General features: G+C 41.8%; 4 protein-coding genes and 1 non-coding gene across 6 annotated transcripts; 4 read left to right on the plus strand and 1 right to left on the minus strand.

The window, feature by feature from the left end:
- The first annotated feature begins 96 nt into the window (after nt 1–96).
- On the plus strand, nt 97–6476 carry LOC103711247 (ubiquitin carboxyl-terminal hydrolase 4). Its single transcript, XM_008797323.4, has 6 exons — nt 97–476; nt 2547–2663; nt 3749–3847; nt 4545–4733; nt 4852–5033; nt 5604–6476. Exons 1-6 carry the CDS (start codon nt 354–356, stop codon nt 6001–6003), a joined length of 1110 nt encoding a protein of 369 aa, XP_008795545.2. The 5' UTR covers nt 97–353; the 3' UTR covers nt 6004–6476.
- A 2188-nt stretch (nt 6477–8664) lies between these two features.
- LOC103711283 (transcription factor MYB93-like) lies at nt 8665–10190 on the minus strand. Its single transcript, XM_008797370.3, has 3 exons — nt 10037–10190; nt 9796–9925; nt 8665–9625 (listed from the first exon to the last, which is right to left on the minus strand). Exons 1-3 carry the CDS (start codon nt 10167–10169, stop codon nt 8938–8940), a joined length of 951 nt encoding a protein of 316 aa, XP_008795592.2. The 5' UTR covers nt 10170–10190; the 3' UTR covers nt 8665–8937.
- An 18003-nt stretch (nt 10191–28193) lies between these two features.
- LOC120111705 lies at nt 28194–30118 on the plus strand. The gene is made up of 2 exons (XM_039129564.1): nt 28194–28971; nt 29880–30118. Exons 1-2 carry the CDS (start codon nt 28194–28196, stop codon nt 30116–30118), a joined length of 1017 nt encoding a protein of 338 aa, XP_038985492.1.
- A 5214-nt stretch (nt 30119–35332) lies between these two features.
- LOC103711246 (signal peptidase complex-like protein DTM1) lies at nt 35333–41304 on the plus strand. Of its 2 annotated transcripts, none has more exons than XM_008797321.3 (2): nt 35333–35740; nt 41047–41304. In XM_008797321.3, exons 1-2 carry the CDS (start codon nt 35502–35504, stop codon nt 41132–41134), a joined length of 327 nt encoding a protein of 108 aa, XP_008795543.2. In that variant the 5' UTR covers nt 35333–35501; the 3' UTR covers nt 41135–41304. The 2 variants fall into 2 exon arrangements, with proteins under 2 accessions (XP_008795543.2, XP_038984816.1); XM_039128888.1 differs by having other exon boundaries at nt 35386–35740; nt 41068–41304.
- A 945-nt stretch (nt 41305–42249) lies between these two features.
- TRNAM-CAU lies at nt 42250–42321 on the plus strand. The gene has a single exon. It is a non-coding gene; the product is annotated as a tRNA-Met (tRNA).
- Nucleotides 42322–59899: the final 17578 nt, after the last annotated feature.

The following is a 59899-nucleotide window of genomic DNA, read 5'->3' on the forward strand; positions in this document are numbered from 1 at the left end:
TGGATCATCCGCTTGTTGCTTTGATATATGTGCAGGCGGATGAATGGCGGGTTCGAAGCGCCTTAAGAGCTGTGTGATTGGTGATCCAACGGTGTATTCTCGCGAACATACAAGCACTTTCCATTTTCCATTATTATTTTCTCTTGTTTTTTCCCGATCGCCATTGCCAACAGATAAGAAGAATATACCGTGAAACCCTAAGAATCGCCGAACAATCCTCCCTCATTTCTCTTCGTCGACGGAGAGGGAGCTGCTGAGAGAGAGAGAGAGAGATGGAAGACGTCTAGGGATAGGGTTTCGATCGAGATCGGGCGCCGGTGGTGGAGCTTTTGGCGGCGTTGAGGAGGCCTTGGATGGTGATGGGAGCCGCGGGCTCCAAGCTCGAGAAGGCTCTGGGAGACCAGTTCCCCGAAGGCGAGCGCTACTTCGGCCTCGAGAACTTCGGCAACACTTGCTATTGCAACAGCGTCCTGCAGGTTGGTCTCGCTCCCTCCTCGTCATGCGACATCGACACCCTGATCAAGTTTCGTTTTTTTTCCCCCCGATTTTTCTGCTCTCTGGATTCATTGCATGTGGTTGCGTTTGATGGAATTGCTTTAGAAAGTGCCGAATTTGGGGTGAAAATGTTCTGGGAGGAAATGAAGTTAGAGATTTGGTATATTTTTCTCTATAGGCTTGTTGATGTTTGTGGAGCTTGTTAGGAGCTCGTGTTATGATTGTGGTCTTTTTGATGATATTGAAAATGATCACCCTTATCCTTTTTTTTTTGGTAATTTGTTTCTCAGCATCAGCATTGCATTCCCCTGTTTCTTAGCGCTGCATGTAACTTGTCTGCTCTTTATGTTTCTGGCTCGGATTTATGGCCTTGAGACACATGTTAGCCATGCCTTTGCATATGGAAGCTCTATATTGATGTGAAGTAGCCAAAACTGCGCCTCCAGTGCATTTTCCTACTGCAATATGGCTCTTAAGCGCAGCACAAGTGTCTGGTCCCACCAAAAGTGAAGTTGGAAACAGTATTCTTCTTGTTCTTGCGCCCATGTTTAGTGCCTTCATTAGTTGCTGCAGTAACACTTCTTGCTGATATTGATATATTGATACATGACATAGATCCTCAAGTTTTTATGTCGATGCAATTGCAATTTCATAATGACAAAATGATCAAAGTTGATATGATGGAGTAGCTGGTGAATAATTTAGTGGAAACTTTTTGCTAAACATTTGTATTAAGATTCTCAACGTATGAATACCTCATATTTGAGTAAGGCATAGTAAATCTACATAAATGATTGTACTACAAGATGCAATTGTAACTTTTATAAGCCTCATGCCAACTGTTTCTATTCAATTCCATGAATATTCTTTGCCACACATTTCTTTTTAGGGCTATGGCAATGTCGCTGCAACTTATTCAACTTCTTTTTCATAATTTCAAACAAACCTGCATTAGAACTACTCTCTAGTACATTTTTTCCTGACCCTTAACACATATGCGAGTCCTGTTTGCTGTCAGGTTCTCTTCAACTTTTCGTAGAACATGCAAATACTGTCTATTTGATTTTTCAACACCTTTATCCTCAACCAATAGTATATTTACTTGTTTCTGATCTTATTCTTCCTTGTTTTACCATGAAGCTACCTCAACCTTCTCACCTCCATGAGACTCGACTTAGGAGCATGGATTCTCTTTATTTGCTTAACATTGTGATTACTGCAACTTTGTAGGCATTCTTGCTTTCTGATAAATTTTTCTTCTATCTCAGAGGTACGTGCTCTGCAGTCACACAACAGCCCAGATGCTCCTCTCTATCTTTATCACATTGCCCTAGATGTTAAGAATTTGTCTTGTCTCTTTGGTTTATTTATTTTCTTGTATACTTGATTGAAGATAGTGGAAATTAGTGTAGCAATCTCGGTAATTTTCCCCATAGTGCGCCTGTCTATGTGTTGAGTCCTGAATTAAGGTACCTGGTCCTAAGGTATAGATTTTGTCATCCACATAGCATGTGTGCCATGTTCTGTCATATCTATTTGCTTTTCTGGGCTTAGATGGTTTGTCTTAATGTATGAGAATTATTTCCATTCATGAGGAGATTTTAGGAAAAACTTGTGAGTCATGACATGGTAAAGGAAAAAGTGGAGGACCTAGCTCTCTAGACATTGAGAAAGGGTGATCATTGGCGACATTTGCACATGCTTTCTTGAAAAAATTATTTGTCAAAATTATTTTAAATGTTCCATGTGGTTCCTGAAGCAATAGGGGAAGTCATAACGCAATCATAACCATAACTATATCCACAAACCATATCCCATCTCAACTTTGCATTTCTTTCTCTGAAATCAGCAGCTTTCAAGGGTGGTGTCCCTTAGTTGAAGGAAGTACTTGAGGTATTCACTTGAGTAATTGAAATGAGCGAAGTTTAAAATTGTAGTAGGACTTACACAGCAAATCTTTTATATTGATCTTTATGTGGTATAGCTTTATTCTGTTTCTATTTGACGATCAATTGGCTATATACTACAAAGGCAATATTTTTTTCATGCAGGCACTTTATTTTTGTCTCCCTTTCCGAGAACAATTACTGGAGTATTATGCAAACAACAAAAGTGGGGGAGAAGCAGAAGATAATCTTTTGACATGTTTGGCTGATCTATTCACTCAGGTAATTGTTCCATAGGTTTATTCCATGTTTTCTTAGTGTTTCCTCCTTCATCCAGGATTTATCTGCTCCATGTCAAGAAATCTCAATTGCACCGGTTTGCTGCTAGAAATGATTGTACCCTTCACTTAGGATCGTTAAGTTATAAATTAGTGGATTCTTGATTGTTTTTACTCTGTCATTTCAAAAACTAATGCAGTAAGTTTTGGGCCTTTATTTGAATAGGCTCTGCAGTACTTTGTCCTGGATTTAGAAGAACGGCTTTTTGCATTTTGATGCAGTTAAACTATTATTATTTGCTTGGAATATTTATCTTTAGATTAACTGTGTGGCAACATCAGAGTTTGTTTGAAGATGCTATTTTAGACATGCTTGCAATCTAATTTTTGAATTTCTTATTTATACATACTGTAATAATTGGAAAATGATTTTTCTTTGTATTTAAGTAAAAGTAAGGGTGCTTATTAATGTAGCCACAGTATAAAATTCTAATATCAGCGTGTTTCACTAATAGCATTCATATTATGGTTTGGCTAATATCTTGTTGTGGCACTATTGGCACTATGAAATTTCGACTCATAAAAAATGATTCTAATCGGACAATCTGTTGTGAAAGATGATCAAAGAATAGCTGAACGGCAGTGCTGTTGCTGGTGCATATATTTCTTTCTTGTGGATCATGAGATGAGGATAGAAAATTGTTTACTTCTCTATGAGAAGAAGTGCATTATAGATGTTGCTATTCTCTAATGTATTCCCATTACCTTTTCTCTGCTTGTGTTGGTTATGGATACACAAGAACAGAAAAGAAAAATCTTATTGCAATCCTCTTGTGCTTCCTTATTTGCACAAATAGGTTATATAAGTTGCACAGTTAAAATTTTCAATTGTTTGTTATCATGTTAAAGTGGTGACCCAATCAATTGAACTTGTCATTTAGATTGTTATGAAAATTTTTAGTTTCTGATGTAATTTTGACATCTCTATGCACAGTTGATGTTTTGTAGTGTTACCAGGAAAATGTTATGACATGTGTAACCAGGTAGAAGGTATTGCTGTGATTAATATATGTCTGCTACTCTGTGCAGATTAGCTCCCAGAAGAAGAAAACTGGCGTTATTGCTCCAAAGCGTTTTGTGCAAAGAGTGAAGAAACAAAATGAGCTTTTCCGCAGCTATATGCACCAGGTAATCCAGTTTGAAAACAAAAGGACATGGACATGGTAGCAGTCTTCGGAATATTCTTACAAGGCAGGATGTCCCATGGTGATCAAAATTTGTTTGCTTCTATGAATAATAATATTCTTGCCTATCATTATTTCATATTGATTGTAGCGACCTAAGCTGAATATCTTAGAACGATCATAATGATTGTTCCTGATTCATAGTCAATGATCACAAAATGCTTAGTCATAAAGGTTTTGATTTTTCCTTACTTTATACTATCACAAAGTTTATGGGAGCCTCAATATAGCATCTTAAATGCCTGCATGTAGTAAATTGTCCTAATTGTCGTTATTCCACTAGATAACTCATCTGTCTCCAGTCTAAAGTAGCATGGAGGTAGTGACCCCTGTGATTTATTTTAGCCAGCTCAAGTATAACCCTTATAATTGTTTTGACCATCTGACATTCATACTTCTAGTCTCTTTTTTCTTCCAGCAATTTGTCCATTTTTCTTTCTTTTCAAAGTATATAGAAAGATGGAATCTATTGAGGACTTCTAAAAATGCCTTCCTCATGGAATGACATATGTCCAGCATTAGCTTATTCTAAGTTTGACACTAGAATATTATGGCTCATTATGGTGCCTCCTATTGCTTACTCTGTTATATCTTGAGAGTCGCTCAGCTAATGTCAGAACCTTTTCCTCCTCTTTTTGTAGGATGCTCATGAATTTTTAAATTTCTTGCTCAATGAGCTTGTTGATATTCTGGAGAAAGAGTCCAATGCTGCAAAAGCTTCCCCTGAAACCTCATCATCATCAGAAAAGATTGCAAATGGGCTTAACCATCCTCAAGGCAATGGTGTTCGAAAAGAGCCAGTTTCTACATGGGTGCACAAATGTTTTCAGGTGAATCAAGCAACTCATCCTAGTTCCTGAGTTATGGTGTTCTGATGCTCTGTATGTTTGCTTTGATGTAATTCATGTAGCTGTCTCTTTTTATGACCATTTACTTTCAAATGTATAGGGCATACTGACCAATGAAACAAGATGCTTACGGTGTGAAACTGTCACTGCAAGGGATGAAACTTTTTTGGACCTAAGCCTTGACATTGAGCAAAATAGTTCAATCACGAGCTGTCTCAAAAATTTCAGCTCAACAGAGACTTTAAATGCTGAGGATAAGTTCTTCTGTGACAAATGTTGCAGGTACCTATTTTTGCCTATTCCATCTTTTTTGACATTATTTTTATATTTATCCAGGTCAATTTGGTCAAGAGAAATTGTTGATTTAGTTTGAATGTCAAATTTTCCCCTGATGCTTTAATTGTTCTTATCATCTACAGAGTAACCTTAGCTTGAATTTTATATGAGAATTGAAAATGCTTGTATATATAATGAGCGCATGTATATGTGGATGCATGTATACGTGCATTTTGTGGGGTGCGTGCGCGTGCGAGAGAGAGAGAGAGAATAATTGCTGCATTTTCCTGGAGTTTGAGTTAATCATGCATCATGCACTATAGTTCCTATATTATTTGTGGAACTGCCAAATTGTTTAATTGCAAGTTTGCAACTGTGTTCTATTGGCCATAATATGTGAATTTTTATAAAAGTGAATAGCAGTATGTTAGATTTGAAACTATTGTTCATTTCATTAGATACTCTTCCAATTTCAATACTAATCCTTTTTTTTATGCATGCGTGTTACTAGCTACTTTTCTCAGTTTTGACAAGTGGGACCCGTTAAACTTAAACCCTGTTTATTCTTCAATGCAGTTTGCAAGAAGCCCAGAAGAGGATGAAGATAAAGCAGCCACCAAACATCCTAGTGATCCATCTCAAGCGCTTCAAGTACATTGAGCAGCTTAGCCGGTACAAGAAGCTATCATATCATGTTGTGTTTCCTCTGGAGCTGAAGCTTAGCAACACCATTGACAATGCAGACTGCGAGTACTCTCTCTTTGCAGTTGTGGTGCATGTTGGGAGTGGGCCCAACCATGGTCACTATGTTAGTCTGGTCAAAAGTCATAACCATTGGCTGTTCTTTGATGATGAAAATGTGGAGATGATTGATGAGTCCACTATACAGACTTTCTTTGGGTCTACACAGGAGTACTCAAGCAACACTGACCATGGGTACATCTTGTTCTACGAGAGGCTTGGTGGAGGATGTTGAAGGCTTTACAAACTTTTCAGTTGTGGGTAATTACACTGCTCATTTCTTCTCACCATATCAAATATTTTTCCTCCCTCCATTTGGAATAGCTCAGAAAGTTTATGCTGGAGTGAGAGCATGCAACATCAGAGGTGGTCATGTATAGTGGATGCTGATGCATCATCTTGTTCATTTGATAATAAAGTGAAAATGAGTTTTGAGGGTTTCAGTGAGAAGGAGAAGAGAGATTTACTTGTCTCCTTCACTGTTGGATATTTTAATATGGCAAAATGCAATTGCCTCAAACAAGCTCTCTGGGAGGTTAGCTTCAAGTCTTTGATAGCAACATTCTGGAACTGCTTATTATTGATCCTTTAATCAATTCCAGATACTAAGAAGTAATAATGGTTGTCTTCCAAAGTTTGAAGGACGACCTTCATTTGTTCTACTCTAACCTTAACTTTAAAAATGCTATTTAATTTGCCATCGAGTGATATCCATTTCTTAAGTGCTTGCAAATGATAAAATTCTAATTCTTCTGTTTTTGCAGTTGCCAAGCATAAGTTGAACTGCTGTAGAGCTGCATAATTTACGCTCTCTGGAAAGTGTATTTGCTGTACTATATACTTGATTTTTTGGTACGGGAATTGAGCCATTATTGCCTTCTTTCCTTAGAATTGAGCATCATCATTTTCACCTCCATGACCGCCGCAATTGTTCAAGCTCATGCATGTTTGATACTATGTAAAACTACGTAGGGATCTACAGCTTCTTGGTTTGCTTCAAGCATATGCTTATTTCTTCAGTTGGAACAAGAACCATTTCTTTTTGTGAAAAAACTCAGTCTTGACATTATCATATAGCCAAAACAAAAGCTGTTAATTTCCAGTAATGGACCATATTTCTATCATATTGCAGCGGCATCGCAATATGTTAAATTCATGAAGCACAGAAAAAAGGGAAAAGGGGAAAAAAAAAATCAAGATTTGGCTTAACTATGTAGCATACTACCTTCTATTTATTTAGCAATCCTGTATGTGAATAGGTGTGACATTGTTGGTAATCATGGAATTGTGTTGTGCAACCCAAGCAGTACGCATGTATATGTGCTGTTTTGCTGCCTTGTAGGGATGCAAAGACTTACACAAAATAATGAATAGGAGTTGGTCTGTGGAACAGCAGGAGCCATCAGACCATCTTACAGTGCAAGCCATTGCATGAATACTAAATCTTCACAGATTGAAGAATATCCCTTGTGCTGCAGCTCGTATCCAAACATTTCGTACTTGTCGCCACCGATTATGTGGAGAACTTTCACACAATACCTTTGGGTATCATAAACTGCTCCCAGCTCATTGAAGAAATCTGCTGAGAGCCTGAGGTCCCTCAGGGTATTCATACATGCCCTTGAAGCTAAATTCCTGTGATTATATATTAGCCTTATGATCGAAACAGATTAAGCATTTTTGTAATAAATGATAACTAAATAATATATGACTTACTAATTTTTCAGATGTTAGAGTTTGATTGAGATGAGCTAAAGTGAGCCAAACCTAGCTTCAGCTGAGCTCGTTTACTAGTGTAGCAAGCCAAATTCAATCCAAGCACAAGCTACCCTTGAATGGCCTTCTCATTTGACAGCTCCTTTGTTGCTATGCTTGTCACTTCATAAGCAAGAAACCTCCTGCAGGCTTAAAAAAAATGGAAGTAAATATAGTATTCCTGGGCTTGCAAGGCTCTCTTAGTAGCTAGTCCCTTGCAGGTGAAGTTTATCTTTTCCACCTGCTCGCTAGGGAAAAATGGGACTTTGTTTCTTTTTGAATTAGGGGCATAGAAAGTGCATCCATTGCTCTCCATGAAGGAGATGGAGTAACATTAAGTAGTTCTTAGACATCCCCATGTTGTCTGATTGGGATTATGATTGATCGTGTTGATAGATGGTGGAAATGAGATCTGCCTACTTAATCTGTATGGCCCCTTCATATTATTTCTTGTGGTCTCAAATCACTCTCTTGAAATGACAAACTAGGTGAACTCACTACTTAACTGCCTGAGATGGCCTGTTTCTTCTCTTCTTATTCTTTAATACTGTTGCCTCTTTCTTGAAGTATCTTAATCATAGACCTCTTAATACTAGTTGCAGGAAAACTTTCAAGTCCTGCAATATTTTGACCTCAATACATAATTGAGCAAAAAGGTCCTAATTTTCTTGGTATTGGAGACAGTTATGGGATCTTGAAGGTTGCAGGGATGTTTTTTTTTTCTTTTTTTTTTTCGAATTAGAATGGCGGAGAGCTGGTTGAAGATCAACTTGAGGGATAAGGGTAGAATCGAACCCAGGTCACAAGAGACTTTATCAATTAAACCAATTGGCACCCTCACGTTATAAACCAATGCGAGCATTGAGGTGATCACAAAAGAAAACAGAAACTTCGCATGTTTTATCAATGTTTCGTTGAGTGCGGTATTATAGATTCATAATATATTTCGTTGCTGGAATTTGCAAGAATTTTATATATCAAATGAGCATGCCCTTAACTTATGATTACTCCACCATTCTTGTTATTTTATGATTACTACACATTATTGTTATCATTTATCAGCATTGCTGCTACCACTACTACTACAAAATTTACTACTGCTTCATCAAAATCATTTTAATGCAGCTAAATTATTATTATAGTTGTTGGTGCAAGACACAAGAAATTAAGAAGGGATCTCGAATGGACTTGGCAACCCCAGAAGATATCAACCAATAACTATAGGAAGCCAAGAGAATCAGAGAAACAAGTATCCATACGGTGGCATTTTTTTTTTTTTTTTGTGTGTACATAAATGTGCAAAGAGATTCATTTCTTTATTGTCAGCAAGAACACTGTACAACACCAGAAAGCGACGTGCACCTCTCTCTTAATTAAACTGTCCGAAAATAAAGAAAAGAAGAAAAAAAAAAACTCAAGCAAACTCGGCCAAAAGAGGCTCATCGAATAAGACCTCAGGCCAGAATGAATTAGCAGCGACACTCCCGCCATAGATCGAAGAGCTACAAGCATCTCCGCTGCCCATCGAGGCATCAGCTAGAGGAGGAAGAGCTGAAGGAGGAGGAGACACCATCGGTGCTGCAAGGCCTTTGCTCTCTCCCTGGCTAAAATAAATAGATGTGGCATCATTGCCCGGAGACTGCTCCAAACTGCATGAAATCTCAGACAAGTGGTGAAGTTGAGTTCGAGCATCAACCACTGCAAAAGGGCTACGAGAAAGATCTGTAGACAATATCATCGTAGTAAGAGGTTGCAGGTTCGGTAAGTTTGTGGGATCCATTTCACTAGTGATGCCGCCAAGATCGTTGTCACCAGTACTAGTATTAATTGCAGCCGAGGACTGAAGGAGGTAGCGCTGGAGGTTGGCCAACTGAACTGCTTCTGCGCGTAACTGGTCATCCAACGAGCGGTAGTCCATGGGAGGAACTCCGAGGCTAGCGAGGGCCATAAGTTGGGGCAGGGTGGCGAAAAGGTCGGTCCTTGGGCGATGGGTCACCGGGTCGATGCCGGCACGGATCAACTTCTTCTTTAGATGGGTGTTCCAAAAGTTCTTTATCTCGTTGTCGGTACGGCCTGGGAGGTGTGCTGCGATTGCCGACCACCTGAGGAAACAAAAGCAGCGAGACGGCCGGCCGGGCTTTAGATGAAAGAATAGCTAGATGCGAAAAATGGAGTTCCCCCTTGGTCACTGGTGTCGCATGGGGAATGTACGTAGGAGGCTAAGGCTGGAATATAAAGGTTGGTGGAAAGTGAGAGAACGTGAGAGAATTACTTGTTGCCGAGGATGGAGTGAAGATGGAGAATGGTTTGTTCTTCCTCAGAGGAGAACTTCCCTCTCTTGATGTCTGGCCTCAGGTAGTTTGTCCATCTAAGCCTGCAGCTCTTGCCACATCTGTTGAGTCCTATACATACGGTAGAACAAAGACTTTTACATAGGTATCTGCGAGAAATATTCGAAAATATTTGATATATAATGTCTGTACTTGAGAGAGAGAGAGAGAGAGAGAGAGTACCAGCAAGTTTTGGCAGGGCTCTCCAGCTGCCATGACCATGCTTTTGGATGCATTGCACGAGCTTCTGGTCTTCTTCAGCAGTCCAGGGGCCCTTCTTGAGGCCAACCTCGTCGCAGCAGGGAGATCTTCCCATCGTTCCCTGCTTCGAGGGGAGTGGTGGCCCAAGTTATCTCCTCAGTCGTTCAGTCCATGGCCATATTTATACGCCTGCTTAGCCTGTGGCGCGGCTCTGATTAAATTTTTTGTTTCTTTGAGACAACGACTAATTAGCCCTCGCGTCACTAGAAAATTTCAAGATTTCTAACGTTTGTTCGTTTTGAATATAACAAGAGTACGTGAGGAGGAACAAGCGTATATAATGTAGAAAACAACATTTTTTTCTTTCATATATAACATTTTAGGACATCGCAGCAACTATTGAGAAACTAATTAAGTCACATATATAATACACATCTATTAGCAATGTATTATTTATACCTAATACAGTCATGATGAGTATGGCAATCTTATGATTAGTACCCACGATTTGAATAGATCTTGGCACTTTTAAAGGGAAAGCCTTTAGAGGTGAGGTGCCAACCAACTCAGCTAATAGTTGTTGGCATGATCAGCATCGCATCAGTTGTTTTGAAAACCCTATGATCAAATTAAATGAGTTGTTTGAGAGGAATCTATCGTGAATGTTTTGAAATTGTTAAATTTTGATCAAATAATCCACATTGTATTGATGTTTTTGAGATTACATATAACTTGTGAGCAGAGAGAGATAATGCAAAGGGATCTAGAATCTAAGCATTATAAACTAATTATCTCACTTGGCATGGTTACGTGTTTGAAGTGGATTTCAAAAGATTACTCCTTATTTCCTTTTTCTTTATCCTGTTCATTTTGCAATCCTTATGTGACAACAAGATACATTTATACAACTGATTTAGTTTAGATGGCAGCTTATAATAGATGAAAAGTAACACTATATCAGTTTTCTTCTATAAAATTGTCCTGACATGCAACCCAAAAACCTCCTTAGCGACGTACCCATCTTTTCCTCTATATTCATATTTGTTGGGGAAAAATAGACCACCCCACAAATACAATTAAGGCACCCAGATTCGAGCACAAAAGCTGCCGAGCTCATAAGGCTGAGCCGAGCTCATAGGCCGAGCCGAGCTTAGAAGGCTAAGGCCAGAAGGCTGAGCACAGAAGCTGCCGAGCTCATCCAGGCCGAGCTCATCCAGGCCGAGCTCATCCAGGCTGCCGAGCTCAGAAGACTAAGGCCAGAAGGCCGAGCACAGAAGCTGTCGAGCCCATCCAGGCCGAGTTCATAGGCCGAGCCGAGCTCAAAAGGCTAAGGCCAGAAGGCTGAGCACAGAAGCTGCCGAGCTCATCTAGGCCGAGCTCATCCAGGCTGCCGAGCTCAGAAGACTAAGGCCAGAAGGCCGAGCACAGAAGACTAAGGCCAGAAGGCCGAGCACAGAAGCTGCCGAGCTCATCTAGGCCGAGCTCATCCAGGCTGCCGAGCTTAGAAGACTAAGGCCAGAAGGCCGAGCACAGAAGCTGCCGAGCTCATCTAGGCCGAGCTCATCCAGGCCGCCGAGCACAGAAGGCTACCGAGCTCATCCAGGCTGCCGAGCTCAGAAGGCTAAGGCCAGAAGGCCGAGCACAGAAGCTGTCGAGCCCATCCAGGCCGAGCTCATAGGCCGAGCCGAGCTCAGAAGGCTGCCGAGCTCAGAAGACTAAGGCTAGAAGGCCGAGCACAGAAGCTGCCGAGCTTATCCAGGACGAGCTCATCCAGGCCGCCGAGCACAAAAGGCTGCCGAGCTCATCCAGGTTGCCGAGCTCATAAGACTAAGGCTAGAAGGCCGAGCACAGAAGCTGTCGAGCCCATCCAAGCCGAGCTCATAGGCCGAGCCAAGCTCAGAAGGCTGCCGAGCTCATCCAGGCCGCCGAGCTCAGAAGGCTAAGGCCAGAGGCTGAGCACAGAAGCTGTCGAGCCCATCCAGGCCGAGCCGAGCTCAGAAGGCTGCCGAGCTAATCCAGGCTGCCGAACTCAAAAAACTAAGGCCAAAAGGCCGAGCACAGAAGCTGTCGAGCCCATCCAGGCCAAGCTCATAAGCCGAGCCGAGCTCAGAAGGCTGAGCAAACCAATTATGTGCTTCAATATAATTACCTGGAGTAAGCGCTATAGCTTGTTTCCAATACTCAGCAGCTTGATCGAACCAAGCCTCCGCAATTTCGGAATCACCCTGTAGAATGGCCTGTTCTCCCCGGTCGGAATAGGTGGTTCCTTTCCTTAGAAGCTGCCGAACTCATCCAGGCTGCCGAGCTCAGAAGACTAAGGCCAGAAGGCCGAGCACAGAAGCTGCCGAGCTCATCCAGGCCGAGCTCATCTAGGTTGCCGAGCTCAGAAAATGACAAGAACCCACTAGGAGACCTGCCCTAGGAACCCTTGAATCAATTTGCTATACTTGCCCCGAGATTGCTAGAAAAACAAGTTGTAGGAGATCAGATTAGAACTCTAAGGAAACTAAGTCCTTAAAACCCTAATCCTTGAAGACGCCACAAAGGTTGATCACTCCCTTTGATAAGTCAGAATTTTGTATTCTAATCCAAGAAAGATCGAGAGGCTACCATGGCAAGATTTATTGGAGGCTTAAACAAAGAGGTTGCTGATGTGGTTGAATTGCAACACTATGTGGAGATGGAGGAGCTGTTGCACAAGGCCATCAAAATAGAAAAGCAAATCAAGTCCAAAGGATCCAAATCGGGTTTGGCTTCTAGTTCCACATGGAAGTCTAATTGGAAGGATAACAAATCTGCCCATGTTGAGAAAGTCTTAGCCCATGTTCGGTTCCTGTCATCCTAGTCCCAAAGAAAGATGGAACATGGCGCATGTGTGTGGATTGCCGAGCCATCAACAAAATAACAGTTAAGTATAGACATCCGCTTGAACCATTCGGCCAGCCCCTTGATCTCTATCAGAAGGCTAAGGCCCAGAAGGCCGAGCACAGAAGCTGCCGAGCTCATCCAGAAGGCTGCCGAGCACAGAAGGGTAATCATAGAAGGCCGAGCTGACCTCAAAAGGCCGACCTCGTCCACATGCTGTGGCCATGCCCTGCAGCAGCCTTACCGCACCATGCTTTGCTTGCCGGCCACGCCATGGCATATCAACCGAGGACCATACCCTGCTACGACCGCCAACAATCATCACGCGTGGCCTCCCCAGACCTCCAACTTACTCCACAATTAATGCGCACGTCGCCTGCTGCCTACGGATCTCCAGTTCTCCACGGCAAATCAGCACGACAGTGTTCAATCAGCCGGGACAATTTTCTGACTCCGACGTGGTCTCACACTACAGCATTAATTCGTCTGATCGTGCGACATGCTCAAACTGTACGACAACCTCGCTCCATCATCTCACAGGTAATCCAGCACCTCTCTATAAAAGGAGAACCACTCCATTTTAGAGGGGGCTGGCTGGCTGGTAGACAGAAAAAAAAACTCTGATTCATACTATTTCCTCCAAGAACACATTGGCCCCCTATGACTTAGGCATCGAAGGGCCGGTGTCGGAAAGCCCGGCCACCGGCTTCTTGCAGGTTCCCCCGGAAGGAGCCGCACGCCGACGATCCACCGCCCACCGTTCTCGCTCACAGGCCCCCCCGGAGGACGCCGCCAGACGACGAACCGCCGTCCGCCGTTTCTCCCACTGGAGCTCCTCCTCCTCCTCGGTTCGCGGCCGCCCCCGGGTCCAATTTCCAGCAACAGTTGGCACTAGAGGAAGGGTCCGAGTCGCGGCCATGAAACTAAGGAGCAGAGGAGTCTTTAACGCCTCTCAGCATCATGCTCCAAGTCCCAAACGCTCAATCCAGAATTCATCACCAAGATCTCCGGTAGATCAAGTTCCACAAGTCCAACTCGAGCACTTCGATGCGCTAGTGCAGCAAGTCCAAGCGCTAGCCATTGCAACCCAAAGCCTGCAACAAGTGGAGGCCCCTCCTGTGCCGCCTCCACGGGATCATGTTAAGCAGAGGAAGAAACTTTCTCCCGAGCCATCTCGAATCAGGCATGGCTCCCGCTCCAATGACGTATGTGGGGGCAACCAGTGAGAAGTAGTCCAAGTCTCACGCCAACGAGTTGGAGGAAAAAAGAAATAAAAGCTGAGGTCTTGAGAAGGAGAGTTATGGAGCTTTAAAATAGGATTGTAAGCCTCTGTGACAAAGGGTACAACCCCATTAAATTTCATTGTCCTTCCAAGTCTTCTGTCTTCCGGCAGCAAGCAAGAAACCAGCATGTACTCCCTCCTCACGGGCATAAGTCCTCAGGACAGCGCCCGCGACGTTGCTCCCCTTCAGAGCGACGCCATCACAGAAGCCCCCGCCGAGCTCATACAGGCCGAGCTCATGTAGACCGAGCTCATGCAGGCTGCTAAGCTCAGAAGACTGCCGAGCTCATCTAGAAGGCCAAGCTCAGCAGGCCGCCGAGCTCAGAAGCCCAAGCGCAGAACACCTCCTAGAAAATCGAGCTAAAGAAGGCCGGTGCTGAACCAAGTCTTGAGGGACTTCAAAGCTCGAGAGCCATCAAAATATTTCCAAAAGGTACATGACGCCACTTTGGCTTCAAATAATTTCAATATTTTATCTATTTTCAGGTCGGAGAATCTAAAAAATGACCTACGAGTATCCCTATCTCCAACGTAGCCCCGCTCCGAATAAGGGCGCACGATCGCCAACGAATGAAGTCCATCTTCCGTATGTCTCCAAGATCGGGTTCTCGATTAAGCTCGGATCCCCCAGTTAAAGGATTAACGTCTTGCTCCATCGACTAATCGAGCTCGGCTCGATCTCCATCGACTAATCGAGCTCGGCTCGATTTCGGCTCGATCGCCAACAGACAAGGCCAAAGAAGGCCGCTGAGTCAACATGGAGCACTTAACTCCAACTGCATTAGAGGTACACCCTACTTGGCACGTACATCTCTATACATATTTGGCTATATTACAGGATGATCGACGACTGTCCTACTTCCTCCGCCCGAGCCAAAAAGCAGCTCGAACTCGGAAGTCAGAAGATAGTGTTGGGAAAAAAATAGACCAGCCTACAAATACAATTAAGGCACACAAAGGCTGCCGAGCTCATATGGCTGAGCCGAGCTTAGAAGGTTAAGGCCAGAAGGCTGAGCACAGAAGTTGCCGAGCTCATCCAGGCCGAGCTCATCCAGGCTGCCGAGCTCAGAAGACTAAGGCCAGAAGGCCGAGCATAGAAGCTGTCGAGCCCATCCAGGCCGACCTCATAGGCCGAGCCGAGCTCAGAAGGCTAAGGCCAGAAGGCTGAGCACAGAAGCTGCCGAGCTCATCCAAGCTGCCGAGCTCAGAAGACTAAGGCCAGAAGGCCGAGCACAGAAGCTGCCGAGCTCATCCAGGCCGCCGAGCACAGAAGGCTGCCGAGCTCATTCAGGCCGCCGAGCTCAGAAGGCTAAGGCCAGAAGGCCGAGCACAGAAGCTGTCGAGCCCATCCAGGCCGAGCTCATAGGCTGAGCCGAGCTCAGAAGGCTGCCGAGCTCATCCAGGCTGCCGAGCTCAGAAGACTAAGGCTAGAAGGCCGAGCACAGAAGCTGCCGAGCTCATCCAGGCCGCCGAGCACAGAAGGCTGCCGAGCTCATCCAGGTTGCCGAGCTCAGAAGACTAAGGCCAGAAGGCCGAGCATAGAAGCTGTCGAGCCCATCCAGGCCGAGCTCATAGGCCGAGCCGAGCTCAGAAGGCTGCCAAGCTCATCCAGGCCGCCGAGCTCAGAAGGCTAAGGCCAGAAGGCTGAGCATAGAAGCTGTCGAGCCCATCCAGGCCGAGCCGAGCTCAGAAGGCTGCCGAGCTCATCCAGGCTGCCGAGCTCAGAAGACTAAGGCCAGAAGGCCGAGCACAGAAACTGTCGAGCCCATCCAGGCCGAGCTCATAGGCCGAGCCGAGCTCAGAAGGCTGAGCACAGAAGCTGCCGAGCTCATCCAGACTGCCGAGCTCAGAAGACTAAGGCCAGAAGGCCGAGCACAGAAGCTGCCGAGCTCATCCAGGCTGCCGAGCTCAAAAGGCTAAGGCCTAGAAGGCCGAGCACAGAAGCTGCCGAGCTCATCCAGAAGGTTGCCGAGCACAGAAGGCTAATCATAGAAGGCCGAGCTGACCTCAAAAGGCCGACCTCGTCCACATGCTGCGGCCATGCCCTGCAACAGTCTTACCGCACCATGCTTTGCTTGCCGGCCACGCCATGGCATATCAACCAGGGACCATACCCTGCTACGACCGCCAACAATCATCACGCGTGGCCTCTCCAGACCTCCAACTTACTCCACAATTAATGCGCACGTCGCCTGCTGCCTACGGATCTCCAGTTCTCCATGGCAAATCAGCACGGCAGTGTTCAATCAGCTGGGACAATTTCCTGACTCCGATGTGGTCTCCCACTACAGCATTAATTCGCCTGATCGTGCGGCATGCTCAAACTGTACGACGACCTCGCTCCATCATCTCACAGGTAATCCAGCACCTCTCTATAAAAGGAGAACCACTCCATTTTAGAGGGGGCTGGCTGGCTGGTAGGTAAAAAAAACTCTGATTCATACTATTTCCTCCAAGAACACATTGGCTCCCTCTGACTTAGGCATCGGAGGGCCGGTGCCGGAAAGCCCGGCCACCGGCTTCTTGCAGGTTCCCCCGGAAGGAGCCGCACGCTGACGATCCACCGCCCACCGTTCTCGCTCACAACCCCCCCCCCCCCCCGGAAGGACGCTGCCAGACGACGAACCGCCGTCCGTCGATTCTCCCACCGAAGCTCCTCCTCTTTCTCGGTTCGCGGCCGACCCCGGGTCCAATTTCCAGCAACAATATTGAACACTAGGTGGCATTAGAAGGTGCCAAATAGCTTGGGGGGTCAACCTCATGTTGTTGCCAAACATTTCTACGTGCCTCATCAAATGCACCTACAAGCTGAAGAGCAGGTATTGATTTGGGACATGATAAGAGAATCCAATGACCTGCCATTTGGATATTTGATGATCCTCTAGCTGAGGCTGTGCTAAGAGATGAATCCCAAGAAACTAATGCATGTAACTATGGAGGGTCATGGGATTATATCCAAAGGCTAGAAGGTGATGAGAAACAATCTTCATGAAGTTAGTAAACTGGAAGGTGGTAGTGGGAATGATAAACTGAAAAACTCTTAACTAATTACGACATTCGAAACACTTCGTAAATTATTAAACCTATCCATGACTTATTCAATATTTCGTCAATTTTGTGAATTATGTTTGACATATGGACTCATAAATTTGTATATACCAATGATGTTTTAAGTTGCAGTTAGTGGTGGTGGTTTAATTTTTTGTTTGTTAATTTTGCTTCATCATAAATGTTTTTGGAGGCATTAGCATATAAGTTTATCAAAGAAATCACATATTTTAGATTTTTTTTTAATAACATTTTACGTATTTCTGAAGTTTAGAATCTAATCCCTTAAACACTCCAAAGACAAAAACTTGTGCCCCTGAGGGAGATGAATTGCCGCTCTTCAAACTTGTATTACTTTTAGTATCAAAAAATCGAAGAAGTAAAGAACTGGAAAATTTCATACTTGACAATAAAATAGTGGGAAAAAAAGATTGTAGTATAATGAAGGGGAGCCAGAGAAAACAAAATTTTTGTGTGGCACTGTCCAATTTCTTGCTATTTCACAGGTAGCAGCAGATCAAATACTGCAGAAGAGGGCACCGTGGCAGGCTTGGTAGGTGATAGTTTTCCCACTCTGACCAAACCCTTTTCTCATTGGCTTGCATTCTATAATTAGATTTGGTTCATTTTTTTAAGTTCTAGCTGCCTACGAGTTTGCAATGCTATAAATAATTTATTTTTAGAGTCATGAGTTAGATAACAATGAATCTGACGATGATTTGATATCTAAGAACATCACAACCGCATGGCCCAGCTTCTAGTTTAGTTGGGAATTAAAGAACTGGAAATTTTTCTGAGCAAACAAAGAAGTGGAAACTTCATGTTCGCATTTGTTTACTCAATTCTGGCCCCTCACCCTTTCTTCATGTTGTCTCCTCAAAAAAAATAATAATAATAATAATAAATAAATAAAAAAGGTAATAGTAATGACGATGACCTTGAAGACTTTGAGTTGGTCAAACACTGTTACCATGGAAGCAAACGTCTAGTGGATTAAGCAACCCTTTGTCAAAGAGATGGGAAGGGTGGGTTTGAAAAGTAAGGAACCAAGGACATGACAGCATCACAAAAACAGGGTAGTTGGTCCACACGTACGGAGATTTCGCATGGGTAGAGGAGAAAACGAGAACATGACAGGATTTCCTCTCAAATTATTTGAATGACAACTCCAAATGAACGATACTAAGAAGAGAAAAGATCTTCCATCTTAAGATAGGTACAGGTTATTTCACCTTGAATCATAGTCTAGTATGGAGTGAGATCTAAGGTCAGAGCACTGTTGCTATCAACCATAAATAGGTAGAAACAGTGCTAAAGATCTATAGTAAATTTATTAGCATGAATGGTCGTCAAAAAATCAAAAAGAAATTTGTTCAGAGAAATAAGCAAAAAAAACTTATTAACAAGGAAATACAAAAACTAGATCATGTTACAGCAACATTTTTGTTATCTCCAGAAATTAGCAATTCAGAGCTCTAGTCGTCAGAATATTTCAATGTCGCTTATAATATTTTGATGCTGCAGTGGAGTTAGCGAAGGGAGATGGTGCAGGAAACACCCAAAATATCCATCCCCTACAGCGCCTCCTGAAATACATTCTCCATAGGTGATGTATACCCTCCCTTCTATGAGCTGAAAAGTAGGCACCACCTTAAGGATCACTTCAAGATATCCACTCATTCCACTTGCATAGGAGGACAGCTTCAAGATGGGACCTGCCTCACATCTGATCTCTTTCCTCTGCATTCCTCTAACCTAGAAAGAGGAGAGATGGAGTTGACATGGATGGATCAAAGTTTAAGAATATTCAAAACACAATCACAATCCCTAGTTATTAATCGTTCAACTAGCTCGGAATAAAAAAAAGGAAAATTAATAAAGCTTAACCACTGCATGCCACTGTGAGCTTAGAAGTGATAGTTCCCTAAATTTATTCACAGAAAACATCATATTGCAAGAGAAGACCTATTAGAATAAAAAGTTATAGAGGTACGTACCACTATAGGTCAATGAAAGAGGAAGAATTACGACAAGGATTTTCCTTCCCCATGTTTCCTTCTCAATTGTTCTTGCATGCCTTCTTTTTCTCCCTTGCTTGCATCATTTGGTGAAGACAAGCATTGCAATAAGGTAAACCAGAGTTAGAGGAAACCTCGCCAGCAACCACTTCAATCAGGCTAGAAATTTTCATATTCCGTAGGTTGCCTCTCTGGCTGAAGCGTCTTATCTGGTGGACCACCCTTGATCTATAAATATGTAAACATGATCTCTCTTATGTCCCCCTTCTAAGAGGAGATAAACAGACAATGACCTCAGCTAACCGACTGCCTCATAAACTTGTGTTTTGACCACAATAATGCTATTGAGTGCTGTTCATTCCACATATACATCCCGAAGTAATTTGCTAGTAGATGTTTTCTTACATTACGACCTCGAGGCATGACAGTGGGGAAAAGAAAAGGCATAAAAAGACAAGGCTCGTTCAGATGCTTATGTTATAATTTCTGCTTCCCTCCTGTCTAATATGCATATCTATGAAGAAGCAATTTAGGCACATAAAAATTTTGACTTTTAGCATGTACCAACAAAAAATTTGATACAAGATCAGATGATGCATGGTCTATTGATCTTAGAATACATCTACAAGGGGGGAGGGATTCATGGATGCCTCCCTCCCTCCCTCCCTCCCTCCTCTGGTGTCATGAATGCAAAATGAAGAGATCTGGCAAATGAAAAATGTACACGTTACCAAAGATTTAATTATTCATTGTAGGTTTCCTTGAATTACATGATGAAGGCATCGGACGGTTAAACTAACGCAACAGGAGGGAAAACATAGTGTGAGATCACTATCAAAGGAAGAAAAGAAATGATATTTGCATGAGTATATCACATCCTATGCATGTTGAGTCATATTCAAGTCATAATATTAAAACCAACAAACCCTCCTAAGCTAATGAGCCTGACAACCGTATATGAGTTTTCTATTTGCAATAGGGTCAAAAGAAACGAAATGCTAACCTTGTCAGAACTTTACCATTTCAATGATAATGAGGGCAGATCCTCTCTCTCTTTTGAGGGGGTAAATCCTAGGAGCTTAGTGTTATGAAAGAGAGTTTGGAGCTGTCCTATGTCATAGGCCGGATCCAAATTAGAGCCATCATAATGTTGAAAAACGATTACGGTATTGATACATAGTCGTATAAGAAACAAATGAAAAACAACAAAAACTATTCCTAAAAATTTTGATAATCATGATGACAGGAACAGTCATAAAATAAAAACAAGTAGATATTAAGGAAAAACAACATTAACAGCCTGATAAGAGTGAAAGATTCAAGTACCTTGTAGTGCAAAATTGAAAGTGGGGAGTGTCAAATTTTGACTTCTTTCCCAAAGTCAAATGGGATCACACCATCATTTAGCAAGAAAAAGAAAAACCAAAATTTTATCCTATAGAAAGGGAATTGAATTTCCACGCCAAGCATAGGTGCAACCTCTATCATAGCTGTCATGTAAGTTGTACACCTTTCACCTGGACTAAATAATATTCTATATTATTGGAATTTGACAGACTATGGTAATATTAACTGCTGCTCAAAGTCTCTAGTTTTCCATAAGTGTATTGAGAGAAGCATAACTGTAGCAATATTCTCCACCAGAAGTCATCAAATCGCCATTACAATAAAAAACAATTAAAACTAAGAAAGGCAGTTTTGCAACAGTGTACAGTTTAGGTTTTGAGCAAAGAACTTCCCCTAATGTTGGATTTGCTGAACCACTCCGCCCAACATCAAAAGAATCTTTTGCTTATGTGATTGATAATTTATTCGCTATGCTTATGGAAGTTTATTTTGCCAGCCACCTAATCTTTTTCTTTTGTATCCTTTTTTAGATTTAATTATGTGTGTCAGCCAGCAACTACTACGATTTTATGTTTGCTCGACTACGATCAGTAATGACCTTAGACCCTAGCTGAGACTCATGGAAGCATAAGAATTAACTTATTTTATAGCATTCATCAACTTGATGGTTTGAACAAGGAAAATGATTAAGTCTATGTTCAATGTCTTAACTCATTTGATTCCGCGGTTAGGAATCGAGCATGTTAGCGGTCTTTTCCAGGGCTTGAGAACAAGGGTTTTGATCCATCAATTGAAGAAGAGAATAGTAGGAATTTCCCCCTCTGGTTTCTGTTTTGACAACTTTGAGGTTGACTTGGAGTCATGGAATACAGGATTAGAACATTAATAGGTCTAAAATTGTTATTAGTATCTGCATAAGAAGACAGGATTAGCAGATTTGTGCTGGTACCTAAGTCTAATGAGAGGAACAAGGGCCACAACACTGTGGAAAAAAGATGAAATTGCCCTCGCAATTAAACATCAAGACTCCACACAGGCTTAGAATTATATAATCATAGTTATAACTCAAGATAAAAACAGTAAAAATTGTAAAATCTTCCTAATGAAATCCCCCAATGTGGATTCAAATCCATAGTGGTGCCCTGTATACATTGTGTGTGGCCATCATCATTGATATGGCATGAATAAGTTGGTTAAAAATAACGTTCTACATCGGTGTCCTCAGCAAGGTACACACACACATGCACGCACCCCTCAAAGGGCATGTTTATTTGCTGAGTACAAATTTCCACATACATGCACTTATATTCTCAGAATTCTTTATTCTTTTATGCATTCTCATATAGTAAGCGCATAAATAATTGACTGGCCTGTATTAAACTGCACTAGTCGAGGATTTTAAGCACAAATCCATTTCACGTCAATAACCATTTGTGCTATGCCATAGGATAGTAATATATTAGCACATTAAGGGATGTGCCTTACCAAATTAAATTTTTTTTGCATGTAGTAGTCATCATGCAGAATACAAATATAGCAGATTCTATGAAAAGATCTGTTAATCGGCTATCTATTTTTACCAATAGAGCAGTTAGAATATCAGCCAAACAATATTAAGAATCTAGATTATTTCAGGTCTGACCACATTTAAGCAAAATATGTTTCCATGTGGATGAAACCAAGTACATGGTTTCAGCGCAGTGGTTTTGCAGCCAACTGATTCTTAGATATTTTATAGTAACATCCTAAATACTTGTCAAAACCGACCACTGCAATATCCTATAAGGTTCAGATACTCTGACAATAAAGAATCATGAATCATATGATGAGCACCATCGACTAGTGAACTGCTTAATGCCATTATCCAATGACTTCACTGGTCCACTTCAAGTAAACTCTCAATGATTTAACTTACAATGTTCTTTTGTCCACTAGATCATGATACATTGTCATTCACACACATCATTGTATCCAAGGGTACAGAGTCTTCTGGTCATTGATTGATCTACTTTAGCTTAATTGGATGTGATATGCGTGCGAAACGCTTGCACCTAATTCTCGAAGCATGCAGAGTCACAGCTGACCCACGTGCCCGAATTTCTGGACAATAGGCGCTAACCTTCGCCTATACAATCTGCTCTCCAAGAGACCTTTCAGATAAGTGCTCTAATGCCCTGACAGACCATTATGTTGTCACCCACTGTGAACCTTCTCCATTCCTTAAGTATAGCCCTGACTTAGGCATCGGAAAGTCCCCCGCTGAACACACTCCGGCAAGAGGACATTTTCGTCTTTGCTATTTCAAGTCGGAGCTCGGTCACAGATCAGGATCTTGGATGCAAACATCCATTCCGAAGCGGCCTCGAACAGGCTGCGGCGTCACACAATCTAAGCAGCTCACCGTCGAGCTTTCCAACATCTTTTCCCCGCTCATCGCCTGGGTCAAGCCGATCCTCAGCAGCAACAGGATGAATCTAATTATTTGACTAATAAATTTTGACCATGGTTGTGCTCTTTCCTGGACTTGTTTATTTTTACTAAAAATATTTATTTTGGTGCATCTTTTTTCTTTTTTCAAACATGAGAGGGAAGTCCCACCTTATAAGTGTCTAGGCCAAATCTTGAACCCGCAAACCCAGAATTTTTGGTTAGGAAAACCCACCAAAAGTCGAGCATCTAGAAGGATAACACCATTCAAGACTCGAACATTGACCCCTTGCTTTACCACTAAGCTAAAACTCAGTTCACAGCTTTTGGTGCAATTGATGCATGCATAACACTATCTAACGGACTATCTGATCTATGTAGCAACCTAATACTAGAGATGGGAGCCAAATAGCCTCAGTTCACGAAAATACAACATCCTCTCTTTTTAATTCTTTAATGTCATTGACTCACATAACACTCATTTTCAATAATTAAGGAGCCACTCTTTCAAGGCAAGCTCACATGTTAACACAAGTAAAAGCTAAGGAATGCCACAGCTTAGTAGCAACATATCAAAACTTTTTTATTGGGTTCAACTTGCTGCATGAATTGTCATTGACTAGCACTCCCCTAACGGTTCAAGCATTCTAGGTTTCTTGCCACATGACTCTATCTAAATTATGCTCCTTTATAGTTTTACTCCATCTAAATTAAGATGATGGTAATATTTTAAAAAGAAAAAAAAACAGCTTATAATATGGTTTATCTTCTATTTATGCTTCTTAGTCTTCCTAAATTCCTAAAAATTTCTTGAATTGTTGCTTCACAAAGTTGACACCTTTGGAATTACAATTTGGTGAAGCTATGGACTTGCTATGCTTGTCTATCTTTAGTTTGCAAACATTATTCACCAGAAAGTTTTTCCTTGAAAAGTTAACACCATTTCACAGGATACTGTTTTCATGTTTATATAAAATGCCATTGAAATTTATCCTGAATGAAGCATCTAATTCTTCAATTTCTAGCATCATTATGAACTTGGCATCTGATTATAGCAACTCTCCTCCAAACAAATTGGGTTCTGAACATAGTTAAGACATGAGATATCAAAATGTGTTGATAGTTTAAAAGGAACAAAGGACTGTAAAACCATCACATACAAGAACAAGACCAATTTCTAAGGAAGGCAAGCAAGGTTCTTATCTCATAATATTGTATTGACTCTGTTTTCATAAAGACACCAAGAATCCAGGTTCCTTCCACATTTCCAATAATTTACAACATGGAAAAAATTTCTGTGATTTATTATGGTTGCTGGGTACGACTTAAAGGAAGATTTATCTATAGGAATATAATGCGTTCATAAAAGGAACAAGGTGGACCAAGAGCAAATAAGCAAATATGTGTTTAGGATCCTCTTCTGTTATTCTACTTACGCTGCAAATTTTGGGTCAAAATAAAGCAGGCAATATATAACAAATAATTGTGGGTCCAGATTTTTTTTATGAACTACCATGTCACAGATCCTACTGACATGATAGTTAAGGGAAAAAACCCTTTACTTGCCAACCTACTGAACAGCCTAATCTATATTAAGTGATACAGATAATCCAAATTATAACAGTAAATACATCAAAAGGATTTTAATAGGAAGTCAAAGACTCACCAAAAGGGAAACATTGTATGAAAACGATGATGGATCCCCATGTCGGGCATGTTCATCAATCAAACTTTAATATGAAGCACCTCTAAATCTAGAGCCTATTTAATCCTCACCCAAGAAAGCACTGTTGCTAAATTCCTGTGTGGGTAGATGGCTAGATTTCTGGCACCAGATTCTAGGCAGCGTCAATCATAGGTCCACATGAAGTGAAAGGCATTTATCTTTGTTCGGATATAGTCATGGATAAACAACTTTGGGGAGTAATCTCTCCATATATTTATATATGTCACTGATCTCTTTCATTGCAAATTTCACTTAGTATGAGTACAAGACTCCATTAGTCCAACAGACCTACGATTAGGCTATTCATTGACGTTATTGCGAACACTAGCTCATGTTGCAGATCAATCATCCTTATGCAGATAATTTAATGCAAAGCAAAGGTAAATGCAGATGCATCTCCTAGGCTTGACTTTTGTAGCATAGTGACCATCTTTATGGTAATAAGGTTCAACTAAGACTACACTGTCCAAGCCCAATCAGGATATCAGATCAGGTGAAGCTGATCAGTCTGGAATTTGGGTTGGATTTGGGTAGGAAACAGAAAATCACTAACTAATTTTTTGGCTTGATTCAGTTAAGGTTAACGGAGTGGAATAGCCAAACCCATCTTAAATTTGATCCAAGTTAATACATGACAACCATGTGTGTGTGTGTGTAATGATATTTAAGACAAAATATAAAGCAAAAATTAAAGAGCGACAATTGATAGAGAAGCACTAGGACCATGATCTACTTAGCGTTGCTGAAGAAAACATTTTATGGAAGCGGCTTGGACACCTATGTCTTCTGGTGTCAACAATGGCATTCATGAGAATGGATGGACGTTTATCATGATTAGGCGACAACGATATGTCTCATACCACTTGCCTCCATAATTATAAGTCAGGAAAGTTGATAGGAGTAAAGGAAGAACAAATTAGATCGGATATGTTGAGTTTGAATCACTCAATAATAAAAGCATCAGACAAGCAATATCTCCAATGACTTTGGGGTAATCTAATGTATGTTCCACTAAAGCAGTGCATCTGATGCTGATCATTTTTTTCCTACAAAGTAGTTACTCACTGCAGCAGCTTACAACCGGACAGCATGCATACAGGATATTGTGCTATAACTTCAGAAAATCAAATATGGATTCATTCAATCAACAGAGAAATAAGCACAACAAAAAAAAAATATAAGTTAAAATTTTCATACACCTATACCAGAGGAAATTGTTCAAATAAAAAATAGCCAAATAAACCATATATGATTTACCTGGTCTAGAAAAGTGCTTGCAGTCAGAAAATTAAGGTCAAAATGGACTATTCATCATCACAATGTTCCGCCCTATCTAAAGCATTAATGGTGTCTACACATAATCCCTCAGGTATTAAACACTGCACAGCTCGTAATCATTTAAAATCATCCACATTGGCCCAATTCCCTGTCTCCTCTCATTGGCCAGAATCTCTCGGCTCCTTATCGATTCCTTCGTAAAACAACCGGAATCGGCCAATCGGGCAAACCTCACAGCACTGCTGTCGTATATGATTGGCCTACTCCAGACCCGGAGATAGAAATCGGTTGCCCTGGCTTGGTGGATCCTGATCTGGTGAGAGGCCAGCATGAACAAACAATCATTCACATCTTCTAGCAGGATTGATCCCTGAACGGGCCAGCAAAGATGCGGCAACTCATGAGCCGATGTACAAAGGTGCTCGGATCCGGCGTTTTAGGTAGACCTCACAAGTATTAAGATCTGAAAGAGTGAAATCCCCCTCGCCCTCTTCAGAAACCCTAAAATACTTCACCAAAACCGCACATTCCTTGTTCCTGAAACCCAGCGAGTCCCGGACGCCCGCAAGATTCAATTTTTCCGCATGCAGGACCTTGATCTCCTCCATTTCTTCGACCAAAACGCTCGGATCTTTCTTTGATGCTTTGTTTTTGAAGGAAAACCCTCTTCCTCGGCATCGGCTCCGATTTGGCGCTCTCCAGGTCTTCTTTCAACTCGGAGATGGCCTTGATAGAGGAGCCGACCTCGTAGGAGGGCAATAGTAGGAGTTCTCGGCAACGATGCGATCCAGATCGGCGATGGAGCCGGAGACGTTCTCGAGCTCGGGCTTGAGGTTGGGGGCCGAGGCCGGATCGAAGGCGAGGGCGTGGCAGCGGGCGAGGGCAGCCTCGATGGAGAGCTTGGAATCGGAAAAACAGTCGGGAAGGAGCGGACGGACTCCAAGGCACGGAAGGCGGCGGCGGAGTCGGAGCGGCGAGCGATGGACTGCTGGAGGCGGGAGTGGTGGAGGTTGGAGAGGCGCTCGAACATGGCGGCGCGCTTCTTCTGGGCGATAGGATCTAGAGTTTCGGAGGGGAATGGGTTCGGCTGAGAACGGTCTTCTTCCTCCATTGCGGTCTTTGTTTAATTCGAAGGCGGAAACCCGCGAATCCTCGGGGAAACAAGGCGGGAGCGGAGTGGAGATGGAGCAGGTGAGAGGAAGGGCTTACGACCTTACCAGAATTATGCACATGCCCAGCACGTGAAGTTCCATTTCAATATCTATCCCAATCCAAGCTTTGCCCTTTTCTTTCATTTCATGTTTTGGGTTGCAAGATCAAAGTGAAAGGGTGAAGGGGGGGCTAAAGGAGAGTGTAAATTAGAGGGAACAGGATCTTGGGCATGGCTTTTATTCGAACTAAGTGAGAGAAATGTTGGGGTTTGAGAACTTTGGGCATGAGAGAAAAAGGAGAAGAAAAAAATAGGTGGGAAGTTTTTTCTCCTTAGTTTCTCTTCCAGTTTCCTCTTATTTAACCCTTCAAATGACAGATTCTAAACTTTGGAATAATGATCTCTCACAAAGGGACAAACAAATGAGGAATTCTTACTTTCTCTTTTATCTTTCTTTCCAAATCTCATGATCCAAACAAGGCATGAGAGGAGGGGGGTAGGGGTTGGAGGGAGAGAGAGACAGAGAGCAAGGTGGAGTAGTTTTAATTAGAGCAACGAGGATGGAGGAATAAGAGTTTCGGCGTGTCCTTTAATTTTCTCTTATATTTTTGGTAGACATAATTTATTCATACTTTGTGACATTTCTAAGATAACTCTTTACTTAGCATGGAGATCATATTCATACATTGATAGGATCCACATGTTTGCAAGATTATGCAATTAGTCAAGCAGATGTAAGTTACAATAAACAGACACTTTAGTGGGTGAGTTGGTGAGCGGGTGCATCAAATTTCATGCACCTGGGGGGGTCATTGGGGAGTTTCGACGAACAGCAGGGGGTGTGATACATGGCTGCCCGTGAAGGGGGTCCGACACGGCCAGAGGCGGGGAAGCCTGACGGTCCAGCTATCCATATTCCGAAGGGTGCTGCGAAGGGCTGCTCTTGGGCGGAGGTGGGGAAAGAAGTAACTCGGTAGCCGGCTTGGACATGCCACTAGATGACCCCTCGTGAGCAGGAGATGTTGCAGAGCAGGTTCTCCAAGGTGGTGGACGTCCTAGAGGAAGAGTTAGAGGGGACCCGAGCTGAATGGCGGAGCACCACAGTCATCGTGAGGAGCTTGGGGAGGAATATTCTGGTAGACTGTGTAGTAAAGGAAATCAAGCGAGTGGGACGCTTGGATTACAATGTGGAGTGCTTCCCGTTTATGGATGGTTTTATTGCGGTCCGGTTTGCCAAGGAGGAAGATCGCGAGGCCGCACTGATGAATGGCCCATGGATGGTGGCCGGACAACTCCTGGCAATGGATCGATGGAGGCCTAACTTTATTCCTGGTGTAAGGGGTGTCGACAGGGTGGTCGTTTGGCTTCGCTTGGTCTACTGGAGGAAGGAGACTATCCTTAGAATAGCCGCAAGAGCTAGTAACCCCTTGGCCTTGGATGGATTTACGAAGCAGGGGCAGCGATATGGCTTCGCCAGGGTGAAGATAGAGCTGGATTGTTCAAGCCCTCTCAAGCCGGGTACACTGGTGAGGGGGAGATCAGGAGGTGTCGAGGAGCCTTTCTGGCAAGGTTTCATCTACGAAAATCTACTTGCTCCCTGTTCCAAGTGTGGTCGGATAGGGCACTCGACGCCGAAGTGTGTCTGCTCCTCTCCGATGGATGGTGTGGCGAAGACGGCAGAGATGCAAGGGAAAGGGAAGGTAGCTATAGAGTCGGACTCCCTGGAGGACGGTGCGCAGAAGAACGGGGAAGGTGTTGCATTGGAGGAGATTCAGCGTATGGTCCGTGGATGGTTACGAGCCGTATTTGGCATCAACGGCCGGCCAAGAAGACGGCACGTAGGAAGGAGACGACCGAGTTCGGGACAAGGCCGAACTCGGTGCCCACCCCCCCGCGTCCGGCAAGGACTCAAATGGGGATAGGCTGGGAACTGATGCCTCTCTGGTCGACCTTGACGGGTGGCAGAAGCCCTCCAAGGTTGCCGGAGAAGGATGTCTCGAAAGCCGGTGCGGGCATGGACACGGCTGGACTGGGTCAACCCGTCCAGGGAAGTGGTGCAAGTGCTGAGTCAAGCCACAGGCCGGGATTGGGTCGGCTCAACCTAGCCTTGGGCCGGGATGCGGGCCTGGTTGAGCGCGGGCCGGAGGATGGACCAGGCTGGGCTGGTGATAGGCTCGAGTCCATGAAAGGGCAGCTCTCTGGTGGATCGGGCCCGAGCCTGAGGAAGCGATCCACAAGCCCTTGCAGGGTGCTCTGGACCAGGGGCCAGATTGAGTTGGGACGGAATTTTTTTGCCAGGGGGACTCCATATCAGCCAGGCTCGAAGGGGCGGCCGGAGGTAGGGCCCATCGGAGGAGCAGGAGCTCCCCCCCCTCTCATGGTGATGCGTAACCGTCCTCCTCGGACGGAGCGAGAGACCCGGGGTGTTGGCGACACCTCACGGCATGGGGCAGCGGAGGCTCCAAGGAGGAAGCTGACAAGGACTACCTCGGCGGTGGCGAATCTCTCAGCCTTGGGGTTGGCGGCTCCGCTGAGGGTGTCCGGCATGGAGGGGAGGACAGAACGGTGCGACGGGTCTGGGGTGGCCCCGCTCGGCTCCAATAACATGCAGGTTGTTCCGCCTGGCACACTGAAGACCCCTTCATAGCGTTTACTGTGCCATATGGCATGAGAGAGTGGAATAGGCCCTGTGACAGAGCTGAGCTCCGGAAAGCAGGTTGCGGGGGAATCAAGCAATATTGGAGAATCAAGGAACATTGGAAGGGTTGATGACATAAGGATGGAGCTATATGGTGGGCAGATGGGGGGTACTGTGGTAGCAGCTGAAGATATAGTGGACTCCACGTGCCACTTGGCACAGACTGAACGTGGAGGGGATCATCACCGTATCCTGGTTCAAATGATGGCAGCAGTGAAGGGGTGAACCCCGTAGGCTTGGTGAGCGGAGGGGCTTTGGAAGAGGTGGTGTTTCATGATTGCAACCTAGAGGTAGTGGGTTGTGACACCTTCATGGGTGATCAATGAAGGTTCTTTTATGGAACTGCCGTGGCGCGGGAAAGCCCTCCTTCGCCCCAACTTTTCGCAAGATTATGCAACAGCACAGTCCAGAGATTTGTGTGTTGTTTGAGATCCGGTTATCATGGAGAAGCCTACAGAAGACTAGAAGAGCGGTACTGAGGTCATGGGGATTCTATGCAGTGGAGTCTCGAGGGCTGTTGGGAGGCATTATTGTTACTCGGATGCAAGGATCATGTAAACTGGACATTTTTCATGTTTGTAACCAAAAGATGATTATGGTGATCTTGAAGGGTAGTAGATATTCTTGGGTCCTTGCTCCGGTGTATGCTAGTACTGATTTCAGGAAGAGATGGATATTGTGGGAGGAGGCGTCTCAGTTGATTAGTCAGGGCTATCCTATGATGTTGGCTGGTGATTTTAATTGCATTGTTAACCCTCAAGAGAAGATGAGAGGGAGGCCATTCTCTTATGAGAGGAAGATTAAGGAGTTTCAGAATTTTTGGACATTAAATGGGTTGATAGACCTGGGATTCTCGGGCCTTAGGTTTACATGGTGCAACAACCAGCAGGATCGGGTTAGAGTTTGGAAGAGATTTGATAGAGCTTGTGCGACCGCTAGGTGGATCCAGTATTTTTCGGATCATCGTGTGAGCCACCTACCCAGGATTGCGTCCAATCACTGCCCTTTATTGGTGAGTACAGATGCATATATCCCAGCCCGTCCCCCCTTTAGATTTGAAAAGGTGTGGCTTTGTTATCCACGATCATGTGAGATGGTGAGGGAGGCATGGAGTGCACCATTCAAGGGAGATGCTATGTATCGGATGTCCCGCAGATTGGAGTTGATGAGGAGGCGATTGAGGAGGTGGAACCATGAGGAGGTGGGAGACATTTTCAGGAGGATTGAGGAGTCAGAGGAGGCCATCGACATGTTACAGGCTCAGGAGGCTAGGAGGGGGGGGTCTAGCGGATGAGGAGGTGGGGGAGCTTAGATCACTAGTGGCACTACATGACGGCCTTCTTAGACAGAAAGAGATATTCTAGAGACAGAAATCGAGGGTATAGTGGATTGTAGAGGAAGATAGAAACACCAGATTTTTCACCAGGCGATAGTGATCAGGAGGCACTAGAATAGGATCAGAGTTATTAGGGGTAAGAACGGCAATTGTCGGAGGATTTGGACATGATTTAGAGGACTATGGAGAGTTTTTTTCAGGGCCAGGTGGACAGAGTAGACTATGGGTGGGAGCTTAGTGGATATATCATCGCCCTTGGTCGGGGCGTCTGAGGAGGAGACTGTAGCATTGACCAAACCGGTATCGGAGTGGAAGATTAGAGAGGCAGTGTGGTCCCTTGAGAGGAACAAGGCCCCAGGTCCGGATAGCTTTCCTCCCTTGTTATTCTAGAGATATTAGATGATAGTTGGTCGAGATGTGATGGTGGCCATACAACATTTTTTCAGCACGGCAGTGATGGCAGTAGATTGGCAGAGGACTTTCATCACCTTGATACCGAAGCAGTAGGATGCCACGAAGCCGAGACATTATCGTCCGATTAGCCTTTGTACGACTTTGTACAAGGCTACGACGAGGATCCTTGCTGTCAGGTTGAGGGGTGTTCTTTCTAGGCTTATTAGCCCGGAGCAGGGGGCTTTTTTGGAGGGGCGGAGTATATCGGAATGTGCTTATTGTCCAGAAGTTTATATTTGATCTCGGTAGGGCTCCGATGAGGAGAAGCTTGATAGGGATCAATCTTGACATGGAGAGGGCCTACGACAGGGTGAGATGGAATTTTTTGCAGCAATCTATGCGGGGGTTCGGCTTTCATGAGATATGGATCAGATGGGTCATGGGCTGCATTTGTGTCCCTTCCTTTGCCATTATGGTGAATGGCACGCCATCTCAGTTCTTTGCATCGTCGGGAGGGTTGCGCCAGGGATGCCCCTTTTCTCCGCTTTTGTTCATCATTTGTGCAGATGCATTATCTAGATCCTTACGGCAGGCAGTGGCTACTCAGGAGTTGAAGGTTTACAGACCGATGGTGGGGTCCTCTCCGATCTTTCACTTACTTTTTGCTGATAATTGTTTGCTTCTAACCAGGTCTTCGCATCAGGCGGCCCGAGTTATAGGTCAAATTCTTCGAAATTATTGTGCAGTGTCGGGACAGCGGGTCAACTTGACTAAGTCAGCTATTATTTTCAGCCCGAAGACTAAATTGGCGGTGAAGCACTCTATACTGAAGATCTTGGAGGTGGGAGAGTAGGAGGGTACGATGACATATTTGGAGGTCCCACTCTCCGACCGTCGGCTACAGAGAAGGGACTATACTTTCATTAAGCTCAGCATCAGACACAAATTAGAGGGCTGGCAGATGCATACACTTTTTATGATGGATAGGATTACTCTGGTTCGATCAGTTCTTACCTCGGTTCCTATCTACCTACTCTCCAACGCCATCATCCCTGTGGCAGTCCTGAGGTCCCTTGAGCAGCTTTTCAGAAATTTTATTTGGGGAAGATGCAGCAGTAGAGGTGGCATCCACTTGATGGTGTGGGAGGTTGTGTGCCAGCCGACTAGCTATGGAGGTTTAGGGGTACTGTCCTTGGTGGCGAGGCGGGAGGCTTTAACGGCTAGACATGCGTTTAGATTTGTGTTTGAGCCCGAGAGTTTGTGGTCCTCGCTGATGAGGGCCAAGTATGGCGTCTTGGCACCGGGTGTGCATGCTGGGCATCACCACTCTTCGGTCTGGAGGAAGATGTGCGTCAGAGCTATGGTGGTGTTTCCAGAGATCAGATAGGCTATTGGTGACGACCGTTCTATTGATGTGCTGGAGGATAGCTAGGTGACCGAGCTGCCGTTTTGTCGTATGCCGACCGTGGTGGACCCGACGAGATTAGCAGGTTGCAGGGTTAGCGATTTACTAGACTCAGAGGGGGGTCAATGGAGGGAAGAGCTGATTCAGGAGGCTTTTGGGGAGCAGTTGGCGGAGTTGGTCTTGACCCTGCCGATCCCTACCGGGGGGAGGCAGACAGGCTAGTATGGCTGCCGACAGGATGGTCGCAGGTGCGAGCTAGAGATCTTCACGCTCTGATCAGTAGGGAGCCAGCTCGACAAATTGAGGGTGGTTGGATATGAAGGCTGCGGATTCATCTCCGCATGGCGCTTTTCATCTGGAAGGTGGCCTAGGGCTGCCTTCCAACCATGAGCTTGTTAGCTCGGCGTGGCATGAGGTTATCTCAGTGTTGTGAGGAGTGTGCAGATATCGGAGAGACCACCGAGCATGTTCTTTTGCAGTGCCCTAGGGCCCGAGAGATTTGGAGGAGGTCACCGACCCCACTACTCGACTCGGCGCTATCGGCGTAGGATCTGATTCATTTGCTGAGGGACTCCATGTGGAGTTCTAGATCTACTAAGGCAGAGATTTTTATGGCATACTTGTCCTACTACATTTAGTTGGATAGGAATGCCAGCCTGTTTGAGGGGAAGAGGTCGCCTCCGTGGATGGTGGTGGATAGAGCGACGCTTCATGCGAGGGAGGTCACTGCGGATGTCGTTGTGTTTACTTTTGGGATGACTAGGAACATCTGGGGTACTCTTCACGCTAGTTCAGCGCCCTGCTTCGCTCTTGTTTCTTGGGTACCCCCACCCTTTGGCTATCTCAAAATAAACTTAGGTCAGTGGATGGTGGGATTGGAGGGGTTGGATTTATGATTAGAGACCACCGTGGTAAGATGATAGCAACAGGAGGGCGGCGCACACCAGGACTTACAGTGGTTGAGGCAGAGCTGCGGGCAGCCTGACAGAGTATATCCTTTGCGAGGCAGGTACTTGGCGTCGATCGGGTGTACCTCGAGGGAGACTCATTTGTGGTGATCGATTAGATTCAAAAGGCGGATCGGTATGACGATGGTCATCCCCTTATCCGGAAGACTCGCAGGATGGTTCAGTTGATGAGTGACTTTTAGGCAGTACACGTGTTTAGGAAGGCGAACCGAGCAGCAGACTGCGTCACCTCCTTTGTCGCCTGGCATTCCAGAAATTTTGTTTAGACATCTGTGTCAAACGTTCCTCCTTTTTTGTATTTTTTATTTTTCTGTGATCTGACAGGCTGTATTCACGTTAGAGCTATATGAAATGAGTAGCCGTTTTTACCCAAAAAAAAAAGAGTGTGCTACATTTTCTCCACAATAATAGTATTTAATAACTTATTTAGGCACAAAACTTGCAAGAATATTAACTTTTTATTTATTCACTTATATAAATATCGTTCTCAATAATTTAAGGGACATAAATACAAATTAAAAACGCTTTAAATACTACTTATATAAATAGTACCAAACTATTCATATATACCATGATAGTTAGAAGTGTAAGAGAAAAAAAATAAATAAATAAAATTTCTTCGGTCTTTTGCCACTTCTTCCTTAGCTCATTTTGATCGCTTTGATCCGTTCTAGTCCATGTTAACCTCCTGCTCCAATATCTAACTCTCACTTCCAATCCCACCACCTCCTCACCCAAATCCTCCTTGATTCTCTTCTAAGCACTATTTGATTATGAGAGTATATTAATTTTTACTAATTTGTTTCCGCCTGTAAGTCGATATACAAGTCACTGTACATATAGAAAGTTTTTATAATAATCAGCAAAAAAAAAACAATAATAAATATTTTTCCAAAAATAAAAATATATTAATTTGTCAGTTCATTGTTTATGACTGTAACGTTTTGCCGTTTCGGAGAGTACGCCGACTTGTTCGCTAATGTCGGCGCAGCTGCTGAAGATGCCGCGTTCTAGGAAAGACGCGACAATTTTCACCCGAAAACCAACGAGTCTCGTGTCCGTTGGTTGGTTTGATCCGTCGCAGCCCGACGGCCGCATGGGACACGTACATCGTAGATCCCGTACAAGTGCCCCCACAAAAAATTTCAGTGCGTCCAATTCCCTTCGGGTTATCTATACACGTGTCCACATAATCTCCGTCGATGACAACCTGGACGGCGCCACTGGATACGCATAAAAGGGTTCCCCATGCACCGTCCGCAAACAATTCATGAAACGGAAGCGGCGGGGCCTTTTCGGGTCCCACGTGGCATGTCGTTAATTTCCCACTGGCCCACCTCGGAAGGTGGGCAGTTGGGGAGCTTTGATGAAGGCTGAGAAAAGCGACGGCCATGGGAGGGGTCCGTCCTTCACGAACTCCTCGTGCTCCACGGTCATCTCCTTTGCTCCGCTCCGCTTCTAGGGTTAGGGTTAAAGGGTTACGGTTTCGCCGGAGGGGCGGGGAGGATGGGGAGGGACGGGGCACTGCAGTCGTGCCTGGTGGCGCTGGCGGTGGTGGTGATCGTGGTCGGGGTCTGGACCTTCTCCTTCCAGAAGATGATGGCCACCTACTTCTTGGGCCTCCTGGGGATCGCTGGGATCCTCCTGCCCGACTGGGAGTTCTTCGATCGGGACTTCTCGCAGTGGTTCACTCCGTTGCCGGCCCGGAGAGGGGCTGCCTCCAATCTGGACCCGGATGCTATCAGGTTTGGTATCTCCCTCTGTCTCTCCGTTTTCCTTTGCGCTGTTTGTCAGAGGGTTTCAGCGAAAGTTTGAGTCTTTACGCGAAGAATTTTATTTTTAGTTCTTTTTAAGGGATATGGAGGTTTAGAGTGTCATTACCTAATCAGACACGGCAAAAAAAAAAACAAAAAAAAAAATCTTACATTGAACATAAAAATTTTCAATCCGAAGTTCTAATATGTGATTTGTTTAGGAAAAAAAAGTTTGGGCTTGGGGTTTGGTGTGTAATAAATTATAACGGTATCTTTTTGTTTGATAAATTGATTGTAAAGAAAACTTTGGGGTTTGAAGTTGGATATATGGAATTTCTTAATATGAAATTGCAATCAAGAACCTCATGAATTAAAGCTTTGAAAGGCTCCAGAAATTCTGACTCGGTGATTTTTTGAATTTAGAGAGTGATTCACCTCGTTGTATTTAAAGAAGGCATTGTTCGCTAAATAGATGTTTCAAGGATCTGGGATAGCTCGCAGCAACACTGGAGGTGGCCCTTAAAAGGAGCCTGCGGTGACGAAGGATTCATGAAGCCAGCCATAGATAGTTGGGAAAAGGCTCCATCGTTATGGTCGAATTATTATTCAGCAAGTCCTGAAAATTTTAGGGGGAGTGAGAGAAAGATGCATGGTTTTGTTGATTATGAAGTTGTTCAGGTGAAAAGACAACCCAGGAAAAGACTTATATGCATGCACATGTTTAATTGTGCTAGTTTATTCTTCCCTTAGTGAACGAGATCAGCAATGAGCCTTTTTAAGTTGAAGATTCACACTGCTGATCATAATTTATAATATTTATGGGACCTAAAATAAAACTTGTGTTCAGGTTGCTTATCTGTAGATCAAGTGGACATAGAATGAATGACATTGATATAATTAGCATCTTACAGATGTATTTTAGAGCACACTGATTGAGATTCCAAATCATCTGTCTTCTTTTAGATATCTTAAAATGCATAAATACTAAATTTCAGCTGACTTAGGTGCTTCTAAAGCTTAAAGCAAATAAAAATGTTCTTACCAATGGACTTGTCCATTTGTAACTCCTGTTCTTTCTAATAAATTGTTGGATGGTTCCAGCTCCTAACACATTCTAGAAAAAGGGGGAAAAAGGATTATACATTTTGGGATCAGTTGATGCATCTGTAGGAAAACTCCAAAAATCTTGATTTTTTATCACTCTCTTTATGGTGAAGATAAAAATGTAGAAATCCTCAAGTTTGTTATCATCCGTTGATTGGAGCCCTTATATTGGAATAAAGGCACAGATACCTCTCATGAGCAGTGTGAGGGAAGAAATTCAAAAGACAGCACCAGAGGCTCCAACTAAAGTCACAGCGGAGCAAAAATTTGAGATAGTGCTCGCACCTAGGAGCACATATTGGCTACTTATAAGACATTCTTAACAAGGTTGTCAAAACCATTCGCTACACTAGATTCAGGATGATCTATTGAGTTTTTTTTTCCTTTCCTTATAGATTCCCTAAGCAATATGAGGTGAGAAACTTAAGAGACAGCTCCAAAGGCTCGAACTAAAGTCGCAGTGGTGCAAAAGGTGAGACATGATTGTCACCTAGGAGCACATATATTCCACTTTTAACACAACTTAAGAAGGTTGTGATTAACAACTTATCTGAATCCAACCCTGTACCTTAGCAATCTAAGATGGTAGCAGTTCATGACATCATATATATTTTAAAATCCACTGATACATAAATCTGATCTCTTTCGGTGAAAAGCACTTTTTTTCGGGGGGGGGGGGGGAATTAAATTACAAAATTGGATCGTGTGTATTGTGAGCTACACTGAAGTTATTTCAGAAATAAAAACATGCAGCTCCTTTTAGTTTGTATAGGATATGGTTCAATCAAATTGTTTTTATGCTTTAACTTTACATGTAAAGTTATAGTGCAAGTATAATATTATTTTCATTTTCAGGTATCAATAATACCCACACACACACATTATATAATAGTGAGATGATGACCAGAAGAAGTAAATCCTCTAGCTGTATGCAACTCCATTTGGTTTTGGATCACAATAAGACACTACAGGTTGCTATTATTTTAAGGAAATTGAGTAATCCTTGATTATATATGCTTTTGATTTATGTTTACATTTGAATTTAGAGTTCAATTGCAAGAATTTTATAAATGTAGTTAATCATTATCATAGTTATGACCATCGAGATAAGTATCAGTTTTGGAACCAGGAAAAGGGAAGTCCTTAAGTTGAACATGTGGAGAATCCAGACAGCCCTTAAGCTTGTCCAGAAGAATCCTGGAAAGGATCATGTTGATTCAATGTCTGTAGGTCTATAGTTCATTTATATTCAGAACATCTTGTAGTTCTAATAGTTGAAACAAAGGAAAAAAAGTTGCATGAGCACCTCCATAAGAACCTGAACATACCCATATAGATTACATGCTGCTTGAACATTAACTTCATGTTAAAGCTATGAGAAAACCCTAACCATCAGATTGTGTCATATGTACATGAGCTTCTCCAAAGTCCACTATTCTAGAAGCAGACAGGGAAAATTAAAAAATTTCTATTGTAGAAACAGATGATGAAAATTTATAAAATTTGTATGTATTAGAAAGAATGGTGTCTGACTAAAATATAGTTATTTTGAGTGGTTACATCAATGTTTTCAAACCTAAGGCAGCACTTTCAGTGAATAGGTCTTCTTCAGAAATCATACTTCACATAAATTATAGACTTATCAGAGGACTGATGGGCTCAATTATCTTTTAAAGGCTCATTTATCTTTAAAAAGATTTCTTCTCTATGGCTCCATACCATGTTGAATATGAGTGGAAGTAAATGGGAGATCTTAGAAGGAAAATGTAGAAATGGACAATGTTGGTAGAGAGGTGAAAAGCCAGAAGCTTGGATGGAACAGTTGTGCTTGGCTGATTGTTTGATTGGCTTTTTTCTAGATGCTTATCTAAGGAACCAGGACCTTCTCCAATATTAATGCAACTTTTGTCTGTTGGGAGCCTGCCTGAACCCCTTCAGTATTGAACGATTATCCAAGCATCTATTACTATTACGAATACTATCACTATTACCACTACTATTATTACATTTTACAGTTCAAAAGCTGGAGCCAAATTCATGTCTTTATTAATGCTTAAGAGTGAAGGTCCTTATGTGCTTTGAACTACTCGTACTACGGCTACTTTTTTTGTCAAAATCTGAAGCAAATTCATGTGTTGTTCATCAATGCTTAAGAGTGGGGGTCCAAATGTGCTATCAACAGCATCATAAACTCGACTTAGAGAGCTCTGTGCAATTCATTTCAGACCCAAAGTTGTTCCTTTTAACATATGAATCATGTCTATCCTATCACAAATAGATGCAAAGATCACCTTATGAGTTTATGGAATGCCTTAAAAGGCTTGTAGTTGCTAGGGACCAAAATAATGTAGCATTTAAGTTTGCTTGTTTTACAAGGAGCAGTGAAATACTATTTTAAGATGCGAAGAAAACCAAGTATTTTTTCTCCGATCTATGGTTTTGTTGGATATCCATAAGTTTTTCTGGACAGATTCTTTCGGGTAAGCATTTAGGGTTTTTAAGGTGGAAAAGGCAGGTATAGGCAGAATGGTAGCACTGACAAGTGGACCTATGAGACTTGGATGGAGGTAGCACAAAAGGTTACAATGAACCCCACATTAAAAGCAGTCCGAGCTCTAGTGTAAAACTTAAAACTAAATGGCGGTGGGTATTGTGTATCATGGATCCTAGGGATGCAATAATGGTGAGATAACATTATCCATGGAAGTATTTCAGGTTTTGGAACATCCTGCCGGATCCAGCAGGATGGGCCAGAGAGATGGAAGGGAGAGAATGGGAGAGGGGCAGGGAGAGTGCTGGAGGCCTGTTTTGGAACAACACCACCAGTATAGTATGCATTTCCCGCTCCATCAGAATGACGTTGTATATCTTAGCTACTGTAGCGCACCTACTGAGTGAAGAAGCTAATTGATATCCAAGTGGTGAAGCACTTTCTCCTTCTACTAAAGCAAGAAGTGCAGACCTATCTCAAGGTAGCATAGGCTTTCGCTTTGGTAATAAGGGCAAGTCAGGATGATGTCCCTCTTCCTTCTCTTGCTACCTCCTATCCTCCTTACCTCCATACGCTCTTTTCCGCCTATCCCATCGGATCCGCCGAGATGTTGGGAAACAGGCCCTAAATATGTTTTCTTATATTGTTATTATCCTAGTGAAAAATAATGGTTGGCTATAAACAATGGTGGATAAATCTACCTCCGAACTGGCTGTTGTCAAATTGCATTAGAGTAGCTCTTTGTTGGTCTATATGTGAGATGGTTCATATCAGGTGTAAAGCCAGACAGATATATATTTCCTCAAATCATATGAAGCCTTCCAAATTTGAGGTCTACTACAGAATCTCTCTCCTCTTGATTGGACAGTCCTGCCAATGGTGAAACACATTACCACCAAGGTTGTAGGTGCCAGTCTGTGCCTGCCTGTACTTTGCTGGACTTGTGCTTGCATGGGGCATGCATATGCGCTGCATGTATGTATCATGTATGTACGTATGCATATACCTGTGTGTGCATTGGTTTCAGCATAACATGGCATACTGTGCTGGACATGTCCTGCAGGTTATGTTGGATTTGGTAAATTGAGGATAGCAAGAACCTTCGTTTTTTTTTTTTCACAATTCAAACTCTGCTGTCTGCAAAAGCAACCAAATCCTTATCGATTGTTTATTAATACAATAACTCCAAGCTAGAATATTCTCTGAATATGAAGGTCATCATCATGCTAGTCTTTTAAAATTTCTTCACTATGTAAAGCTGATTTAGCCAGCTTTCTTGATCAAATAAGGGGTGGAATGCATTGGTTGTGTTATAGTTTTAGCTGCTAAGAATAGTTGAAGAATGAAGTGGTCTCCAAAGTTATGCTTGGAAGCAGGAAACTAAATGAGGAGCAAAATGGTGGTTGATTTTTTCTAACTTGAATGATGATCTTGTCTATATTACCTAGATTTAGACTTTCCATTTCCAAATCTTTTCCTAGTTTTCCAGCATCAAAACAAAGGTCAATTATAAATTTATTTCTATGCAGAATTTCCTTTTCCTGTTTGTGTTATTCTCCTTCCCTTTGCAGTGAATGTAATCTAACGAACCATGCCTGATCATTTCTAGATGTTTGCTAATTTAACGTGTTCATCGTGTGGTAATTCATCACTTTATATCAGAACAATGTTAACCATTTTGTTTCCTATTTTTGTTGAGCAGATTTAAATTTTCTCCCCTCAGGGTTGCTGCGATCGCTATAATTTATGGCTTTGGCCTGTACAAGTGGTGGATGTTTGTAATCAGCTAGTTGTCTGAGCTTCTTCATGGCGTCTCTTTCATGCTTCTTAACACTAAAAGTTTCTCTGTTGCAACTTTCAGAATTCTATGGGTTGTATCTATTTTACACAAACTCTATCAGAGAAACTGTAAATCTCTGGATCATATCATGGTGATTATTGCCTTTTATTCTTCTATTTAGTGCTTGGTTGTCCACATATCTTACTTTTAATGTTCTGGATACGGGCTTCATTAATCATGATTGCATTCGGATGCATCAGGATTTATAGACCTAGTGCAAGCGATGTAGCATCAGCGAGAATTTGTCTACGTGCATTGATGATTTTATTCAAGTTGTGATGCATCAAACAAAAGTTCAATTTGAAGCATGTAATTGACACCGAGGAGGTTGCAGTTAGGTTGCTGATGGGTTTTCTTCCTTTCTTTCCTCTAATTGTCAAGTCAAAAGATTGGGTTGTGACTTTCTGGTCAAATGTGGGGTGGGTTTTGTTCTGCTACTAGTTCAAGGTAAATGTGTTAAGAGTCCAAAGCACATTCAGCACGGTGCACCTTGAGTTGGCCTAAATGAACTTTGAGGAGTGACAAGAAACCTAAGTCCAATAATACTTGAATTACCCAAATAAAATTTGAGTCGCAGGAAACTTAAAGTTCAGTTGCACTTAAATTGCGCGTTCTATAATATTTTCCTCGATCTCTGACTTGGAACATAAAAAATGGTCCAAGATGTGCAAGGACATTTATGTACATCTTTGTCTATATATTTCAATCTTCCCAACAAGAGAAAATGCATAGCATCCACAGGCCCAAACAGGCAGAGCCACAGAAATGGTTTCGGATCGGCTCCCAGAATGAGACCCAAGTATTCTTTTAGGCAACGATTGAGTCAAAAACTAACGAACTCATGTCAGATGACTCAGATCGGATAGGTCAATCTGATCCATTTTCAGCGCTACTTATATTGGCGCATCTTTTCAGGGCGGCTAAAAATTTTTGACATAATTTTTTTTCTTTTTTTTTTTAAAAAAAAAGGAATCGAAAGAAATGACAAAGGCGTTCGTCGGAGGAGACGTGTGACAATGAAGTATAATATGTTATAATGTTTTGAATTCAATACGATAAGCAGCCATCAGAGTGGCGCAGCGGAAGCGTGGTGGGCCCATAACCCACAGGTCCCAGGATCGAAACCTGGCTCTGATAAGGAGTGGCTTTCGCTTTTTGTTTCTTTTTTGTTTTTATTTATTTCTCAAACACTTGCATGGTTTCCTTTCTATTTTTCCTAAAAAACTTTGCAAGGTTCCGAATTAATTATATTCAACTTGTTCTATGCTTCACTTAATCCAAATTGTGGATGGGTTGAGCATATTGAGCCAATCTTTTTGGATTTGGATGATTGATTTATCGTGGGGTTAGGTTTGGTTTTTAATTGGTTACAGTGAGCCTTGATTAATTTTAACTTGATTATCTATTTGTGAACTAGGTGATAATCTTCGTTTTGAGGGAGAACGTAGGAAGCAAATCGCTTCCCCCATATTATTGGGTAAAAGCAAGGATGATTACAGTGAAAAGAATGGAAGAAGAGGACAGTGGTTACTAAGAGAGTACAATGGAGATCCTAGAATCAGAAGATTGGAGCTAATTAGATGTCAAGATATTTCTATGGCTCTCCAGGTTTTTCGCTAAGCATAAATTTCCTCAAAGTTTGAAGGTCTAAAGAGTTTTGGGAAGGACTGATTTAATGGAAAACCTTTTCCTTAGGAAAATTCTCTAATTCCTCTCATGTGAAACATGCTGATGATAAGCTCATTCCAAGCACTTCTTGAAGATGACTGAATTTTCTTGTGTCTCTAGGTGGTCCAGAATTATGTGATCATGTAATCTGATAAACTCAAATGCATTAACCTATCAAATCCATAAATAGTTTATCCAAATCTAAAATTCTCAAAATAAAAAGTGAATAATCACAATACAGAGATAGGTTAACAAACAACATATTGATCTTAAATGACCCCATGGATATGCCAAGATAGAGAAGATCAGCTACACATCTAGCTTTGGCAATCAATACTCTTGGAACATCACTAGTTCTTCTCTTCAGCAGGTATCAACAAATCAATTCCTGAATGTACTACAAATCTTTATCCCTAATGAATTATCGAACATAGTTGATTTTCAAAGTTAATGAAGCATGGTTATTAGCAACCTTTCCTTTAAAAAAATAAAGGAAAAAATGTATTGACAAAAAATTAGAATGTATCTCGCTTAAAATTGTTCTTTTAGATGCATGGAGCTTTACCACTCTAGGAGACAGGTGCTTCTAGATCTGCGAAGTAGCATATAACAAAGAAGCAATAGCCTAACAGAGGATAGCAAAAACTCTCTATTGAAATAGAAGAATGAGAGAAGAGAATTATATTTCTGCTTGTCTTTACAATGTACATGAGTAGCCTTTATATAGACTAGAAGGCTGACGAAATTTGGTACGGCCGAATAAGTTTGGCACAATCAATCACAAATCAATTAAGAAAAAAATTTAGTAAGGTCGATTAAGTTTGGCATAATCAATCAATCAATGAACCTAATCAATCATATGATTTTGACGCTCTCTATGATAAAAATTTAGGAGATGTTACACTTTCTTCCTCACTTGGAGCACTGCAACCTTTGTTATTTTGAAACAAAATTATGATATAGGAAACCAGTGGTAAAACTGTGTGCAGATAGAGATACCAAAAGATTCATGGGATGTAAAATTTCTTTCAAGATCTTTGTAGGCTTTTGCCTCTTTTTCTTTTCCAACTTCGAAAAAGATGTGCTTGCTATAAGCCACCAGTGGTCACACAGGCACGCATGGACATGGTGGCACCTTGTCACAGAAGCTAGCATACGCATTAGCTAAAAGAACCAAACCTGCTGTTGATGGAGAGTCAAACCCATTCAACCAAGTGCGGACATTCTGGGTATCGACCATGCTATAATACTCCAGATCATGAGAAACTCTTTGTGTGATATCTCGCAATATTCTTGGGCAAGGCTCTACAGGTATGTATGTATCATGTATGTATGTAAGTATGTATGTATGTATATATGTGTTGGGGGAATACAGCTTCCCCCCTAGTACATGAGAACCTCGTCACCAGGAGACCGCATGACGGCCGACCTTGGGCGGCCGAGGTCGGCGTCCGACCCCGGAACATCCGACTCGGAGAGCTCCCGACCTCGGAAGTCCGTCCTCGCCGCCCACCTACCGCGGTTGTACCCTTCCGAAGTTTGGCCGGGGGCCATACCCTGCCACCGCCTCCAGCATTTAATACGCATGATCTCTGCAAACCCACGGCTCACTCAACAATTAATGCATATCTCCGACTCACTTAACAATTAATGCATATCTCCGACTCACTCAACAATTAATGCATATCTCCGGCTCACTCAACAATTAATGCGCGTGGCTCCTATTACCTACGGATCCTCAGCTCTCCACGGCAAATCGGCTCAGCAGGATCCGGTCGGCCGTGACAACTCTTTGATCCCGGCCTCACCTCCGACATCAAGGCATTAATTCATCTGATCGCGCACCAACTCAAGCAACGTGCTGAGTCGTACGACGGCCTCGCCCTATCATATCACAGGTAATCCGACCCCCCTATAAAAATGGGACCCTTCCTTCCTGATGACCCAAAAATTGATTTAAAGATTAATTTTGATGATCACAAAACCTTGAAGTATAATTACTAATGCTTGTGTTGCAAGAAGAAAGATAATTTGTTTTGCAAGGAACATATCAAGTTGGAAAAATACAAGAAGGCTTCAAAAGCTCTCAAGAAAAGTTGGAAGAAAGCTACACTTCATTGGCCCAAGTTTCAAGTTCGAAGGATTCAAGTTGGAGGAGCAAAATCAAAGAAAGATTCAAAAGAATAGTCCTCGAGTCGACTCCTGGAAGTTCAGAGTCGACTCTGGCACTTTAACGTTTCAAGGAACAGTGCTCGAGTCGACTCCGGGATTCTGCGAGTCGACTCCGGGATTCTGCGAGTCGACTCCGACTGAGAACAAACAAAAAGACAGAGAGGTCAGCGCTACAGTGATCTCGAGTCGACTCCAACTTTAGTGCTACAGTGCGGAGTCGACTCCCAGCTACAGTGCCGGCAGACTACTATTCACGAGTCGACTCCTATTTCAGCCGAGTCGACTCCTGCTTCAGCCGAGTCGACTCTAGCACGCTGGGAGGCATAACGGCTAGTTTTTTCTTGATTCCAACGGCTCTATTTTTGTCTCTAACGGCTAGATTTTTGTTTTCACTCCCTCTAAAGCTATAAAATCAAGAGGAGAGCTAGAAAAGAGGGTATGGAAGTGGGAGAAAATATTTAGAGAAGAGATTTGAAAGAGATTACAAGGAAAATCTCCCATAAGCACAAAAGGGCCATTCAAAGTAAAATAGAGAGAAGAAGAGCATCCAAGTGAATCCCAAAGCTTCCTCTCCATCCGTGTGCTGCCTCGGGGATCCTCTACTTCGTGCAAAATCAGAAGAGGGGCAAGTGAAGAAGAAGCCGAGTTCCTGCATCTACAAATTAGTTTGAGGGCTTCTTCTCTTTTCTTTACTTATTTACATTTGCTATATTTGCTTATTTGAGAAGCTTGTATTTGATTTAAACTCTTGTTCTAATATCTTGTAACTTGATTCAATCAAGGGATTGAATCAAGGGGTTAAGGTTTGTTGGTGAGCCTTTGGGGAAAACCAACCGGGTTGATTGTGAACCCAGAAAACAATCATTGTAAGGTTATGGTTGGTGAGCCTTTGGAAAAACCAACTGGGTTGGATTGTGAGCCCGTGAAAACAATCGGTAGGTTCTAGTCGGTGAGCCTGTAAAAACCGACCGAGTTCGTTGTGATCTCGCAAAACAACAAGTTGGGTTGTGAGCTTGTAAAACAACCGACTGTAATCTAAGGGATTATAGTGAAATTCCCAAGAGGTCTTGGGGAGTGGATGTAGGTGCTGGGGTGCACCGAACCACTATACATCTTTGTGTTTGTGATGCCTTATCTCTTGTATTTCATGCCTTCCATTCATGCTTGATTGTGTAATATCTCTAGCTTTGTTTTCTATAGAGTTATAAGTGATTTGCTTAGCTTCCACTCCATTCTTACCATACACATAGATTAAAATTGATCATACAACTATAAGTTGTTTTTAGATCAATTGCACCCTAAAGCCATAGTATAATTGCTCTAGCTTAATCTTCCACTACTTTACTTGTAATTGCCTAGAGCTTAAGTAAATAACATCTTATTATTCCGCTGCATTCTATTCAAAGTAAAAATTAGGGAACATAATTTTTAGAAAACCCAATTCACCCCCCCTCTTGGGTTGTCACCTTGGGCAACAAGTGGTATCAGAGCAGGTGCTCTTTTATTAATTATAGTCTTAACCGACAAGAGCCAAAGATCATGACAACTCAAATAGATAGTTTTCTAGGAAAGGGACAGTTAATTGATAGGCCTCCACTGTTTAATGGCATAAACTACACATATTGGAAAGCACGCATGCGCATTTTTATTCAATCACAAAACTATTATTTATGGAAAATCATAATAAATGACCTTCACACACTCTCTCAAACTATTAATGAAAAGGACTTAGCACAATTGAATGCTAATGCTATGAACATATTATATTGTGCTATTTATGAAACGAAGTTTAATGAAATTTCTGCATGCTTATCTGCTAAGGAGATCAGGGATACTTTAGAAAATATTTATGATAAATCTCAGATTAGCTCACATGTGCTTCAATTGCGTACTAACAATGAGATTGCAGAATCCTCCACAGTAGCCGAGTCGACTCCCAGTTTGTCCGAGTCGACTCCTAGAGAAGAACAGTCTGAAAGGCAGAGACACAGTCTTGAAAATCCTGTGAACGAGTCGACTCCAAGTAGTTCCGAGTCGACTCCCAAGTTAGCCGAGTCGACTCCGACAAGGCCTGAGTCGACTCCGAGGCAGAACAGTTCAAAAGACAGAGAATCATCTTTTAGGCCTCTGAGAACGAGACGTCTCCCGAAGATCTCGAGTCGACTCTCAAGTCAGTCGAGTCGACTCCAAGTAAACCCGAGTCGACTCGAGGAAGAAAAAACAACAAAAAAATTCAAAAGCTTCCTAAAGACAAAGAAGAAGAGGAAGCAAGAAGAAAGGAAGAAAGAGATAAAAAGCAAGAAAGCCTTGACCAAGGAAGAGTCAAGCAAAAAATTGAAAGCTAGAAGCAACAATGAACTACAAGAGGTAACTAACTTATGTTTTATGGCATTAGAAGATAAAGTAGAATCTGAATCTAATTTTACACCAAATGAATTTCATAAAGAATATTCTTATGATGAACTATTAAATGCTTTTCATGATTTGTATGGTGAATGTAGAAAATTAGCTATCAAAAATAAAAATCTTAAAAAGCTAAATCTCGAAATCTCAAAAGAAAGAAATTCTATTGCTAAAATATATGACAAACTAAATTCTGAAAATGAAAGCTTAAGGTTAAATTCAGAACAATTGATTCGGAAAAATCAGAATTTAATTAAAGAAAATCAAAACTTAAGTGAAGAAATTAACCAATCAAAATCTCTTATTAACAAATTCACTGTAAGTTCAGAACGATTAAAATTGATGTTTGAAAGCCAATATGTTGCTTATGATAAATCAAAACTTGGCTTGACTCCTTTACTTGACAATAAATCTCTAGAGAAAAAGGTTATCAATGCATCAAGCAAACCATTAAATAAGATAACATATTTCAAACATGAAAAGAATGGACATAACAACTTTACCTATCGTTCTAACATAATTAAATCAAGTGGTAAAGTTATTACAATTAAACAAATTTGGGTTCCAAAAGGAACCATATGTCCTAACTCTCAAGGACCCAAGCAAGCTTGGGTACCCAAAATGAAAATATGAGGATGTAGACATAGGTGTGCCAAGATACCCATGGAACAAATGGAACTTTCATACAAATGGGTGTTCAAGACACGTCAAAAATGAAACTTAAAACATACTTATGAAAAGCAATTTTAAATAATAAAAAATTTATAATAATAATAATAATGAAATCAGTAAACCTTGCATTTCATCATTATTTTTGCTTTAGTATTTGATTAAAATATGAATTGCAAGTATTGACCAATTTTGTGATATAGAAAATACTTTTGGAAATATAATCAAATCACTTCATTTTATAGTATACTTTACTCACTATTGGACAAGTTGCTAAAAGATTAATCAATTTATTAAGAATAACTCTATGAATTCTCTATATGCTTGATTGAGAGTTTTTATCCATGGCATTATTGTTTATTGATCATAGATATGATAATGTGTACTTGGTGTGCTTTTGAATATATGCACTATGAATACCAAGATTAAAGAAACCATCTTTGGTATATAAAATCAACTCATGCTAGTATGTACTTAATCTCAAAAGACCTTGCCATTGGCTTACTTAGATTATCTTCTGAAAGATCAAAGTTTACCATGCATGCTAACTAAGGAAACAAATAAAAATCAATTTCTAAATCTAAAGATGTTGTTTCCATCACTAAGTTTTCAAAAGCTTACATTGGATGTGTTCTTGGCAAATAAAATTGAAATATTTTCTGTATTTGCTAAATCTTGTAAAAGTGTTTCAAATGATAAAGGTTTCCAAACTGTGAAGATAAAGAGTATCATGGCACAGTATTGAAAACTAAAATCCTGATAAAGTTTATACAGAAATTAATTATTTCAGCACCAAAGACACCTTAAGTAAAATAGGGTTAATAGAATTCTTGAAGAAATGAAAAAGACAATTGTGTATGATAGCCATCTACTTAAATGATTTTTTTTTAAAGGTTATCATCACTGCTTGTCATACATATGACTTCTATTAGATCTATTTTTGATGAAAACTTCTTTTGATCTTCTGAAAAATAGAAAATGAACTACTGCATATCTCTCATATTTTTCAGTCGTACATACTATGCTTGATATGTTCTTATGAAAATAATGCCAAATCTGATAAAGATATGTCTATCCTTGGATATCATTCATCAAGCAATGCATATAGAACATTCAATGAAAAGATTCGAGTTGTAGAAATATCAATTCATTTTGTTCCTTATGAGACTAATGATTTATTATCAAGATACTAAAATTAAATTATATATGTATATGGTTAATCTTTTACATATAACAATCTGTAAACTTGTTAATAATTATAACCAAATTGAGTTTTTCAGAAATGCACTTAATGAAGAAAAATTGATGACTACTAAAAGACTAAATCAAGAAAAGATGAAATAGATCTTGATTCTTGCATAATTAGAAGTAAAGATCACCATTATCATTTGCTTGCTTTATGAGCTTTATATTCTATCAAATGAATGTGTAGAATGCACTCCTAGGTGCTTATTTTATTAAAGAAGATATATGTTAAATAACCACCATATTTGAAAATACTTATTACAAATATGATAAAGCAATATATAATCTGGAACAAGCATCAAAAGCAGGATATAAAAGCTTAAGTAACTTTTTTTTATAGAAAGTAATAGTGATAAATCTATGCATCAAAAAGAAGAATTTGTGATATCTTATTTGCTCAAGGTATGCATTGATGACATCATTTTTGGTTCTACTAATGAAGAGTTATATGAAGATTTTACTAAGCTCATGCAAGGTGAGTTTGAAATATGTATGATGAATGAATTAGCATCTTCTCTCAAACTCCAAATTAAGACAAACAAGAAAGGGGATCTTCATTGACCAAAGTTAGTCCACAAGAAAACTCTCATAGAAGATTGGCATGAAGAAGGTATGTCTATGATCCCATCTTGTAGAATTTGAAAAGGATGAGCAAAGTAGATCTATTGTTTTAAAGCTGTATTGAAGCATGATAGAATAATTATTTTATCATACAGCTAGTAGACCAGATTGTATGCTCATTATGTGCCCTTGTGCAAGACTTCAATCTAACTCTAATGTTTCATAATCTGAATTTTGATAGAAACAACTGTTTAAGATAAATTGATTAAAACTTAGCTAACATGTCTTATTGATAATTATCTTAAGCAAATAGAATCTAAGCTAAATTGATTCTGAAAATAAAAAAAAAAATTGATTTGACCTTGATAAATCTTCCTATTGCTTCACATGCTTGTCCTTGAACCTTCTTGGTTAATGAAACTATCTCTTAAGTTCAAATGACATGTGTTTGCTTATATTTAGGCGATCTCTTGAGTAAAATGACTCAACATTCAATTGTTGTCATATCTTATGATTGAGTCACCTAGTTAAGAAATATGCTATATGAATGTTTTGTATCTTGAAGAAATTAATGACTTTCCTTCAAGAAAGAAAAGAATTTTGTTAATAATGCAGGATTCTTGAGCAAGAAAATGAGAAATTTCAACTTGAAGGATATCTCCATGTAAGATACAATAAACATTCACATGCAAACAAGAGAGAGGACCTTCTTCAGCCAAAAGCTCATACATAAGAAATCTAGTAGGTATTTGACTTGAAGAATGCAGAATGAATCGGTAATTTTAGATACCTCTCTCATAAATTAGCTAAGCAAAGTCAATAACTTAAATCTTATTGTGGCATGATTAAAATCTTTAAATATTAATTTCTAGATATCATGTCTATATATGCATTAATTGACTTATGCTTTTAGAAATTATTTCATGGTTTGCTCAAACTAAAATATTTCTTTGCCTATATCATAACAATGAAATACACAAGTATATACTTAAAATTTTGATTTAAAATAACTTGTGAGAAGTTATAAATCCTTGAGCACAATGAAAATGTTGTTTGCATGATATACATCTATATGATACATAAGATTATTTCTTAATTCTGCTCTTTCATATAAATTACTTGAGAATAACAAAAAGAGAGAGAGATAAAGAAAGGAAAATGGATATTATTCAAGTAAAGTAAAATCTAAGTAAAGGCAAATACTCCAATCTTAAGGAAAAGCAAAACAAGCATAATATATCCAGCACATTTGTGAGACTTGTGTGAGCATTCTTTTAGAAGGGATAAAATCCGTAATTAATTATACTTAAACAAGGAGAGTTTGACGTAAATATTTTAACATTTCTATATTGCTCATCATAGGGATGGTGCCAATGGGGAGGCTAGTGGTAGTACCCGGCACTATTTGACCCAACTATTCGGTGTAGGGTATATTAGGGACGGCACAAGAGGGAGGCTAGTGGTAGCACCTCGTGCCCCTTCCAACTCCACCGGATAGGGAGCAAATAGAGTATAGAGCATAAGAAAGTAAAAAAAAAAATGAAAGACAAAATAAATGAAAGTATATAAGAAGAATCATGTTTTTTTTTATCACTTGAAAACACACTTTAAGGATGAAATCAATGCAAGATTATATTTAAATAGGGGGAGTTTATTTAAAAAGAATTGATTTTGATCCTTAACATGCTTGTTCTTAGTAGTTTTTATGCATGACTTAACACATAATATATTGTGCATGTGGCATGATGTTTTGAATTATGGGTTCTCAATATTTTGTAATGCTCCATGCTTGGATAAGTTGATTGAAATATGTCTTAACTTTGCTCACAAGTCTTTGCTTCATCCTTGCCTCAAACTAACTTGTGTTCCAATGCTTGAATGTTTAAAATACTGATTGGAGTTTTTTTTTTAAGTAATATTAAAAATGAAATTTCAGTTTTATCATTCACGATTATCTTTGAAAGTTAAATAGATTTACAAAAAGAAGAAGAGAAGGATATTTCTATTTAGGCAAAATGAATTGATCTTGATCTATCTTTCTACTTGCCTAACTTTGATACATAATGTCCTAATGCTTGTTAAAATATCCTTTATTTTGTATCGAAACTCAATATTAAATACAAAGATTCTGAAAGTGCTCGAATGTTATTGAAATATGTGTTTTCAATCTTAGTGATTTAAGATGAGCTACAATGTAGAAGATACATATCTCAAATTATAATTGTTAAAGCCTTCTTGGAAATTCTTATGAAAATTCAGAATCTGATTTTGTATAAAAGCTTAAACTTAACTTAAAAATGCTTATATCATTACATCTTTGTAACCTTAGTTATATGTTTCAATGATCACGTCATTCAGGAGAATAACTCAATATGATTTCTAAATGAAAATTTTAATATAAGAAAAACAAAATTAATTTTGACACCTTGGTTGATTGTCTCGACACGCATCCGAAACATATCTTTTCTTATCCTTAAAGTATACTAATATTGGTCTAAATGATGTGTCCTTCAATGATCTTAATTGCAAACAAATATTTTTAAATATATGATTTTATTTTGATATTAAAAAGATTTATTGTGCTTCATGTATACGTTGCTGAAAAACTATGATTAAGAAATTGAGTTCTATAAATATATATACTTCAATGATCATCTATATGTTTTTCTCCCCTACATTATTAAAGACCTCCATCAATATAAATATATTATTAAGAGAGTGAATGATCTTAAGTCTAGAAACATTTCAGCTCACTCAAATGATTCTTAAAAGCAAGAAAATGTAAATGCTTTTGAAAGAATTTGAGCTTCAAATGAATCATTTTTCTGATTAATATTTCAGTACAGTTTCTCAAAAATTAAGAGGAAGCATAACTTGTTCTTGAAAGATTAAAAAGAGTGATTGCTATAAATTTTGAATAATTCTAGATCACTCTACATTCTTGATATCATAGAGTTTCAGTTTTATTCACGTTTATCATTAAAATCTGAAATTCAACAAAAGAAAAGAATGATTAAAGAAGAATGCATCTTTTGAGGAGGAGCTTTAGATATTCAGTATCTTATCCTAAAGTTACTTTAATGCATACTTTGAATTTTATGGATTGATTTTGATGAACCTCCTTATATTGCAAGACTTGCTTTAATTATATAATAAGTTTATACCTTGAAATGAGTTCTATAAAGGTTGTCTTATCTCAAACCTTGAGTCTTATGAAAATAAGCTGAAACTTATAGAAAATATATTTTTGAGATTGACAATTTTATTGAACATTATCTTCAAATTCTAAACTCTTAAATGGAATGATCAATTGAGGGGGAGAAAGAAAATTTCAGAAGGAGAGATCTGATGGAACTTAATCGCATAAATCTATAACTAAAGGAGAGAAAATGAATACTAAATGAAAAGTGATCCTAATACTCTCCAATATGTGTCATCTGAAATTTAAATCTGAAAATCTTTATGATACACCTTGAAGCTTGTTATTTGGTTAATATATCTTATGCATAAATCATGAACCAAATTGCAATTCAAACAGATGATCTTAAGAGCCTCTAACTTAATGAAAAAGGAGGAGAATAATGTGTTGAATTTTCTTGAGTATCTCTCAGAAAATCTATTTTGGGAATTCAGTAATGAGTCCTAATTGGCTTGTTCTTTAGAACTTCAATTTTGTGCCAATTCATTATTATATGTATCAAAATGTACTTATTTTTAAAGGAATAAAAGAACTTTGAAATTATACTTAAAATATTGCTATTATACTCCAAAAAAGAAAATTAGTTCAATTGCTCTCATGCTGCTAAAATACTTAATATATTGGGCAAAAGATCTTAAATGAACAAGCTTTCATACTTATTATTAAAAAATGATTAGATTTTCATTCGTGCTTTCCTTGAATATCATTTGTGGTACTTCTTGAATTAACTTAAGAAAGATTCCACCTACACTTGAGTTGAAAACTATCCTTGGAATCACATTCGATGTGCTCTCATCATCATTTGCCTATTCTAATTAATCTGATTCTGACATTATTGCCTTGAGTTATATGATTCATATTCTTGCAATAATTTGACATGCATTAATTGAAAATCAGAGTACTATAAGAAAAAGAAATATTTGAATATTCTTATCTTTGTGCTTAATGTTTCACTATCTTTTTGATGTTGTCAAAAAGGGGGAGAAATATCTAAGTATATGCTCATAATGCTTTATGTGTTGATTATGTTAAGTTGATTAAATCTAAAGCATTATCATGAAGTATATTTTAAAGATACATACATATTTTCTACTTCATGCAACTTAGTTATGCATTAGTTCTAGAACATAATCTATTTTATATTGCATATACTCCAAGTTTTGTCATCATCAAAAAGGGGGAGATTGATGACCCAAAAATTGATTTAAAGATTAATTTTGATGATCACAAAACCTTGAAGTATAATTACTAATGCTTGTGTTGCAAGAAGAAAGATAATTTGTTTTGTAAGGAACATATCAAGTTGGAAAAATACAAGAAGGCTTCAAAAGCTCTCAAGAAAAGTTGGAAGAAAGCTACACTTCATTGGCCCAAGTTTCAAGTTCAAAGGATTCAAGTTGGAGGAGCAAATTCAAAGAAAGATTCAAAAGAATAGTCCTCGAGTCGACTCCTGGAAGTTCAGAGTCGACTCTGGCACTTTAAAGTTTCAAAGAACAGTGCTCGAGTCGACTCCGAGATTCTGCGAGTCGACTCCGACTGAGAACAAATAAAAAGACAGAGAGTTGATTTTCAGCGCTACAGTGATCTCGAGTCGACTCCAACTTTAGTGCTACAGTGCGGAGTCGACTCCCAGCTACAGTGCCGGCAGACTACTATTCACGAGTCGACTCCTATTTCAGCCGAGTCGACTCCTGCTTCAGCCGAGTCGACTCTAGCACACTGGGAGGCATAACGGCTAGTTTTTTCTTGATTCCAACGGCTCTATTTTTGTCTCTAACGGCTAGATTTTTGTTTTCACTCCCTCTAAAGCTATAAAATCAAGAGGAGAGCTAGGAAAGAGGGTATGGAAGTGGGAGAAAATATTTAGAGAAGAGATTTGAAAGAGATTACAAGGAAAATCTCCCATAAGCACAAAAGGGCCATTCAAAGTAAAATAGAGAGAAGAAGAGCATCCAAGTGAATCCCAAAGCTTCCTCTCCATCCGTGTGCTGCCTCGGGGATCCTCTACTTCGTGCAAAATCAAAAGAGGGGCAAGTGAAGAAGAAGCCGAGTTCCTCCATCTACAAATTAGTTTGAGGGCTTCTTCTCTTTTCTTTACTTATTTACATTTGCTATATTTGCTTATTTGAGAAGCTTGTATTTGATTTAAACTCTTGTTCTAATATCTTGTAACTTGATTCAATCAAGGGATTGAATCAAGGGGTTAAGGTTTGTTGGTGAGCCTTTGGAGAAAACCAACCGGGTTGATTGTGAACCCGGAAAACAATCATTGTAAGGTTGTGGTTGGTGAGCCTTTGGAAAAACCAACTGGGTTGGATTGTGAGCCCGTGAAAACAATCGGTAGGTTCTAGTCGGTGAGCCTGTAAAAACTGACCGAGTTCGTTGTGATCTCGCAAAACAACAAGTTGGGTTGTGAGCTTGTAAAACAACCGACTGTAATCTAAGGGATTATAGTGAAATTTCCAAGAGGTCTTGGGGAGTGGATGTAGGTGCTGGGGTGCACCGAACCACTATACATCTTTGTGTTTGTGATGCCTTATCTCTTGTATTTCATGCCTTCCATTCATGCTTGATTGTGTAATATCTCTAGCTTTGTTTTCTATAGAGTTATAAGTGATTTGCTTAGCTTCCACTCCATTCTTACCATACACATAGATTAAAATTGATCATACAACTATAAGTTGTTTTTAGATCAATTGCACCCTAAAGCCATAGTATAATTGCTCTAGCTTAATCTTCCACTACTTTACTTGTAATTGCCTAGAGCTTAAGTAAATAACATCTTATTATTCCGCTGCATTCTATTCAAAGTAAAAATTAGGGAACATAATTTTTAGAAAACCTAATTCACCCCCCCTCTTGGGTTGTCACCAAATCGAGGACGAGCCGGTCCCTTCTCCCGCCAAATCGAGGACGAGCCGGTCCCCCCGAGGTTCAAGATGCCTCAAGTGGAGCCCTACAGCGGAACTACCGACCCCCTCGACCATTTGGAAAGCTACCGAGCTCTCATGGCACTGCAAGGGTCCTCGGAGGCCGTGCTCTGCAAGGCATTCCCGGCGACCCTCCGAGGGACAGCTCGGCTTTGGTTTTCCGGGCTGAAGCCGAGCACGGTATCCTCTTTCGAGCAGCTCGGCAGGTAGTTCGCTACCAACTTTGCTGCCAGCCGACGCCAGCGACGGACGTCAGACTCCCTCCTAGATATCAAGCAGAAGGAGGGGGAATCCCTCAAGGAGTATCTTGACCGCTTCACCGCCGCCACGTGGGAAGTCCGCGAGCTGGACCAGTCAATAGCCATGTCGGCCCTAAAAACTGGGGATCGTTCCTACAGATTCCTCTTCTCTATCGAGAAAAGCTTCCCTGCCGACTTCACCGAGATGCTGGCCCGAGCTCGGAAGTATGCTAAGGCCGAGGAGGCTATCGCCTCCAGGCGGGGTGCAACTGAACCAGCTTCAAAGAAGCAAAAAAAAACGCCGCGAGGAGCGCGGCCGCCAAAGGAGTCGATCCCCCCGCCGAGAGAAGAACCTCCCCCGGCTGAGAAGCCCGCCTCGACAGCGGGGACAGCCTCGACAGAGGTCCCCGCCTCAGCCAAGGTCCCCACTACGACCTCGGACGCACTCGGGGAGGTACGAGAACTACACTCCTATCAATGCACCCCGGGCCGAGATTCTGATGGAGATTGAAGGTCGGGACTTCTTCCGACCTCCGCCTCCTATGCGGGATACAGGAGTTCCCCGCAATCCCAGAAAGTATTGCCGCTTCCACCGAGACCACGGGCACGACACGGAGGACTGTTTTCAGCTCCGGGATGAGATTGAGGCGCTTATTCGCCGCGGAGTACTCAATCGGTTCGTAAGGAACCGACGTGAGGAAAGAAGGCCAGTGGGAAATGGCACACCGCCCGAAAATCCGGATGACAACAGGCCTATCGCCGGCACCATCAATGTAATTGGAGGAGCCTCGGCTGGAGGGTCAGCCCAAGAAAGAATCTCCCCAAAGCGCCCGCGCACTTCTAAAGTCATCTCGTTCTCGGACGAGGATTTGGAAGGGGTTGAGACCCCTCAGGATGATGCTGTAGTCATCTCCATGATTGTAAATAAATTTGATGTAAAACGCGTCTTAGTTGACAATGGAAGCTCAGCCAATGTTTTGTACTACCACGCCTACTAAAAAATGGGGTTACCGGGAAGCCAACTTCGGAAAATTAATACCCCGTTGGTCGGGTTCACCGGGGACTCGGTCCCAGTCGAGGGCGAGGTCAGTCTTCTTGTTACGGTCGGCCTCGCTCCTCAGGAAAGCACTGTGAGGACGGACTTTCTTGTGGTCCGTCTACCCTCAGCCTACAATGCTATCCTTGGACGACTAGGGCTAAATGCCCTCCGAGCCGTGGTCTCGACCCGCCACCTACTCATGCGATTCCCCACCAACCAAGGAGTAGGCGAGGTCCGCGGGAACCAGCTGATGGCCAAGCAGTGCTACATGGCAACCCGCAAAGTAAAGCAACCAACTGAAGCGTCGAGTCGGCGAGAGTCATCAGCAGAGGCGCCAACTCAGGCAACGGGTCGCTCGCTGCCCATAGAAACCTTGGACGCAAGGGACGACCTCTGGAAGGAGCAAGTAAAGCCCGGTGAGCTTCTAATTCAAGTTCCTCTACGAGAAAATTTTTCCGAGCTAACTGTGCAGGTCGGCTCCGGCCTTGGCACTCGCGAGAGGGATCACCTCATCAACTTCCTACGGGACAATGCTGATATCTTTGCCTGGTCGCCCGCCGACGTGCCAGAAATTGACCCTGAGGTCATGGTCCACCGACTCCAGGTGAAGCCAACCTGCAGGCCTGTAAAACAGAAAAAGAGGGGCTCTGCCCCGGAACAACAGCAAGCCGCAGCCGAGGAAGTGGATAAACTCCTTGAAGCTGGCTTCATCCGGGAGGTTTCTTACCCAGACTGGCTCGCCAACATAGTCCTTGTAAAGAAGGCCAACAGAAAATGGCGCATGTGCGTGGACTACACCGACCTGAACAAGGCCTGCCCGAAGGATAGTTTCCCCCTTCCAAGCATCGACCAGCTTGTTGATTCCACCTCAGGACATCAATTGCTGACCTTCATGGACGCCTTCTCGGGATACAATCAGATCCGAATGACGCCAGAAGACGAGGAGAAGACGGCCTTCATCACCGACAAGGGCACCTATTGTTACAAGGTAATGCCATTCGGGCTGAAGAATGCTGGAGCCACATACTAGAGGCTGGTCAGCCAAATTTTTGAAGATCAGATCGGCCGAAATATGGAAGTCTATGTGGATGACATGCTGGTGAAGAGCCGAACGGCGGAATACCACGTAGCTGACCTCAACGAAACATTCTCCAAGCTCAGGAAGTACCGAATGAAGCTCAACCCTGCGAAGTACGCGTTCGGAGTTACCTCGGGCAGATTCCTGAGTTTCATAGTGACCCAGTGTGGAGTTGAAGCCAACCCCAAGAAAATCCGAGCACTGCAAGAGATGACGCCTCCAAGGACAGTCAAAGAAGTGCAGCGGCTCACCGGGCGGGTCGCCGCCTTGGGGAGATTTGTCTCCCAGTCGGCTGAGCGCTGCCTCCCTTTCTTCAAGATCCTTAAGCGGCCGAAGGACTTTCTATGGTCGGAAGAATGCCAGCAAGCCTTTGAAGAGCTCAGGCGCCTTCTGGCCTCTCCCCCGCTACTCACCAAGCCTCAGCGGGGCGAGGTTCTTTACTTGTATCTGGCCGTCTCCCCGGTCGCAGTGAGCTCAGTCCTGGTCCGGAAAGAGGACAAGCTCCAGAAGCCAGTCTACTATATCAGCCGGGTCCTCAGGGATGCTGAGACTCGATATTCTAAGCTTGAGAAGACAATTTTTGCCCTGATCATTTCAGCTCGGAGACTCCGGCCTTATTTTCAAGCACATACCATAGTCATACTGACCGACCAGCCTATGAAGCAAATACTACAAAGGTCGGATCGTGCTGGGAGGATTGCCAAATGGGCGGTTGAGCTCGGAGAGTTCGACCTTGAATACCGGCCCAGGCCGGCCATTAAAGCTCAAGTACTCGCCGATTTCATCGTGGAGTGTACCTTGTCAGACGACCCCGAGCTACCACCCACATCCACAGAGGGGACCCCGAGGCTGCCATGGGTCCTATATGCGGACGGCTCCTCGACCTCGGGGGGTAGCGGAGCTGGACTCATCCTCACCAGCCCGGATGGAGTGGTGGCTGAGCAAGCCCTACGCCTCGAGTTTCCGGCCTCAAACAACGAGGCAGAATACGAGGCGCTCATTGCCGGACTCAAATTGGCGAAGGAGCTAAAGGTGGAAGACCTAAAGGCCTTCAGTGACTCCCAGCTAATAGTAAGCCAGGTCCAGGGAGACTTCGAAGCAAAGGAGCCATCGATGCGGAAATATCTCCAAAAAGTGCGGGAACTCACGTCCGCCTTAGGTTCCTTCAGCATCCAGCACATTTCCAGAGCGGAGAATCTCAGGGCGGACCAACTGTCTAAACTAGCGACCTCCCGCATGAGCGAGCTTTCCAGGGCGACGGTGCTCGAATATCTCCGAACACCCAGCACAGAGGAACCTGAACCAACCATGTGCATCGACCTCGAGCCAAACTGGGTCGACGGGTTCGTCCGCTATCTCGAGGATGGAACCCTCCCTCACGACGAGATGGAGGCCCGCCGGATCAGGCGTCAAGCTTTCCGGTATGTCCTATATGAAAACAGGCTCTACCATCGATCATTCACTTCTCCTCTCCTTAGATGTCTCCGCCCCTCGGAGGCGGACTATGCCCTC

The sequence above is a fragment of the Phoenix dactylifera genome, chromosome 8 (genome assembly GCF_009389715.1).
Source record: "Phoenix dactylifera cultivar Barhee BC4 chromosome 8, palm_55x_up_171113_PBpolish2nd_filt_p, whole genome shotgun sequence".
NCBI lineage: Eukaryota > Viridiplantae > Streptophyta > Magnoliopsida > Arecales > Arecaceae > Phoenix > Phoenix dactylifera.

Excerpts from the sequence above, each read along its gene's own strand:
- LOC103711246 (XM_008797321.3), top strand. The coding sequence starts at position 35,502 with ATGGGGAGGGACGGGGCACTGCAGTCGTGCCTGGTGGCGCTGGCGGTG. Across the intron at positions 35,741-41,046 it reads CTGGACCCGGATGCTATCAG|ATTTAAATTTTCTCCCCTCA; the intron begins GTTTGGTATCTC and ends TTTGTTGAGCAG.
- LOC103711247 (XM_008797323.4), top strand. The coding sequence starts at position 354 with ATGGTGATGGGAGCCGCGGGCTCCAAGCTCGAGAAGGCTCTGGGAGAC. Across the intron at positions 3,848-4,544 it reads TCCGCAGCTATATGCACCAG|GATGCTCATGAATTTTTAAA; the intron begins GTAATCCAGTTT and ends CTCTTTTTGTAG. Across the intron at positions 4,734-4,851 it reads GGGTGCACAAATGTTTTCAG|GGCATACTGACCAATGAAAC; the intron begins GTGAATCAAGCA and ends TCAAATGTATAG.
- LOC120111705 (XM_039129564.1), top strand. The coding sequence starts at position 28,194 with ATGACCCCTCGTGAGCAGGAGATGTTGCAGAGCAGGTTCTCCAAGGTG. Across the intron at positions 28,972-29,879 it reads TGCATTGGAGGAGATTCAGC|GCCCTGTGACAGAGCTGAGC; the intron begins GTATGGTCCGTG and ends AGAGTGGAATAG.
- LOC103711283 (XM_008797370.3), bottom strand. The coding sequence starts at position 10,169 with ATGGGAAGATCTCCCTGCTGCGACGAGGTTGGCCTCAAGAAGGGCCCC. Across the intron at positions 9,926-10,036 it reads AGCCCTGCCAAAACTTGCTG|GACTCAACAGATGTGGCAAG; the intron begins GTACTCTCTCTC and ends CCGTATGTATAG. Across the intron at positions 9,626-9,795 it reads CACTCCATCCTCGGCAACAA|GTGGTCGGCAATCGCAGCAC; the intron begins GTAATTCTCTCA and ends TTGTTTCCTCAG.